The 72,089-nt window shown below is 39.2% G+C and overlaps 3 protein-coding genes and 2 long non-coding RNA genes across 5 annotated transcripts; all 5 read left to right on the top strand.

The window, feature by feature from the left end:
- Positions 1-5,141: 5,141 nt before the first annotated feature.
- On the top strand, positions 5,142-7,281 carry LOC128381721 (bone morphogenetic protein 2-like). The gene is made up of 5 exons (XM_053341759.1): positions 5,142-5,457; positions 5,743-5,882; positions 6,081-6,197; positions 6,331-6,514; positions 6,866-7,281. The coding sequence occupies exons 1-5, from the start codon at positions 5,142-5,144 to the stop codon at positions 7,279-7,281; spliced, it is 1,173 nt and encodes a 390-aa protein (XP_053197734.1).
- Positions 7,282-26,015: 18,734 nt separating this feature from the next.
- On the top strand, positions 26,016-30,490 carry LOC128381674 (uncharacterized). Its single transcript, XR_008323569.1, has 5 exons — positions 26,016-26,051; positions 28,352-28,405; positions 29,611-29,653; positions 29,800-29,825; positions 30,122-30,490. It is a non-coding gene; the product is annotated as an uncharacterized LOC128381674 (long non-coding RNA).
- A 3,337-nt stretch (positions 30,491-33,827) lies between these two features.
- On the top strand, positions 33,828-48,264 carry vstm4b (V-set and transmembrane domain containing 4b). Its single transcript, XM_053341608.1, has 8 exons — positions 33,828-33,879; positions 36,701-37,108; positions 45,145-45,198; positions 45,542-45,649; positions 45,871-45,904; positions 46,377-46,501; positions 47,323-47,387; positions 48,139-48,264. The coding sequence occupies exons 1-8, from the start codon at positions 33,828-33,830 to the stop codon at positions 48,262-48,264; spliced, it is 972 nt and encodes a 323-aa protein (XP_053197583.1).
- A 15,591-nt stretch (positions 48,265-63,855) lies between these two features.
- Positions 63,856-65,418, top strand: lrrc18b (leucine rich repeat containing 18b). Its single transcript, XM_053341121.1, has 2 exons — positions 63,856-64,113; positions 64,957-65,418. Exons 1-2 carry the CDS (start codon positions 63,856-63,858, stop codon positions 65,416-65,418), a joined length of 720 nt encoding a protein of 239 aa, XP_053197096.1.
- A 3,208-nt stretch (positions 65,419-68,626) lies between these two features.
- On the top strand, positions 68,627-69,627 carry LOC128381779 (uncharacterized). The gene is made up of 3 exons (XR_008323595.1): positions 68,627-68,664; positions 69,262-69,432; positions 69,587-69,627. It is a non-coding gene; the product is annotated as an uncharacterized LOC128381779 (long non-coding RNA).
- The last annotated feature ends 2,462 nt before the right edge of the window (positions 69,628-72,089 follow it).

The raw sequence follows: 72,089 nt of genomic DNA, 5'->3' as shown, positions 1-72,089 counted from the left end.
AAACTATTGACGAGGTTGCAAAGATACGGAGTAAACTCAGAGACTTTGAGGAAAGTAATTACGCAGTACCTGGGCCGATATTTGACCGATTGACACAGGGATTATACGGCTTAGTCCGTCCTCACACATCTTGAAACACAGTGTAGGTTTCAGTTCAACACTCTGCAACTGGATATTGGACTTTGCCACGAACAGACTGTAGACAGTTCGGATGGAGGTTACAGCTTCCCCACTCTACTGCTGAACACTTGAGTTCCACAGGGCAATGTGCCCAGTCCCCTCTTGTTCACCCTGTACATCCAAGACATGGAGAGAACTCTGTTGTGAAGTATGCAGACGAAACCACCATCATTGGTTGGATCATAAACAATGAGTCCTCTTATTGGGAGAAAATTAACAATCTACAACTCAACATCAGCAAAACCAAGGAGCTGATTACAAAAAAGGGCCCTTCAGCTAAGGATTGGGCTGCAGCGGTTGGATTAAGCCCCCTGTAACATCATTGGTACCCATCTACCAAGCATCAGGGATGTCATTGAGAGCCCAAAGGACTCCAAAATACATGAGCCACCAGACTGCAGAGCAGCTTCTTTTCTTCAGGCTGCGAGGGATCTGAACTCCACCACATCCACTGCACACCACTATAGATATATGACTCCTCTCAAGATCCTCATACTATATACATTTACCGGACACTTTATTAGGAACACCTGTGCAATCAAATGCAATCTAGTACAACCGCTCTGCTATAAATTCCACTATTATGAAGCTTATACATTGTCAGAAAGATGATAATTTTGTGTTCTTATTTTTTTGCCACAATTTCTGCTACAATTGATGCTGTTAATAATATATGTCTGTCATATCAAATGCTTTGATAGCAGAAGACCAATATTAAAAACTAATCTGTTTGACTACATTTGCTACAACTGCACTTTCTTCTGCATCTCATCTGCATCTGTTCTGCTTTTTGCTTTTCTGCTGCAACAGTTAATCCATCCACCACTCTTTATCCTCTGACCTTGTTTGCTGGAATGAGTCTGAAAGGGTGGTGCCACTTTGGGTGGTGGTGCCAAGGAATTTCATTGCTTAGTCATATTGCCACAGCCAACCTGTCCAATGTCCTTTCCCTTTCACTTCACGCTCATGTCGAAACCATAGTATCATGTCATTAGATGGTGGAAGATTCATGTGTATTAAATGTTTCAATAACATATAGATTACATTAAAAAGATGTACAGATATGTCATATGTGTGCCACTTTGATAGAGCTGTTGCTACAGATAGAAATTATGTTTGTGTTGTATTTATATCTCAATGCAACAAAGTACAGCAGGATTAATACAGAGAAGCAGTGGCTTACACCTAATCGATCACATTGGACCTTTGCCAATTTTTGCATGCTGCACTGATTTCTTGTGTAACTAGCAGATAGCAGATTTACTGTCGAGTCTTCCTCTATGAAAAATTTGACTAATTCCTTGATCACTGCCATTTCCTGAGCCAGCACGTCTGGCAGAATATTGTCTTGAGACACTCAGATCTGGATGATAAAAGGTTGAGGAAAAAACTGATGACATGAAAGCAGATAAGTGTATACAGTATATGATAAGCTGACATGAGGCAGATAACAATATGTTGTTGCAATTCTGACTCATCACCAATCAGCCTTAAAAGACAATACTTGTGCTTCTGTAACTTCTGTAACTGAGATTTAATAGGCCCTTTTTGTTAAAAAGAACATTTCAGGCACTAAAGAGGACAGCAGACCGTGTTTGTTTGTAGTCACGGGCAATAGAGAAACTTTTTTTTTTTAAATATATGTTACATTGTGGCCGACTTTGAGACCTTTGTCATGTGTTTCCACTTTTGCTGTGATTGTATTCCTCTTCATTATTCATTCAGAGTTGCAGCAGTGGCCAGCACTTGAGGCAAATTCCTTCCATGTGTCTCTAATTGCCTCAGTAGAGGTATTTAACACGAGGTGAAGTCATTAACACATGGACACACTTGTCAGATGTGGAGCCAGGAAGCCCTGGGTGATAGAGTAGACAACAGCACACCATCTAGTAAAACTAATGCAGCATTCACCCACAACAAAAGATATCTGCGAGGTCCCTCACCAAAACACTGTGCAGTGGTTTTTAGGGGGAAATACCACAAGTTCAACATAGACCAATTGATATCAGAGGTCAAAGCGAAAACCAACGAACTGTGAACTAAAGAGGACAAATTCTCAACTATACCATCAATCTAATGATAAATTAACGATTGTAATAACAACTTGTCATGCATGATTTTGAATTACCTTAAATTTTAATTATGTTACACAATATAGAACTTTTAAATAATGGGTAATAAACCACCTTTTTACCAACATGTATTACATCCAAGATTGTTATAGTCTTCACTGAACTGAAATACTGAAATTGCATGCCTGAGGTTTCGAATATTATTTAATAAAGAGACTTTCACACTTTAATATGATGTGGCATAAAATCACAATCAGTGAAATTCAAGTCCGAGCTCTTCATGTTGAATGTTCATGTTACTCCATAGCCTAGTCAACATCCCCATCTGCTGTCCAACTGTGAACACTGCACCTATCCAGCGTCAAATGAATGCAGAGTTAGTGACGTGCACTCGATAACAAACAGAAAAACAAACCAGAAAAGTATCATTAGTATAGATAGTAGTAGTATTAGTAGTAGTAGTAGAAGAAGTAGTGGAAAACTTATGTTTAAGTTCTAGCATAAACTCATAGTTAATCACAATCAGTGTTGAATACAATACCTGTTCATCCCAAGTCAGGTATCTACTGTATATGGACATTAGTCCTAAATAACATAAGGGGCATCCTGTTTTACATATATCTGCTAAAGTATGTCTTAGTTCAAGAAGTTAATACATGTCTTGACCAGGTGCAATCACTTCCTAGAATCTTAAGTGAGTTTGCAATGCAACCAGTAGTAACTTCAGGAAGTCACTGCTCCCGGACAAGAAATAGTTTGGCACAATACCCTCTGTAAAACCTGAACTCCTCATTTTTACACTTTGTTTTTTGTCTAGATTAAGCAAACACGATATAATGTGTTAATTCAATAGATTTAGGGTGCAGATTTTTAAACTTTGGCCAGAGCCCAGCTAACTGATTTTCAAAATTAAACAGACAGATATGATAGTGTTTTGAGCTTCTCATGTCACTCTCAGAAAGAAAGCAAATAAATGCATTTCCCATATTGTGGAATTCTTGCTTTAACTTGAAAACAATATTATGCTATATCTTTAAGAAATATTCAACAAAAAATCTAATATATGGCCTCCAGCTCCATTGTGGCAGTTAATGTAAATGTAAATAAAGCCATATGCACAGTACACAGTGAGGTCTGTCCCGAGCTGTTAGGTGAAGCACTGCACAGATCTGCGTCAGAGGGGCTTCCCTTTAAGTCTATCTGTGATCAGCACATGGTCAGTGTAAACATTTGAGGACATCCCATACACACTCGCTGCCCTGTATACTGTATGTTCACGTGCCAGATGTCACACACACATACAGTACACGTGTGGAGTTTTGCAGTTCTTCATTGTACCTTACCAGGACAAAGTGATGGCTTGTCCAACATCTCATGACATTTAGTTGTTGAGCTTAGCAGGAAATTTGAATTCAAAGAAGGGATACCTCCTTAAAGATGGACACAACACAGATTGAGTGCACTAACAATGTCCTTTTCTGATACATTTGTCATTAGCATTTGAGTAATCCCAGTGAATACTTTGTCTGACTTTTACTGGAGCAAATTGAAAGTGTGCCCTTGACTTTTTTATAATAAAGGTTGGCAGAAACAAAACAACAACTTCTGTTTCAGTAAATCCAATCAGCATTTGATCTGCTGGTATCTTTGTTTACACTGTTTATGGCTATAATCTATCCTGCTGCCTTTCTGACAGCTTGGCCACTATGTGATACAAGCCAGATCAGGGAGGGCCCGTCATTCACTATGGGGCCTTAAACGTGAGTAATGGCCCCTAAATGAGGGGATCATCATTCCTGCGTAATCACCATGAAATTGATTAACAATAGGGGGGAGATACCGGCTTATTGATCAGCATGATGATCTTGGGAATTTGATCCCTTTTGTTCGATCTGATTAATTGGATTGATCTGGGACTCATCTTTAACGGGGGAATACACGTCATGCTGATTTCGGTGTTAACTCTGAGTCATTGTACACACAGTAACGGGGGTGGTGAGGTGGGCACGATGAGCGTTTTGTAGATATGTGAGCATTAACAAGCAGCTTTTGAAAACGCGCTTCATTTGCGTCACTACTCGGCTTTTTCCGTTTGCTCTCTAGCGACTGGCCTCATGCTGATAACAGACAACTGGTGGAAAGGCGCATGTGGAGCAAAGGCGACTAAACATCATAATGGAGAAACTTTATTTGGTTGGCCGACTAATTAGGCCCTAATTTAAAACAACTGTAATGTAGCAGTGTGATGAAAAATAAGGCTGTGTACCCAGCAAATTTGCACAGTTTATCCATAATTACAGATGCATCCCACATATTTAATATCACATCACAACACAAATAATGATGCGTTTATATATAACACATTGATGACGTTTTTACAGCTCTGTTTTTATTCTATTTTTTATTATTGCAAACATTCATACTTAGTATTATTTGCATGCATGGCCAAAAACGCGTTTGTTGCACACATATTAGAGGATATTATCTTTTAATGGTCTCAGTGGTCACACACTAAGAATTAAGAACTAGGGTCATCCAACAAATCCAACATTAATAACGTAAAAAACCTATACAACATGTCTCTACTACCTAATAATTGTTTGTTTAGTTGAACAGGACGAATAAGCCAAATGGCTCCTGACAAACTGTAACCTGGACTTACAGATGAAAGGAAATTAGTCATTTATTTACTTGTTTCTTTAAAGCTGACTCTCAGGTCATTACTTTCCTTTTGTTTGCGTTTTTTTCACCCCACCATCAATCACTACCCAATCATCTCCTGGTGTTAGCTGAATACAGGGTCGTACCTATCATCAAAGGCAGCGGGGCCACCTTATCACCCACCGTCCCGCAGGTGTAGAGCTCAGTTCACGGTACACTCTCACTAAAATGACAGCAGGAGCTTCTCTGCACGTCTGTCTCGTCCTCGCTCTCCAGCTGAGATGCGTCACCCTGCTCGCCATCCCTCGGGACAGAGGGACGGCAGGGAAACACGAGGGTTCGGACGCGACAAAGACTGTGAGCGAGAAACTGGACTCGTTGCTCCATCTGAAGGATTTACCTCGAGGTCCAGCCTTGGTTCCTCGAAAGAAGGCGCCTCAGTTCATGTTGGATCTTTTTAACGCGGTGACAGTGTCCGATGGGACGCAGAAGAGCCAAAAGGAGCTTCTGGAAGGAAACATAGTGAGGAGTTTCGAGGATAAAGGTGAGCAAAAGCTTGACAAACTTACAGGCATTGTTTCGTGAATATGTATTTAGGAACATTTATTTCCTAGGCTGTGCATACACACTTGCAGAAAAATGACATCTATTTTTTTTCACAGCAACACTAAATATTATAGATTACAGTGCGTAATTGTTATCCAGAAAATAGACATGATTACGCGCAACTACTACCTGTTAAACGTGTCATTTTAAACAATGTTTCGCTTATATTTTGTCATTTTTAAGAGTTACTCTAAATATGTGTTTGATGTTTTTCCACCTACAGGACATACTGGAGAGAGGTTTCACTTTTTCAACCTGTCGTCTTTCGGGAGAGAGGAGAGAATGATTAAGGCCGAGTTTCGCTGGTTCAGAAAGAAACAGAAGTTTTACCTCGGAAAGTCACACGGTCCTCATTTCTACAAGGTGAAATACTTTTTTGTGTGTGTCTTTATTTAGTTTAGTCTCTAAAACTCATTCTAGGCTGTATATTTTGGTGATTTGATGGTTTAGCACACTGACCAAAATAAGAACAGTTATGCTGCTTCATTGAGATAGTTTCTTTTGATGGTTTCTGTCTGACTAAGTTTAGTGAGCTGACAGCTTTGTGTTGTGGCTGTTTAGGTGGATCTGTATGAGGTGTTGGACAGCCGAGTGAAACCTTGGAGAGGAAACCTCATCACCTCCAGACTGGTGCCTCTCTACACACAGGGATGGGAAGTCTTCAATATCACTCAAACGGTAAGCCTCCTTCCTTAGTTTTTCTTTCACTTGTTGTGTTTAACCCAGTCATCATTTCAACTTACATGTCATTTTCTCATATAAAACACCATGCTGCTGTCTTCAATTTGTTCTATCATGTTTTGACTTTCAGGTGTCCAAATGGATCTGCAACAGCCAGGAGAACAACGGCATCCTGGTGGTGACAACACTTCCTTCAGGTAACTGGATGGAGTCTGTGGTTTCTTCATCTAAGCAGAAGCTGGCAGACACAAATGCCTACCTGGTCATATTCTCAGACGACGGGAGGGCAGGAGCTTCAAATCAATCATACCTGGGTAAGATGATGGTAGTGGTGTGAGCATGGAGGAGGGAGAGGATAATTCATGTTTTTGCACAGTATCTTTTTCTAGATAGATAGATAGATAGATAGATAGATAGATAGATAGATAGATAGATAGATCTATTAAATCAATCTTTAACTGTGTGCATCCATCCAATTTGTTATCATGAATCAGTAGAACTAATCTTTGTCAGCTGTAGTATTGTTTGAAAAGTTAACAGTTAACAGTTTGAAATTAACCAAAAAAAAGGTCTAAACTAGCATTATATATTTTACATCTAAAGCATAACATATAGTTTTATTCATTATATCATACTAAACCAGAGTTATTGTCTTCTCTCCATAGGACAAGTGAAACCTGCAGCTGCAGCACATGAGCTCCAGGACCACAGCAGCAAAAGGCGACGCAGAGCTCCAGATCTCTTACCCTATGGTCGCTCCCAGTCCTGTCAGCGTGTTCCCCTCTTCGTTGACTTTGAGGAGATCGGCTGGTCAGGATGGATCATCTCTCCACTAGGTTACAACGCCTACCACTGCAAAGGCTCCTGTCCGTTCCCACTAGGAGGAAGCCTCAGAGCAACCAACCACGCCACAGTGCGTTCCATCATGCATGCACTCAAGCTCTCTGTTGACGAAGTGGAAGCACCATGTTGTGTGCCTGACAGACTCCAGTCCATCAGTTTGTTATATTTTGATGATGAGGAGAACGTGGTTTTGAAGCAGTATGACGACATGGTGGCATTGAGCTGTGGTTGCCACTGACTGTGCATCTCCTGCACTCTTTAACACTGGGACAATGAGGGATGGGGAGATGATGGTTCTGCTTGAGTTGATAAAATACTGTATTTTCGTGCATATGTTTAAATATTGTGTTATTTTGAGAAATAAAAAACAACTATTCCTCAACTATTATTCAGTGATCCTTGGTGAAGTTTAGACCTGGGACTCAAATTTATGTTACGTGTTTTTCAAAACACCTGAACAACATTTTGTTCCAATGATCCCCTTACACATGTATTGATTTGCACTAGTTGCTGCAGTGTGGGTGGCTTCAAAACTATATCTTATTTGCCTCGGGAGCCACTGGACTGTAAGGTCTTTTCATGTTCCCTAAATCCTGATTTGGAGTGCCGTCTTGGTTCGGTGACGCTGTCCGTGGTGCTGAGCCAGCCTATGATATCCTATTAAAAGAAGAAAATAACCAATTTCTTTTCTGGAATGAAACTTGCAAAGATGTCAGATTTTATTATAACAGAGCTTCATGTTAGGGTAAATTCTGACCCTTGAAATAGGGATTTGAACCCTATTGTTTATCCAATTTCCATAATAGGAAGACAGATTTTAGGAAAGCTGTGATGCCAAAAGTCAGGCTCTGGAGCTCACCGGATTAGTTGTAAAAGGCAGATTTGAAAGTCATGAGAGAAACTGTATGTGTACAGATGTGATGAGACTCATAGCCCATACAATCGTAATGAGAATTAAACTGAAAAACATTATAAAATGTTTCTTTTGTATCAGTTCGGTGGTCAAAACAGTAATTTTCTTGTGGATCCTCTTCTCTTGTATCCAATCAGAACAAGAACATTTAAAGTGTGAGTTGAAATTGTTTTCATCATCCAAACAAACTGTATTTTGTCTTGACAGTTTAGTGAATACTCCAACATGCCATTCATTCTCACCTAGTTCACTCTTGTCTTTACATTATTTTCCCAGCAGATGGCAGCATAGAGGTTCACCTAAAGACCACAAAACCTATAATATACAGTCACTGGCCACTTTGTTAGGTACAATCCAATATAATTCAATCCAATACAATAGCTCTGCCATAAATTCTACATTTTGTAAGTTTAAACATTTTTTTGTTGATATTGTCAAAAAGGTGATAATTCTACTTTAAGTTTATAACTGAGGTTGTACTAAATGGTGGCAGCATATTGAGGTGCATTATATTAAATGGTGTTCCTCACACCATTCAATATAATGCACCCTAATACACCACCAGATTTATTAATGTAGAATTTATAGCAGAACTGTTGTATTTGATTACACTAGATTGCACAGGTGTACCTAATAAAGAGGGCAGTTAATTGTGATTCTGTAGTACAACTCTGTAGACACACTGTAAACCTGTTCCAAGTAATAAACATCCCCTTTAGTATTAATTAGAAAATCTGATCACCCAATAGTGAAAAACCTTTGTGAACATGTGGGGTTTCAGTACTTACTGAGAGCTTTAAACAAAAATTGTCATTGTTTTGCATAACTGAATGATAACTGTATCACTAATAATTATATTAAAAATAGGTTTAGTTGTAATTTGCTTTTACATTTAGTTTAGATATAGAATAATTATGCAACATGCAAAAAAGCAACAAATGGACAATAACATTTCATAACAGCTGTTTTTATTGGAATGGATCACAGACACAATGCAGCCCTGCTTAACTCTAGTTAAAAAAAATGCCAATGCAACAAACGTGGGAAACCTCCCTGTCCTCTGCTTGTTAAAAAACATGAATTGCAATAATGCTAGTTTATTCTTTTAGACAGTATAAATGAAATATGTGATGTATCAAACATATTCAACAAGTGTAACTGCAATTTCAACTTCAGCATGCAAAATGTTTTGACAATTTAGTTGTGTGGACATGATCAGTTGAAATCAATAACATATAAATTCATTCTACTTGTTTCAAGTAATTCTAATGATAATTTGTGTGACTGCAAACTGTCTTATGGAAAAACAGAAATCTCAAGGCAACAAACGTTGCACATACTTTAACAAAAATCCACAATACCTGAAAAACAGTGGAGACCTGAACACCACAGTAGTTGAACATAACAAACTCTCAGCATTTATAATAAATATTCCGCATTTACATTCAGGTTTACCCTCTTTCTTTACACTTAAATACATTATGTACATGGATTGTCCATGTCCAATATCTTCCTCAAAAATTGCACATTATCTTACACAAATGCTTCACTCATATTCAAACAACAGCATTCAACAACAATCATTCATTAATAAATTCATTATTTCTTGTCAGCTTACACTCAATATTTGCTCTTCAAAAATCTGATAGAGGCATCACCGTCACAAAGCCGACACTGCTTATGTGTCTCACAAAACTTGTGTAAAGCAAGTAAAGCAAATCAATGAGCAGTGAACTGTATAGAGAAAATACTTCATCTTGAAGGAAAAATCCACCCTGAAACACACTGTTCAAAATTAAACATCTATTGGCGATGTATCTTGCATTTCTGGGTCCATATTGTTCTTTATAGTGTATTTTTCCTATTCTGTATACAACCGGCCAAGCAATACAAAAGTGTTCAAACAGCAACGCTTCTCTCTAGAGTTGCCATATTGTACCACTGTAACAATGAACCAGGGAGAAATCCTTCAATGAAATGTTGTTGCTCGCTAAAAATCCTTCATCACAATGAAATAATTCACTATCTGAAGTAAAAGTAGACAAGACAGATTAAGATTGGTACACAGAAACAAGAACTTCACAAATAAATCCTGGAATGCAAAGAACATCACAAATCAATGATACAAAACAGCATGAGGGGAGGGTGGATTTTTCCTTTCAAACCTCCTAACTTGGACAGTCCAGCTCTTCAGTGCCAAGGAAATCTCCCAACATGTGATCATGTTGACTGAAGACAGGCTCTAAATACGGATTTCGATCCTTACAGTGCATTTGCTTCGACCTTTCTAGGTGTCTGAGCTCAAACTCTTCTGGCTCCACATGAGGGGCTTTGACAGAAGCTTTCTGAGCCATGGGGGACAGAGGCACCGGGACAAAGCTGTGGTAAACAACCAGTGGCGGTGTCAAAACCTCCATGGGGGATGGCTTGAGAACAGCACCCTCAGGTGGCTGGACTGGCAGCTGCACATAGTTTCCTGTTTCAGGATCAAAGAAGGTTTTTGTCTTGACCTGTACCGGCATGTCCACAAAAAAGAACTGCCCTGAGTCTGGATCCTGGAGGAGCTTTCGCTGGGTCATAGGGATGGACTGTGTAACAATGGTGTGTTCAACGCTGGACTGGCGAGAAAGCTGGCTGGTGTGGCTTGACTGGCGGGACAGGATTGAAGGGTGAGATGCCTCCGAGCTGTAGGTGTCAATACTGTGACTCCTTCTCAGGGGGTTGTCTCTGCTCACCTTGTCTCTTGCTCTGCCTCTCTGCTGGAGCTCATCCATGATTGATTTCTCAATGCGCTGGCTTCTCGAATCAAGCTTCTCATTGACTGACATGTCAGCACTGAGCCTGCGCTCCCCCTTATCTCCTAAGTACCTATCAATGCTTTGTGACCGGTTGAATGGCCTGTCCGACATGGGTCTATCACTGACATGAGCTTTGTACACAGGTACGTTACTAATGACCCTATCACTGCTATAATGTCTTTGCTCTGGCTTATCTCGAATGTGTCGGTCATTCCTACGGCCTTGCCGTTCTGCTGCAATAGTAGGAAGTGGTTCATTGTTCTGGTTAATGCTTTTCACCGAATCATGGCTCTGCCTTCGAGACCTGTGGCGCATTTCTCTTCTGTTGTGATGCTGGTGTTCACTGTCGTGACCTCTTTTTTCACAGGCTACAGGCTCACTCCTGTCATTGCTGGTTTTGTCATGGTGACTTTCATTGCGATGATGACCATCTTCTATTTTTTCACTTTGTTTTTTCTCACCGCTCTTGCCATTTCTGCTACTACTGCTTTTGGCCTCGGATTTGTGCCTATCCGATTTGTGTTTGCTGCTGCTTTGAGATGACTTCTGGGCCTCCTCCTTCTTCATCCTTCTATTGGTCAGCTTTATTGCTTTGAGTACAGCCTTTTCAGATTTGGGTAAAACAGTTGGAGGTTTGGGCAACCCTGTTTGGCTTTCATTACCACTGCAGGTGGACCCAGAACGTTCACTGGGAACCTTTAATACTTCCTGATCTGCTGGTTTATCAGTATTCACTCCCATGTCTTCAGCTGTGTCAGCTGTGCTGGCTGTTAAGCTCTCCACACCTTCAGATGATGGGCTCAACCCAGAAGCTCTGCCTTCTTCTTGTGGGACAGCAAGGAATCCTCCCACCTGGGGTTTCTTTGGGTTGTCACTTTGCAGATTTAAAGGAGAGAGCAGCAGGGGTGTTGAGTGATTTGATAAAATCTCTTTAGGTTTGAAGATTTCATCTGCCATTGAGGTGTTGTCACTGGTGACAGTTCCATTAGCCAATGGGATCTCTGTTTTTTCCTTTACTTGATGTAACTCCTCCTCTCCCCTCTCGGAACCACTCAAACTCCCTCTCGGTGACCAGGGTTGTGCAGTCTTCTTCATCTTATTACTGAAAGTGTTGTCCTTGATGTTGAATAATGCAGGGACCCCCAAAGTTGGTGAGAAAATGTTAGAGGCTGACACTGGTGTCTGATTATTTTCATCATTACTTAAGGTTTGACCCCCAATGGTATTTTCACTTTCTTTGCCCTCCTTGTACATAAATCCTGTCTCTTTTTGAGGACTTTTTATTGGTAGCTTTACAAGCTCTGGCTCACTTTCATGATCACTTAAAGAGTAATAGTCCAATTCTGCCCTGTCTGACCCCTGTTTCGATTTTCGAGTTGAAACATTTTCTCCTAACTCATCAAGCTCCTCCGCCTCTCCAATTGAATTCTCAGTTTCAGTATTTCTGTGCAGTGCACTCTCCACAGAGAAGTAAGATGATTTTGAGGACAAGCTGGCTTGATCCGGAGGGCTCTGTGTGACACTAACACCATTTACCAGTAGTAAGGGTGATATTATACTCCTGGGTATTTCACTGAGAGCCTCTGCATCCACATTTACTTCTTCACTAGCTGTATTTAGTTTGTCAGGTTGTTCATCTGCCACTAAACTCTTAGTTATATACTCATCTGGCATGGTTAAATTGTCTGGTTTTAAAGGGGCTTTCCGCTTTACTTTGCATGTTTCCTGTGCCTTAACATTATTGTTAACAAATATGCTTTCCATTGTGGGGCTCATGTCTGTCTGCAAGTTATTTGTTTTATATTCATTTCCTCTGAACTCTGTTGAAGTAATGGATTTCAAATTTGCATTATTTACTACATTACACATCTGTTCATTAGAACTGGTTTCACTTTGGCTTGGCATAGCTTCTTTTATGAACCGGTCACTATCTACTTCTTGTTTTCCAGATCCTGTACTCCTTATGTCTTTTACTAAGTATGGCTCACCTTTTTCAGGTATCTCATCTTTGTCAAAGGTATTCTCTACAACTACATCTTCCAAACTATCTGTCTCCTTACTAATGGTGTCATCTCTTCTATTCCCTCCTTTTTTGCTTCTAGGAGGAACAGGAGGAGCATCTAACTTGTTGTCTTCGTTTGCATTGAACAGATCCGCTCTTGTATTTTCAGACACCTGTATCACCATATGTCTATCAGCAATATAACAAGGATTATCAGTAAGTTTATCGGTCACATATTTAGCTTTGTTATTTAGGAGTGTGTCAGGCTCATTGTCAACTTTGTCCATGCCTGGTAAAGCCACTCTGCCACCTGATCTGTGAGACTCACCAAGTCTAGGTTCAGTTTGCGATAGGATCTGTCTCATGTGATTATGGTCTCTCAGATCACCCAACCTCTCTTTTAGGTCTTTTTCTTTTTCCTTGGACTCTGTCAAAGAATCTTTCATAGCTTTTTTACATTGTTGTACCTTTGGTACATAACTTTCAACATCAGCATTCTCCTCAAATATTGGATTTGCATCATGTTCTGTCATTTTATTTCTTCTTATCTGCCTTTCTGTGATGATCTCTTCAAGTGCCAATTTAGCTCTGTCATAATTATCATTTATAACAGCTTTGTTGACAATGACATTACTGTCTATCTTTGAGAAAGCGTCTGACTTATTCTTCTCCTTCTCTTTCTTGGCAAATATTTCTCTCTTAGCTGATGTGTTCCCTCTCATAGACAGCATGCCCTTTTTAATATTCCTAAGCTCCCTTGAGATCAAATCATTCTTAGCCCTCGCCTCCTCATCTATGTTAGTAACCCCTAGTTTGTTTTTCTCTTTCTCATGAATACGATCACCAAGTCGTGCTCTCTCCAGCTCTTTCAAAGCATGCAAATCATTAATTATATTCTCACTATCTCTCATTTCTTTGAGTGAAATCATCTCCTCATCCTTCTCTGCTCCTGTGTTCACTTTCGGATCACCTTCCTCATACTTCTCACCTTGTCGATCATCCGTCACTGCGTATCTCTGACATTTTATATAATTGTTCTGTCTGGCTGCAAATATATGTTTTTGATTCACTCGTTTCTGGACAGATTCACTCTCTTTTGGTGGTAAATCTAGTTTCACTTCCCCCAAATCACCATTAGTGAGTTTTTCAATGTTATGTGAGTACTGTTTGTCAAGAGGGAGTTGAATATCAGATTTAGCGAAATTTCTCTTTGGAACTGGTGGGGGCTCTCTCTTGACATTACCATTTTTGCCAGTCAGCGTTGCATCACTTCCTTCACTTCCACTTTGAGATAAAATATCGCTGTTTTCTGCCACAGAACTGTCCCGCCTGCTGCTAACCATTTCTTTTGAATTGGCAATCTTCTCATCGGTTTCTTTTTCGTTCAATACTTCTATGTCTGAAATAGGTTTGTTGATGGTCTCTGGCCGAGCTACAAATAGAGATTTATTTTTTGTTGCATTAATTGCTTCCCTTGCTGCTCTGATTACCTCCATTGTCCTCGTGGATTGGCCACTAGTATCCCTTTCCTTAGAACTAATAGGCTGTGTGCCTGAGTCTTTTTCTTTTATGTCTTTCACAGGCTGTTTTGCTTTGTCTGGTACATTTGGTGGTCTTTTCCCTACTGATATATTTGATGACAACCCCTCTTTCTCAAGTGCGTGGGGTGAAATCATTGGTTTATTATCTTTGTTGACATTTAAAGTATTTGGTGAAAGCCCTATGTTTGTTGGCAGTGCTTTCGGGGAAATTTCTTTATTTTGCATAAGCAGTGAATGTCCATTTGTCTCAATTGGTTGGTCTATGTGTAAAGGAACACTGGAGCTCTGAGGGACTTGGAGATATTTCATATCAGTGTCGACAGGGCTGGTTTTCTTGTACAAATTCAGGGAAGGATAGTTTTGTTTTTTAGTCATGGGACTTTTGTTCTTTTTCGATTGTATAAAAGAGGAGAAGGGATTCTCTTCACCAAGACTACCATTACCAGCTGCCTCCCTCTTACTTTGCAGAAGATTTGATAATAAATAATCATCTGACTGTGGCTGATCAATGTCATGATTGATAAGACCAACAGTTGGGGATTCCAAAAGGGGACTGCAAACTATCTGTCCGTCTTTTGAAATGGCGGGAGTGCTTAAGCCAGAAGCATTGCCATCAGAACCAGCTAGTGGATGTTTCAGATGATCTGATTGTGGAGATTGGGAGCCTCCCTCAGGTACTTCCAATGTTTTGAATTTAGGTGGGCTGTAACGGCTTTTCACCCTTTTCCTGTTGTCTTTGAGGTTGAAGAGGATGCTAGAGGCGAGTGATTTGTAGCTATCTCGCTTAACAGGAGGTTCAGGAGTCAGTTTGGCCTCAGAGTGTGGTCTAAGTGGAAGGTCAAGTGCAGAAGGCGAGAGGACAGCTTGCAGGATTTCTGACGTTTCTGTTGGTTGTCTGGAGGGAATGAGGGGAGTCATCAGCTGGCAGATGCTGAACGGAGTAGAGGCCAAAGAGCTGACTTCCTCAACTGCTTTCACTTCCACAGATCTTGCTTCATTTTTGAGCAACCAAGGACTTTCATTCACTGTTGTTGAACAATTATCCTGAGGTGTTATTGCTGACTGATTAACCGAAACAGTGCTGTTTGCCCTGGACCTATTGCGCCTCCAGGGGGCAGTACTCCCATCACCTCTGTCTGATGAGCACCTCTTCTCATTCCTAGAAGCTGAGGGCTTTGGCAGGACTTTTGGTGGTGAAGGGGGAGGGATGGGTTTCGGAGCAGTGGGAGGAGGCAGCTCAACTGCTGCCGTCTGGCATGACTGTGTCTCCTCTGTATGCAGTGTCTCTTTTCTGTGTGCCTCTGTCAGCTCCTTGTAAAAGGGCAAGTCATACCATTTAGGGATATTATCTGTTGGGAGAATAGATGTGACTGTGTCCTCTTGACCAAAGGGGAACTGATTAAAATCTCTCCATGTTTGAAAAGGGCTGAACTCACTGTGAAGGAAAAAGTTTTTGATATTAAGCTTCCGTAGTTTGACAGTGGATTTCCCATTTTTGATCTTTGATGATTTCCCTGAGACAAGGGCATCTTTCCCTGTTTTGTTTGATGAACCATCGATAGTGTTACGTTGATGATGGTTCTTGTGATGTCCATCTGTGAGGTTGTTGTGATAATCCGAGGAGAAATCTGATAGCTCTCTTTGGATGCTGCGAAGTGCCGACTTATCCCATGATTCCCCATTAGAGTCTGTCATACCTCCATTTTTAATTTTTAACATCCCCTCACAGTTTTCCTCTGTGGCACTTAATGCCTTGAGAAAAGACGACATGTTGGATATATTCTTTTGCTGTCCATGGCCGGGCATCACTTTTCTGTCATTTTTGTTTTGCCCTTGTTTTTTAGATTCCTTATGATGAGTCTTTTTAAGGGGTTCCCCTGCCAACGGTTTGTGGCAGCTGAAAGGTGAGTATCCATACAAGAACTCGTCATTGTAAACTGCATCATCTCCAATGCAGAGACTTCGGAAGGCCCGATCAGTGAGAGTGCTGACCTCACGATCAGTCTCGTCCATGAATAAGTCAGTGAAGCCATTGGGGAAGCGATGGTGGAGCATGCTCCCCATCCGATGGCTCATGTGTCGTTTTTCCACACAACTCATGATGTCAACAACTGTCTTTCTGTCTCATGCATCACCCTGTCTCGCCACCTCTACAGCTCTGTATATCCTTTGGGTTTCTTCCAGCTCAGATTGACTTCATAGAGGTGATAGGATATGTAAACTTCCTAGAAAAAACAAAAAAAACAGCAAAACCAATGTCAGTGTTTAAACTGGTCTGCTTAGTCACAAACTGTAAACACATAGCATTTCAGCATCTGTAAATTTTTAAAACTCACAGAAAAGTTGTTTGATAACATTATTACTATAAATGGTTTCAAACTCTGTAGTGCACTGATGACCTTTATGTACATGACATGTGCCGGTTCGGCCATGCTGTCACTATGCAGGGAGCAGACAAACACTTCAAACCATGCTCTTGTCTATTTAAAGCACTGTATGGTGCCTTAGGCTATTAACACTAAGCATACTGTAGGTGTACATGCAGGAGCACAGCTATTATCCATTTATAGGAACTATATTAAAATAGATTAACTTTTCCATTGTTCATGTGAGTGCATTTTAAAGATGAGACACACTTCACATTGGTCCCAGTCAAATGCAATCAAATACTTTTCACATTTGATTAATTTGTTAAGGTAGTATATAGGTAACTCCACTGCAAATCTTTAGGAGAATATTCGTGCCAGCAAGTTTACACCACAGAGTCCAGGAAATGCAAGTAAATCATCACATCATTCACAGTGTGCCTCAGCAGCAGCTGCTCTACTGTAGCTTACTTTAGATATCTGGGTGAGGTCTTAGAATAGCTCATTAACCCATTTATATGTCCTGACCTGGGAGCAAAGCCACATAGCAACTCTCCAACTATCCACACAATTATGACTCTCCTTATAAGCAGATGAGGTTGATTGAGACAAATATAACTGCAGAAATTCAATGTATCATTGTACTATACATTGGACATTGTATGTGTACATTAAAATCATATGATATGATATGTAAAACAGTTTGAAAATACTCTGAGTTGTCAAGAGTTATCCATCTTCGTACAATCCGGTCATGGAAAAACATTGGTGGGTGGGTAACTACAGCCCATAAATTATTATTAATTTTATCATCATTATAATTATTATTATTGTTATTATTATTATTATAGACCCATGAAAAATTACTGAACTGAGTGACTTTACTGTATCTTAAGCCTGACTTACGGAATGTTTTCACTTTCCAGGAGATTCTGGTGGCCAACAAGTGAGTGGCCAACAGCTTTCAAAACCTGAGATCAGTTAGCAACCACGGTACTTTCCCAGCATCTGCTTGTGTATTTATACCCAAGGAATGAAGTAGCTTATTTAACCACAGTGTATACATGTGAAACATTAAGAGGATAATTTTGTATTTTCCTCACTGTGCAAATATTACCATGAATGACATGGTACATGATAGCGGGGAATATGCAATGATTTTATAGCAATAAAATGTAGACATGCTCTATGTATCTTGTGTATTTGGATGTTAATGTTTAGCCCAATAACTAAAAGATAATCTTATCTTTGTAAACATCCATATATTCAGACTGCTCCCTCACCTTGGTGATGGGACTTTCATGCTGAGGATCCAGTCCAGACTGTGGTATCAAGCACAAATCCTCAACGTAGAATCCAAGAATATGGTGCAGAATCACCTGCTGAGAATAAATTTTAGTTAATGTTTGTCATTCTGAGTAGACAAAAGCTTCTTTTAAAGTTGAAGATACAGAGAAAACTCACCAAAGTGAGTCAAGTCCTCGGATCCATGTTCAAATGCACTGGTGTGGCCAGGCTCCTGATAGCAAGCTCAGAAGATACCAAAATAGATGCACAGGTCGGTGTGGCCAAACTGAGCAGCAACACAGGACGTAGCTAGCTAGCTCACATTGGTATAGCCAGTGGGTGTCGAGTGGCAGGGCAAGGCAGGCCAGCAGGATGAAATGTACACGGCCATTGGTTATTTTTGTAACTAGGCAGGAAGGGCTGATAGGCTCCCTCATAGACCGTCTTCACTGTTAGATACCTTCAGAAAGATGACAGAGGGCCTTACAGTCAATGAAGTTGAGGCATTGATCATTTATGTAACACACACGGAAGGGGGGGGGGGGGGGGGTGCGCTTACCTGATTGCCATAACCATTGGCTAACCTTTTCCTATAGCTTTAGCTTTTCATTTTGTCTCTGTCACCCAGGGAAACAAGCTCTCTGATATAGCCTATTGCATCACACAAATGCCTAATTAGCAGGACAATCCCTGAAGTGGGAATTGGTGTCTGAAGAGGCTGTCTGCTGAGTAACATGACTATGGTGGGGTTGGGCAAATTATTGTTGTTCAAGCTCTGTTTACATGGCCATGTTATGATCATGAATGTGTGTGACTGGGTAGTCTAGTTTTAGGACTGATGCAGCTGTTGTTGCTGTGAGATTAAGCTGAAATGGAAGGGGCATTTTGTTGACTTGTTACCCTTCGTGAGTCAGAGGAAGTCAATGGATGAGGTCACATGTGTGGGTTGACCCTATGCATTCCCTAAATGGAGAAAGTGTGAGCGTGGAGAAGTGCGGTGTGTCTCAGCTTGTTTTTAAGAACCTGCTGTGTGTCCGTCAGTATACTTACAGTTAATGTAAAATTTTGATCTTCTATGTCATTCACAAGTCACATTGCCATACTGAAGTAAGTAATTGAAGTAGTCCAATTGTTCTTAAATTGCACTTAATGCAGTTACTTACTGTTTCAAAAGAGTATAGGCCTGTAATTTGAGTTTTTAAAGCATAAAATCAATGTTTCTGCAGAGCCCTCCATGACCCAACAACTCCATGACTCCATAGCTCCAACATCCACAGTGCTGTGCTCCATCAAGGTGCCATATTTAAGCCAGTCTATTTCTGTCATGTTGTAATTCATAAGGTAATAGCCTGCCACTCTGCAGACTGCACCTTTCACACCTCAGTTAGTCACTCAAATGCTAACCTTGTACATGTTGGTTGATAAGCTTCAGATTTGCTGTGTTCTGCAAAAATGGTCAGTGTTAATTTAATTGACGAATAATTTTCATCATAATTTTCATCAACATTTCTCCATTGATGACAACAAGATGATAACTAAATGAAAACTAAATAATGGTGACAAAACTTTAACAAAATCTATTGACACTTTTGTCAATATTTAAAAAGTCATATCAATACATTTTACAATTGATGTCAAGGAAAACAAGAACCTTTAAAGACCATATGGAATGGCAACCACTGGTAAAAACACAGTGACATTTACATCCAAGCCATCCCTAAATTCATGCAAAGATAAGCACACTTAAAGCTTTTTTTACAATACAATACAAGCTAAAAAAAACGACCGCTGTACTGCTGTACTGATTAGAGAAGTGAATAAACCAGACTTGCTAATCTTAGATCATAAATTGAAAAAGTGATTGACATGCCAAAGATAAGTGTTAAGATTCACTCTCCTAAAATTAAAGCAAATATGTAACAAACAGAAGCATGCATGTCTTAACGTAATGTTCATGTTTACTTTATGTTACTGTTATTTAATGATAGAATATGATGGGAGAAAAGACCAGAACCGTAGCATAAAAACTATTTGGATACACTCGACTGACAACTTGAAGCTATGTGCATGAGTGAGAGAGGGAAGGGGAGTTTAGGAGGTGAGAGAGAGAGAGGAATCAGCACTTGATTTTATTTATCCCTTTATTGAACTTCACAGATACAGAAGAGCTCCGATGACAAGGATGGGCCACTGAGTGGAAATAAAGCCAGTGCCCATCCAACCAATCTGGGACTTGATCCACCAATCCCATCAGAATATTTTAACAGCTCTTTCAAGTGCTTCCAATTACAAAAGTGACCCTGAAGTGAGGGCATAGCAAAATGGATTGGGTGCACAGGATTACTGGCCACGACTGAAGATAAGGACTTTGTTCTAATGAGAGAGACAGTAGAAGTTATCTAATTATTCAAGGAGAGTGAGCCTAATGCTCACTGGCACTGTATTATACACATTTATTCTAAATGGACAAATAACGTACACTTGCAAATTTACAATGTCTCAGTTGCATGAAATAGATTAAAATATCTGTTAAAACAGTACCAGTTTAGCCTTGGTATGACATGGATACAAATCAAATTTAGTTTAGTCAAATATAAATATTGCGTAAAATGGCATGTTCATTTTTAACAAGGAAAAGTCCCTGTATTGTTTTGGTATAGACTTATTCGCAAAGTGAGCAATGTGAGAATATCATGTTGTCGGCAGACAGGCTGAGTATTTCTATTTTACTGTCTGGAGTAACATCTTGCCTAAAGAAAGGCCTCATATGGGCCCCTTTCTGCTTCTCCTCTCACAGCAGACCTCCTCCTCTAGCCTGTGTCACACCTTTCTCTGTTTGTCTCCAACAGAAAATTAGATCCAGTGCTTGTGCCAGATTGCCAGATATAAACCATATGCCTTAGCCAAGAAGCTAACCCTTGCTGTAATAGTAGTTAAAATGAAACTCGACCCAAGATCTGTCTTTTGAGTATGAAACACTTACCCACTATAAACCCTTAAAGCAAGCTGTATAAAGTTTGTAGTACCATTATTTGAGGACTATGTTGAGCAGTAATTATTATTTGGCTTAATACGTAGTGAAGATAGAATTTTAAATTCAGTGATGTATTTAATATTGTGCATTGACAGGTCTGGAACAGACTGGAAGCTAGAAGAGAAGCTGTTGTTGTTGTTTTATATTGTCTTCTTATCTAGCTAGCTCGCAACAGATACGTTTTTCTTTTTATAGTTTGGAGGACTTCAATGTGAGGACTTCTGGAGTCCTGCATGTGCTCACCAGAGCTATTGTTTGCTGTTGTCATCCGTAGATATTTCCAAACCTAGACTGTATGCTTGTTAAACCATAAAGTCAATTTTTGAATTCTTCACATTGAATACAGAAGATGTGATGCATGGGTGTGGTGGTTTTGGAGTTGCTGGGGAACAAATTGTAGCCTATAATGTAACCTTTTCAGTGAGTAATGATTAACTAATTACATGTTACATGTTTGATTGTAGCCCAACACTGTTCATGGCATACTGTAGTGGTATCTTGATTTAGAGCAAGTGCATGCTTTACACATGGAGAATTAAACTTGAATAGAAACTACCAACAAACAAAGTTCTAAATCTAAATTACAAGGCAAATCCATATAATCCAACAAATCCAATGACATGTATGACAGCTGCTAATGTTACTGTACCCTAAGCATTAACAGGTATACTCTTGGGTTTTTACATAAAATGTAACCAAATCAAGTAAGATACTTAGCACACATGCTAACAACTGAAACTTGAAAGGTTTTAATAAAGATGGCACCCTCCAAGCTCTTTCAATGCAAGTATTGGACTTGGAGATCCATGCACAATGACTGAACATGTGGAGAAATCCTCAGCTTGACAGACCCATCATGCCTATTTAAAGTTACAAAGCTATAAATCAACAAATGCTACTCAGGTTAGAGGCTTAGTGAACAGTGAATTTAGAATAGCCAATGAGCAAAATAGGAGAGAGTGTGCACAAAACCAACATGTGTACAGTACTAGCTGGACATGGTTGTGCGTGCAAATTCAGATAGAAGTTGTATACTGTAGCTACAATTTGCTTCAGCTAAAAAGAGAACAAGAAAACAGCAAACACAATGGCTTGGACAACAGTATCCCATAAATACGAGAAGCCCAGTGTGGCAGAGACAGGATCCAGCCTTTGTTTGTGTCATCATGACTGACACCCACATGTGTTTCGCTTGGCTTTGAAAACCACAGGGAGCTGGTAAGCAGTCTGGCTCACGCTCCTTCATGCCCGTCGAGAATTAGGACAGAGAAGAGTTACTGGCCTTCAGGACTGACAGGCTACTAAATCCAGGTATGGGAGCTCTACGACAGCTGGGGCTGATCAGGTACAGCGAAATGAAATATGATGGGTTTTTTCCACTTATACAGACACACAGCGAGGGATAAAACAGACTCATACATGTGTACTGTCATACCACGTCTACACATTGTAAAGAACATTTGATATATAAAATATATATCAACATAATGAGTAAGTACACTGAGCAAGTAACTAAAAATACAATTCTCAAAAGCAGAAAATACCTTCCACAAAAAGCTCCTCTTAGTCAAAGCATTCTGATTAATGTGAGTATAACCCATCTACCCACTACATGTTATCAGCATTATCTTTTCCTCTGTAGTGCACATATACAGTATTTTACTCATCAGCAAACATACCAAATGTCACATTTATTTGTCATTTCCTGTGCAGATAAAATTCAACTTTTCAAGTAACGGATGACTGAGCAGATTTGTAAGTGCTGAAAGATGTTGTTGCTTTTAAAGACGATAAAGTGATGATAAAGTGTTTCTGCATATTTTTACCAACATTGCTCAAGCAGATATGATTTGATCTGTGTAGTGGACGAAAAGGAAGTGTATATGTCAAAGATAGACAATTAGAAGTTTGCTCAGGTATGTGATTACTAAACATTATTAATTCATTTGGTCTTAAAGTCAGTGGTGGCATTGTAACACAGCAGCCGCAGCCTGGAGCTCTACCGTGGCATAAATTTATCACATTATTAACTTTATCACATACCCAGCCACTACTGTATTTGCCTTGTGTGAGGACAGTGATGACAGGACTGCAATGACTGATACCCTCGGGGGTTGATAGGGCGCATGGCTGACCAATCAGCGAAGAGCATTAACGCGCCTTGAATGTAGTTACATCATCATCGCATGAATAAGTCAAGATGTTAAGTATCAGCTGCCAAAAACACTATCAACTTCATGGTATACCCAAGATATGCCACCACCATGTGCATATCATGAGTCAAGTTCTGAAGACATTGGGATGGATCCAGTCTGGATTGAACTGAGACACTGAATACTGGCAGTAATAAAGCTGAGGACTATCATATCTGCAGTGGCAGCAACTGGCTCACAAATCTTTACAGCCAAACAACACCAGTAATCCGTTTTTAAAAGTATCAGTGCCAACATTTTACAGATCCTGCAGCAACTTGGCCAGCTGTGGCTGAGGAGGTAGAGCGAGTCATCAACTAATTGAAAGATCTGTGTTTTGATCCCCAGCTCTGCATCCAGTCAGCAATTTTCTCCCAATGGCTGTGCCAATGGTGTATGAATGTGTGTGTGAATGGGTGAATGTTACTTGTAGTGTAAAATTGCTTTGAGTATTTGAAAGGCTAGAAAAGCCCTATACAAGTACAGACCATTTAACTGTACAGTCTGAAGTTCAATAAGTGAATAGCGAAATACCCTTTTTTTTCTTAGTTTTTAAAACCATTTTCATTTTGTTACTCTGTGATCATAGCTTTTGTGTGTTACTCTACCTCGTTTTCCTTGTTGATTTAGGTCAAGAAAAAAAAACACTGCTTCCTGTGAAACAGAAAAATTAAAGCAGTGTAAGGCTTTCTGGTACAACTTGACCTACTTCCAAGGTGCACAGAGGGTTTGAGAAGTCTGAGAAGGTCAAACCTCTTACAGCAGTTGTAGTAAATAGAGCTCTGCTTCCTGACCCAGGGCATTTCTTTGCATAAAGCTTTAGGTTCGGGTTGGACTCAAGTTGTAAACATGTTTTAAATGTGAATCATTGTCTTAATATTAATATCAAAAATCTGTCTCTCACTGACTCTGCCTCAATGTGTGTCATGTGTCGTAAGCTGATACACATTACCCACCGGGAAGCGGGAAGACAAGCAGTGCACAGGCTACTCATTAGCATCAACATGACAAGCCAGTGGTCAGTAAAGTATAAAATAAAGCCAAAACTTGCAAAAAGGGAGCTTCTTAAAATTCCAAATGATTCATGGGAAACATCCTACTCTTAAAGAACATTGTGATTTACTAAATATTGTTCTGGATTACCACTGTTTGGACTATTGACAAGTTCATCTGGGAAACACATTTGGAATCTACCAGTCACATTAATGTGGTCAGTTAATGTACTAACCAGTGTAAGAAAACCTTGCCAAAGCAATTGCCACGGTTTGCCTTTGAAGACGAAATAATATCAGTATTAACAAAAATATAGCCTTGGGTTCAGGTCATACATTTTGCAGGTGGGTTTTATCAGGTTGGTTCGAGTCTCAGTTTTTGGTCTGTGCAAAACTCTTGAACTTTATTGTTAGGCAAATACATTTTGACTTTGAACTTTATACCACAAATCTTGCTGGAGTTTCTACTGCTTTAAACTGAATCTTTCTCAGAAAAAACATACAGTAGTGAACAAAGTATGATTAGTGTCATTGTATGATATTAATCACCGATAGAGTGTAGCAAAGCAATGTGGTGCAGCACTACTGCAACTTGGACATGATAGACATTTGATAGGTGTTTGTTTGTTGAGAGTTTATTTGTTTAAGTCAGTTGAGTGTATCAAAGGATGTCATAGTTGTCATGTTAGTTAAGTGTGTTGAAATCAAAAGTAACATGATAGGGAAGAAAACTATTAGAGTGCTGCTGCTGTTGGTGTTGATTACATTGAACATTTGCATACCATTACAGTGCCACCATTGTGCATCATAGGGGGAATCACCCAGGTATTGTGGGTTTTTGGCAGGGAGTACTGCTGTCCTATTTTTCTACAGGGCAGCCTTTAAACACATGTTTTTGTAACCTATCTGTTAAACTCAAATCACAGATCCAAAGATTTCCTTAGACAATGAGAAGGCAGGGCCTTACAATCACCTGTGACCCAAACATAAAACTTCACAAAACGTACAAGCTGATGCCTTTGTGCAGGAGGTACAGGTTTCCAGTGGGGCAGTTGGGTAGAATGTTAGGGTTTTTTTGGGGGGGGGGATTCTGGGAGAAATGTGCAATATCCTGAAGTAGTGCTTCAGTGCAATACTTTGGTGTTGGGCATTTGTGCAATATGTTGTTGTCGAGCATCTGTGCAGTGTTTTGTAGGGCATCTGTGTGATATTTTTGTTGTTGGGGGAGTGAAACGTCATGGAATTTATTGGTGTGCAATATCTTGGTGCGGCGCATGTGTGCAATATCTTGGCACAAGACATCATGTAATATTTTTGGTGGGTACGTTCTGGTGTATACTGGTGACCTGTGTGTGATACTGTATGTTAACTGTGTATATGTTATCGTATGTGTATATGGAGAAGGCTGTATGCTGAAACGTTCTCTCAACTGCCTAAGACAAATGTAAAGAATGATCCAACTGGATTCATCTGAAAAATATTAATCTAATGAGAATGTCTCACTTTTTAATGCTAAACTCATGTGGTTAAAACACACCCTAAGAAATGTGAGGGGCCCTGCATTAGCATCTTTGAGGATGCTCATTGACAGACAGATAATCTTTGAATCAGCAAAGCTTTGAAAGCCACAAAACAGGAAATGGCATTACGTGTACCTATGACAAAAAGACGTGCAGCGCTTCAAGAAGTCAGAGAACTGTTCAGAAACACCACGAGAGATGAGAGCAATACCGACGCGTGGGTGTTTGTCATGTTATATCAGAGCTGTCCTCATCACTGGTGAGTACAACTGATCCATGTGTTGCTGTACATAGTTGGTAATCTTTCTATCCAAATGCAGATGTGATATAATCTGAATATGCTGTAGAAGTGAACTGGACAGGGTGAGTACAGCATGCTGGAGTCTAAAGGTCACCTGTGAAATGTTTTATTCTTATCAATGTGTATGTAGTAAAGCCAATCAGCTCATAAATATATTATTTGTCAGCTCATGCTTTGAGGAAAAGTGTTGTTTTGTACTTGACCAGGGCTGTGAGCTGTCAGACTGTCAATGCTCTGCTCTCTGGACATGTCACGTTATGTAAGAGGTCACACTCTGGTCACTGGAAACTTTATCGCTCCCAACACTCAGGGTGCTTTAAAGTAAAATTACCATAGACTGATAGAGTGCATAACACATAGACAGCCCCATGACTAGTCACAGGTTCTCTGTGTGAAACAACAAACACTGCAGCCATGAAACTTCTGCTTGTGTCTTTCAGCAAGTTACCTAACCTGTCCTGATTCCTGTGGTGAAATGCATTGTTTGTAATTAAATCCTGTAATATGGTGACTGTAGTGCATAGTAAAAGGTCACGGATAAGCAGGCTACTCACTTTCCTCGTTTACTGATTGGCTGCGTTCTGCTGCAGTTGCATTTGATATACAGTCAGTCTCATTTAGGGTCTTGTGTACAATAACAAACCGTGAGGAAGTGCCAAAGAATGTGACTGGTGGTTTCAAAATGTAAGATGGCCACATTCTGAGCATGCATGCTATGTTTCAGCAACACCCTGCTCCACTCTCAGTAACAGACATGCATACCTCACCACTCCACTGTCTTTTGCTCTCTGAACTGCTACAGTGGAGCAGCTGCTGACTTAGTGTCTGGTTCAAGGGTAGTTTGGAAATAGCTCCTCAGCTGGATCTATTGGGGGTCTTCAACTTAAAATCCTGCTCTAGCTCCGAAAGCATGTGTCAGAAAGCAGACATGATGGATGCAGATCTTTTGCAGTGGTACAGTAATGTGTAATACAAGCAGGTGCTTCTAACAAAAGCTACAGCTGTTATTTTCATTAGCTCCTCAGTTATATAAATCCCCCTCCAAAGATGAACTCGAATGGCAGACTCATTCTGGTGGTAATTACTTTGTGTACAGATTAGCATAATTTAGATTTCAACCACATCATTTCCCTAAAAATGTCAGCAAGAATAATGATCAAAGTTTGATTGTGAACATATACATAATTCACATACTACAAGCTATACATTATGTACACTCTTTGATGGACAGTTGGGTTAACAATTTCTGTTGAACCTTCATTTTTCATCCAAAATAAGTAGTTGTGTCTGAATTAACTTTTGAAACTTGTCCAATCACGAATATTGTCAGAGCCAGGTGGACAAGGCTTCTAATCAGACTGGTAGCAACAGCATTACTGAAAGGAATGAATAGGAATGTTGACTAAAACCACAAAAAAATGACACAATTTGCACATTTTGTTACCTGTGGAATATGTTTTAGTTGTTTAGATCACTCTTTACCTATCCAATAATGAAACTAAATTCAGTTTCCAAAGCTTATCATTCAGTTTAATCTATTAAAATTTGTAGTAGTATGCTAAATGTTTTGTATTTCTCTAAATTATGACCTCATTAGATATTTGGACTTTTTTTATGCTTGTGTTTTCTGTTTTCATGTAAGAGCATAAGGGTGCTACATTAAAAATGTTAAGTCTGGCTCTTACTTGTTGTCATCTTACCCAACAGCAGGCACATGTCAAGCTAGGTCTAAAATAAGCATGAACAGTTTGTGTATACATATGTTCGATGTGTAGTTGTGTACATGTATGTGTGTGTGTTTTAAAAAGTACACACCATTGAAGGCTCAATTATTTTTTCTGTCTTAGTGCACTCTTTTAAAGGTTTGGCAATGGAACCAGCCCATACTTTTTATTTAATCACATTACATTGAGAGTGTATTGACAACAATGTAAGTGTGCCTTAGTATAAACCCTATATAGATTTGTCTATTTGTGATATTTATTGTACTACAGATCTTTATCAGATGCAGGAGCCAAGAGGTCAGAGGTTAACCTTTGTTACCACTGTAGGTTTGTTACAGGATAACACATATCTTCAGAAGGGAAAACCTGAAGCTGGGAACACTTGCTACTACCATTAAGTCCTTGAACAAGGCATGAAATCCTGTACTTCTCCTGCAATGTTCAAGAAGTACTCCAGAATAAACTACAGATGTATAAAAGCACATCATGCGTATTTAGTCTTGAATACAGTTGCATCGAGTCATGCAGAACCCTGACAGCTAACTCAGTCTTATCTGAAGTTAACAACATTGTGGTGTCACCTCCTTCCTGTCTCACTAAACGGCCTGTATTCATGCCCTGAAAATAATGTGTTTCAGAGTGCCTACTAATGAGCGTCAGAGGAGATGGAGAAGACTCTGCAGAAAAACTAGGTGGGTTAGCATACAACGCTGATTTTAAGGTAGATTAGAGATGCTTTAGAAAGATTAACATGCAAAATGCAAGAACAACAACAGCATGACTCAAATCCCACTGCTTTCAAGATTTGATGTTTTTTCTTTTCTTGTGTATCTTTCAAATCCCATGAAAAGACCCTTGCCAATTTTGAATTCATCCTTCTAAGAAATCTCGCCTGCATAGCCAAAACATATTCATCTGTGCCATAAGGCTCCATTGTTAGCCAAAAACTGAAGAACACTTCAGCAAGCCAAGCATGTCTCATGTTCTCACATATTCCTTCATTACAATGAACACATACACTCCAACTCTAGTAACAAATACATCATACAGTTATTGTAAATACAAACTCATGATTTACTCCTTACATTTGTGCTAAAAACTACAGTGCCCAGGTTTTTTAAATGGTTTAATTAGCTTTAAAAATAGAAACCATATAAAAATGTATTTAAAGATGTATTTAACCAGTGGGCTCGGGGCAGAGGGTGATAGAGATAGTGGATTCAGAAAGTATGGCAAGGTGGTCTTACTAAACAACAGTTTTTCTTTGGTCTACTAATGGGATTTGTTGACATTAATAAAAATACTATTATTATTATCATTATTATTATTATTATTATTATTAGTTTCAGTTTTCATGCTCATTGAATTGATATCTTTGCTAAATTCTGAAAGCTTCCAACTGTTTGAAACTGGAGTATTTCCAGTCGGTCTTGGCTATAAAGTGAAATAAAAAATGTTTTGTAGGCAGAACTCCTCCAATGGTAATATTTGTGTAGTTCATGGCCATTGTTTTGTCAAACAAGTTTCATGAGAGTGTTGGTTCACACTAACCAGCAGTAACCCCATCAATGGTTCCTAGTGACTCAGGATTCAAATTGCAAACATTGATGATGCAATTTAATTTGTGGAAAGCAGCATGATACCATGACTGACACCGTTATCTTTTGCAGAGTAAACAAGTTGTGAAATCAAAGATCTTCTCTTCCCTCTCCTCCCTCCCTCCAACACTTTCATACAAACACATTCAGCATGTCATGAGGGCTGAACATGAGCTGTCATTCCTGAAACTCATGTTCTGTTCCGTTGCATCTTGTTTGTTTCCATTCCAGAAATTAAATACGCTTTGATCGGAGCAGGGATCGGCCTGTTCTTACTCATTCTGTTTATTATCTTCAAGTACTGCACCATCAGAAAGGAACTCCGTAGCAGCAACTGGACAGGTGAGATCATTGCCCAAAGGGTTGGAGGGTTAGGGTTAGACAATGATACATTCCTCTATTATTTCTCTTAAGATATGACATTGTGCTTTGGTCCTAAACCAACATGGTGATTTATTTAATGTGTCAAACTGTTCTTTCTTACACAGATGGTAGCGCAAAGAGAGCTTCAGAGGTATGATATCAACCTTAAAGGAATGGCTGATAATTATAATATTGTCTGCTACAAACAAACTACATACACAATGTATCTTTCTCTTTTTAGTCATTATTAACTCTTTTTGGGCTCTATACTTTTTATGAATGACACTCATGGAAGACATTAAGATACTGTAGACCTTAAACATGTTGTTAACCCTTTTTGTGAATTTTATGTTCTTGTAGTTCATTAATTAAAGGGAACATACTGGTTTTACATGGTGCAGGTTCCTACAAGCTCAACTAAATGTTCCTCTTGTCTCTCAACCACAGCCCAATATACTCACTTTGAGCAATCTCAGCCAATCAGAACATCCTGTGGCGGCAGTCTCCAATGACATGCAATGTTAAAGGTCAGGCAGAGTGATATTCAGGATGATGTGAACCCTGCAAAAGTGGCATCTCGGTGAAAGGTCAACTGGGCGACCTCACGTTGTCTCCTCACGTTTGGACACACAAACATCAACATACATCTTACCTCTTCTAATTGTTCTAACTGTTCCTTGAGAAAACATGCAGCCTGGTGGTTTTTATACTAAATGTTGTAATAGAACTTGTAATAATGCCAATTTTGTTTGGCTTTGGAGAGTTGTATTGTTTGGTAATGTAATAAAACATGTTCCTGCCATTTAAGAGCCAAAATATATGGTGATTTGTGTTAGAAAACTGTGTTGATCTACTGACCCACATACTGCACAGAGATTATTTAGCACCACTCAGCAGAAAGCCTATAATGACTAATGACTAACTAAGCAGTTAATACATTGTCCACAAGGGGACACTGTGTATCTCCAAGAAAGAAACTACTGGAGACTTCAGTGAGCAGTTTCACATCTGATCACCAGAGGGGCTAGTAAACAATCATTTGTACTTCAACACAAATGACTGATGGAACAGTTAATCACATCTGGATGATGACCAGGGTGTACCATTCCCACGTTTCCATTAACAGTGTTGTTTTCTTTAAATCTACCTCAATCTCAGCTTTGCAAGGACATAAAAGCTTGCAGGATCTCTCTGGGTTCAAACAATATCTTGTTACACTGCTGACAAATGTGTCTGACAGTGTTTAACTGTTTTAAACTGATACCAGAGAGGAAACTTTGACCTGATCTGATAGAGAATGCCAAAAGCTGTTTTTCCCTGTATAGAGCATCAGAACACATATAGAAATATTTACCAGACACTGAATTTAACTTTCACTGAGTGTAAACAAAAATACATAAAAGATCCAAACAATTCCTGGGAAAAAACAATGAAAAGAGTTACCTGATATTACTGATGACATATTCATGTTTCAGTTACAAGGGAAAAGGTACATAGAAGAGCACAAAATAGCATGTAAACTGTTCAGCAGCTGAGCTGTAAATTCGGAACTAAATCAACAACCAAGGGTTAAATTTCAGTTATCTAAGAGATTTCAGTCAGCTATGGTTATGGAATTAAATTTACTTCTTACTCAAAACAGCTAATTCTGAACATTTTTGAATACATAAATTCTATATTAATACTTTTTTTAGATTCAAAATAGCTATGTTTATGTCTCTAGACTAGTCAATGTATTGTAATGCTGCTGGTCCAATTGTCCTGTTGCACTAACTGCAAGCAAAACTACAGCACAACTGCTAAGCTAATGTTACACATTAACCTCAACCTCCATACAACTGTTAATCCTCCACTATCGATATGTTTCTAAATGAACAATGAATCAAATACAGTTATATAATGTAAAGGTTGAAGAATAGTCAGAGAATTGTTTCCCTCAGCTCAACAGAGCCTTTTAGCCACTTTTAGCATCTTGTTTTGATTTTCGGTCCCCCATATTCTGCTCACATTGACCATGTTTTAATTGAAGCCAGCAGCTGTTTTCAGCAAAATAGCTCTGCGTAACCCCCGTACACTTCAGCAACAAATGGAGTCCAGTTAAGCTAGCAGCTAGCCAGTATAGACAGTCAAACCCAGCAAGCTAGCCAAATAATTTTCTCCGAAGTTGTTGTAGACAAAGACAGAGCCAAAATGAGAGTGAATTTGGACTTAGTCAGGCGGTGAGAGACATGTCTGCTGGATGCTTGTCTCTGTGTGTGTGTGTATGTGTGTGGGTGGGGGGGGGGTCCAGTAGTAGCACAAGTAGGAGTTCTTTAGAAGCACTTACTTCTGTAAACTGGTTAGCTGACCAACTCGACCTCTCCTTGGCCTTCATGAAATTAGACAAATGACCATTGCATGCCTGTCAAGTTAAATTGAACTAAATGCATGAGTCACTCTCACAGACCACACACATACGCACGCACACACACACACACACACACACACACACACACACACACACACACACAGAAAAAGACATATGCAGGTATAATGTTACATTTACACACAGATGTAAGAAGTTGTTCATGATCTGTTGTGTCGGTCTCAGGCTCAATGCATGTTGTTGAGTTGGCCACCTTACATAACATCTTCATGGGGTATTGTGTTGTCTTCCCCTAAATAGCCTGAAAAATCAGATAGCATAGAGATAAAAAAAGACTTGTTTTTCACTTTCTTTCCAGTCAGCAGCTGGTAGAGAAAAACAGTATTTTCTAAAAAGCTATAAAATACAACTTTCATTATGCTTTACAGCATTGAGAAAAGAACTGTCAGCAGAAATAATAAGCAGGAAAAATGCATGAGCAAGGATTTCTGCGTTGTTTACAGCACTAATTTGGTGAATCCCTCACCACATTCACACTGAATACTAGAAGTTCAGCCTTGTTTATCAAACTGTCGCCAGTCTAGAGGCACTTATGAGGCCTCGCAGGCTGTCTCTTTCATTATCAGTAAATCAAAAGTGTCACAGACCTCCTAAGTGCTGCCCTCTGAGGTTTGAGAAAAGCCAGCAAAGTGTCCCAAAAACCCCTGAGCTGACAGTATGCTGTACTAAGATTCACTGTGGGACCCTGTTACATGAGACAAGAGATGAAGGGAGATAGATGCACACACACACACACACACACACACACACACACACACACACACACATTCTCTGACACATTAACCATACGTTTCGAGGTCCAATTTTGTAAGCAATCACAACAGTTCTGCACTAGAGGAAACTAAAATTTATAACTTTAAACGCAGAATTAATTTATATAAAATGTTCCTCTCTGTTATTTTGGTGGCCACACACAAACATAGACCAATCCACCCATCCCCTCTGCCCCTCCCCCCTTTGTCAAAGTGTGTGTGTTCCAAAATAAAAACTGAGGTCTGAGCCCGCTGCTCTCCACAGCTGGAAGTGTGATTTGCTCGGCGTCAATCTCAACAAAACACTCCTCCCTGCTGTCCATCCTCCACAGGAAATTACATTTCCCACTCACTTGCCAGAAAAAAGGTGTGTGTGTATGGTTATGACTTAGGTCACTTTTGGGGACACACAACAGACCTAACACCAGTTAATGGGGGACGGCTTGTGCAAATGGGGATAAAAGCTGTCCCCAATTGGTAACACGCTGATTTTTTGGATTTGTGGTTATGGATAGGGTTAGGTTTAGGTAGGTAGTGGTGATGGTTAAGGTTAGGGTAAGTTTCCAGGAAATGAATGTAGGTCAATGTATACACCCCAAAAGTGACTTAAGTAAACCTGTGTGTGTGTGTGTGTGTGTGTGTGTAGGGGATTGGTTTTAGGGTTAGGGGTCTGTGTGTGTGTGTCCTCGCACATGCTCACCTGTCTGTTTCTGTCTGCTTGGCGTGCATGTGTATATGTTTGCGGGTGTGCACGTGGGTCCCCCAAATGTGTTTTCACTGCGAGTGACAGGAGGGGGGAGGGGCTGAGGGAGGTTCTGAGTAGAAACAGAGCGTCCAATGTTTCATATTACACTCCTCAAAAAAAGAGAGAGAGAGGGAGAGAAGAAGAGGAAGAAGGGGAGGAGGAGGGAAACCTTGGGCTTCTTTTCTTCAGAGGCATTTAACTGGGAGTTTATGGAGGCTGCAGCCGTGGAAAATGAAGATCTCCTCTGTGGTCTTCGCTCTCCTGACTCGTGCACTCTTTGAAGGTAGGAAAAAGTTTATTTTGCTCCATACTAAAGTGGATGTGGTGGAGACAAACTGTTTCCCACTGTTTTTCTGAGAAGTTTTGCAGAAAATATCTGGGAATCAGGGAGGATGTTGGGATGATGGGTGAGGAGATGGACAACAACATTTCTGCTGGATAAGAAGGTTTTTAGACTTATGTGTGTATTGTTCAGTTTCTGCTGAAATGAATGTACCTCCAAGTGAGAGTGCAGGGTGTGTTAGCAGGAAAATAACAAGTTTATCAGAGTTGCATGTGTTTGCAGTGATGAAAGGGAATGCCAAATTGAAAATTGATGGTTTTCCTCTGACTGTTTGAAAGTAAAAACCAAACTTGCAGTTTCCCCCATACATTCATTGATGATGATTTCAGTTATGTCGTCTAAAAATAGGTTATTAAATCTAACAGATTGGAGATTGCAACCTCTCAACTGTAAGTTCATTGTTTTGTTCTGTCACTCACAACCAAATGAAAGACAAGACTGTAAAAAAGACTGTGACAGTAAAATGCTTGCGTGTCGTGGAAAGTTATGAAATTGCCTGAAGTTGGGAAAAAAGATGTGTGATATACTGTCGTGCAACACTTGTGGCAATAAAGTTTGTTCCTCAATATTCATCCCACGTATGTCGTCACGTGCCAAAAACAACACGGCTGTCAACGTGAGAGGGAAGAAAGACTGTTGAGCAACAAAGTAACTGCAAGACATTGACTGTATGGATTTCAGATGTGACGTGTAGCTGCCCTTTGTGAAACAAAGCCTCAGTATATTTTTATTATTCTTTGGTGGTGTCTTAACTACTAAGAGAAAAGTTCACATCAGTCAGGTCACTTCTTTTGTAATGCATACCATCTTTAAACCATTAGGCTGCATTTAACTTCTCTGTGATTTTCAGGGGCCAATTGGAAGTTAAATGAAAAGGGAGTCAACCCTCAGTATTAATGTAAATGATCAGAGTACTGTTCTTCTATCCTCGTCAGTTGTATAGTAAATTCTCATAAACAAGCTTACAAAAAAGTGTCCAGTGTCTCACTTTAGAATGTTCTCCCCTTACCCTTTAAAAAAGACCCCATACAGCAGAGGTGAACTGTACATATCTGTGGTGAATCCCAAACTTGATCTTGTGACATGCAACCTATTTGACTTGTTTAAATTGTAATGTCAGTATTGCCACAAAGACACCTACAACTGCTTACACTGTAAAATCTCAACTGATCAAATCAACTCATATTTTATCCATTAATTTCATGTTATTAAATTAGGTTTCTCAATTTAAAGTCAAATCAACTTAAAATTTCAAATAACCACTTCAGAGCTTGTCATGAGTTCAAGTCTTAAGGCTTAAAATGATGAGAAAAAGACAAATATTTGTTAATGCTTATGTTTACATGTTAATTTAATGACACTTTTTTAGTCCCGATACAATACCTGGGCTTTGCGTATCGGCTGATACCCGATACCAATCCTATACCATTGTTGAATTAATAAATTGTATACCTCACCATGTGGAAAAGACTGAAGGCTAGACTTAAACATTATTTCCTAACTTTTTTAAATTATTAAAATAATAAATCCTTCTGTCTTCCTTTTAAGATATTGCAAGTAAGTAGCCTCTGGTACACGGAACAAAGCAAAGCAGCATAATGTAGATGCTGTGTGCTTTTAATAGCATGCTAATGTTTCAGATTCGGAGGTTTGAGGCAGAGCTGCAGGGTTGGGTGGAGGTGTGTGGGAAGTTTATTTGTGCCGTTGAACGTAACAGCTGTGAAACAATCAGAAAATAACATTTTATTGATCTGATTCGTTGGATTTCTTACTGTCAGCTCTCTCTCTTTATTCACTCTCTAGCTCGCTTGACCACAGCTAACACAACAACATCCTGTAGCCGCTTCCTGGCGGAGCAACTCTGTCCCCCCATTCAGTGTCCGAATCTTTTATACAGAACACAGGCAGAATAAAGTAGCAGCATTCCTGTTGTGATCAGACTGCATCCTTAGTATTACCTCATGAATCATGAACTGTATTTGGCTTAAACTTTAACAAAACATGTTTTTCCTATAAATTAGAGTTAAATAATTCAGACTAGTTTTGTCTATTAATACATTTGTCTTAGACTACGTCCACACCTACTCCAGACACATAAGAGCTCATAATGATGTTCAGTTATATCATTGTTTCAATGCTCGTACACGAGATACAAGGGACTGACAACAGCTGCACTGTGTGACCAGCTGTGTTGAGATTCAAAAAGATCATCAGAGTAGAGGCAACAGAAAATTGTAACATATAGAATCTGGTTCTCAGCACCCAACTGTTTTTCATGTCTAATTATGATAATTGTCCCTACTTATAGTTTCCACTCAAGAGCATTGTGGATTTGGCTGGCTTAGTGTGGACAAGAGACCATAATATAGAATAAACAAATGTTGAGTTTTACATTATAACAATTAAATAACAGCCCAAACAAAGTAAATAAACTATTTTCTGCTAGTTTCCGTACATAATCTGAAATTAATTTTTTTACAGTGTTGCCAAGCATCTTTACACCACAATGTAAAGACAGGAAAAGCAACTTGATTTTAACTTTGTTAAAATCAAAGGGTTGCTATAATCAGCATGCAGTCAAGACAAGAGATAGGAACATGGCTTCAAAATCACTCATTTTAACAAGACATGACAACGCATCCACCTCTCTGATATCACTTTTGGCTTATATTCGTATCAGATAATATGTGATCCATGTTAACAGTCAAATCACCAGTTCATGCACATATAAAAATAACATGTTAAAATCTTGGTTCGACAGATTTCTGTTTGGCAATCAACGTCACTATCACCCCTTCCCCCTTCACGGTGGCCCAGGAGGGTCAAAATATCACACTCTCTTGTGTCGTGTCCCAGCGGCGCCGCAACGCTGCATTACCAGTTGTGAAATGGACCTTCCTGCCAGCAGGCACAGACCGGCCAGAGGATGAACTCCTTATCGCTCGTGTCAACATGAGAAAGGCCCGTTTCTATGGCAACTACACCAAGAGTTTCTCATGGCCCAAGATGAAGCTGACGGTGGTGAAACAGGGGAAGATCTTTGACCTGCTGATCTTGAATGTGTCAGAAGGGGACCGGGGGCTCTACATTTGCCGGGTTCAGGAGTTTAAAAAGCATCAGGACCGCTGGAAGGCCTCATCAAACTCCACCGCTGCTACTGAGCTCAGAGGTGAGGGCTTGATTTTTTTTTTCCTGTGTTTTTCTTATCACTGGGAGATTTTCCAAGCATGTACGAATATGTGCATCACCGTGCTTCACATTTGTTGGGTTACAGATACGTCTCCACATTAGTAGAGTCAAACCCAAGACCATTGTATGTCCACATTGAAGCAAATTAAAAATCGTGCTTATAGAGATTCTTGAAGTGATGCTCCTTCCAAACCCTTTTTAATATGAAACACTTCAACTTGAAATATGGCTGTGAACAGTTTGTAGTTTGTGCTATCACTGAGAGCAGAGGTGAGGCTCAGCTTGGATTAACGTTAGTTAGATCCAATAGTTTTCATGACAGGCATAAAGTGTAACAACTTCCAAAGAAGCTCCTCAATCCATTTTCCACTGTAGGCCTATATTCATAAGCTCAGTATGTTCCAACAGTATTTTGTCAAATGACTAAGCCAGGATTGATTGGTTTAGACCAATGGATGAACAGGATGCAACCTGCGCAGCTATATGTTGTGAATGAAGCCCACCTTTGAGATGCATATTAGGCTAACTAGTTAGCAATTACTGCAATCAAAGTACTGTTTTAGGCTAGAAAATTGGCATATCATAAAAACTGGGATCCCAGGCCAGAAGATGTTGGGAACCACTGCATTAGGCTACCACTCATTCTTTGTAGGAGAAACCAGTAGCTGTAGCAGTTTATCACAGGATGACATCAACAACTACTTCTGTAACCACAACAGAAGTAATGTCAAATGCTTTCTTGTCCATAGAGATAGTCCATGGCCAACAGTACAGAACTGTGACTGTTATTGAGCCACTCCCAGCTATGAACACATGATACTGTTTGAGGTTTTAGCTGGATGTTTCTGAAGAGCATGGGTGTCCTGTTATAGGCCTCAAAAAGATGACTGAAATGGACACGAGAGGCCACCATAGATTTGTTTGAAATGTCCCTAAATATCATGAATGCAAGGGGGGGGGGGGGGGGGGTTGTAGACCTATACAACTTATAAGAAGTCCCAAGTAAAATGTTATTGTGATAACAGTGCACTGTAAATTCAGAAGAAAAAATATTAGAGCAGTAATGAGTCTCCAGTAGTAGCAGTTTTGTCTGACCGCAACTGGATGATGTCATTTTTCTAGCTGAAGAGGCAGCAAAGTTGGCTCACTGAGCAAAAGTGCTGTCCTGCTTTTGATTTGGGAGGGGAAATGTCATTGGTTAGGAACAAGCAGAGAGATAAAAGGATCCTCCATCGCAATAAGTTGTGGCTTTCACTGAGTAGATGATCTTGGAGAAAGAGCAGAGAGAGTGTGAGGTTTCAATGCCACAGCTGGCACACGAGATGTTCACACAACGGAATGGATGACACATCTACTGTACTGGTACCAGATATTGCACAGAAGTCCCTCCACTTTCATAAAACCACAGGCAAGCTTTAAAAGCTTTGTATTTTTTTCCTCCCAACTTTTCATTTGTGTTTGATTTTGAATACAATTCTCATGCTTACCAACAGGCCTGAAGAGACTGTTGATCATTTGGTTTTGTCTTCAACTTTGGTACTACTTGACCATTCAAACATGCACCCATTACTGTTGTTAAACCTGTCTATTTTGCACATTATATAAGCAATTTACAATCTTGACAGTGGCAAATTTATCATCAAAATTTATTTTGATCTCCTTAGTATTGGATGCTCAAGTTACCACTGTACATAGTGAACTAGTTAGCCATTGAGGCATAGTTAGGTTTGCTTTTGTTAATAAAGTTTGGGGTTTTTTCAATCGTGACACTAATGCTAGCAATAAGGTTTTCTTTCGTTTACTCAGAACCATCCAATAAAGGCTAGGATACCAAATAATTATTATTTTTAAGTCATACATTGTTTCATTGTTGCACCAAAATAAATACAATTAATTTCATTCAATCCCATTATTGTAATAGTGTCAATGTTCCTCAGCACTTTGAACAACACTAGATGTTGCTCACCACATTTTCCATGGAAGCATTTCTACAGGCTGTGACTTTCGGGGTGTCCACAGCCAAGTCTGAGTCCGGGCAGACACGCAGTCCCTACCGAGAGCTGTTGACATTGGCCCCAACAAGGAGTTTCCCTCCCAAAAGTAGAACAGACAGAGTCCAGAGAGACTCAGCAGAAATGGAACAAGAGATAGTTGTGCTGAGGAAGGTAAAGTTTGTCTGCAGTGACAGTCGAGTGGGCAGCTGGCTCGTGTCTGGCTCTCAACCTTTCGTGGTCAAGGATGTGGAGAGCTATTTTCATCCAAGGAAGCGCCGCTCCATTATGGTTTCAGTGATATTAATAAAAAAGCCTACTTCAACATTTTTGGATAATTACTGCATTTACAGCAACACCATTTATTTTTTTTCCTACATTACACAACAGAAGTGGCAAAAAAACAACGCGTTTACTTAATTTAGACATCTTTTATTATCCTTGCACATGAAGATCTGAAAAATAAGTCTCCATGCATTATGATGAAAACATTTTTAATTGTGAAGTAACCTCAAGAAAATCCAGATTTTTTTTTTTTTTGTCTCTGGTACATAGAGGGCTATAAACTGGGTCCTTGTTATAGAATCAGAGAATCAGGAGAAAATGTGTTAAACCAATCTTGTACACTTTTCCAGGTGAATCAAAATGATGACCCTTAACCAAACAGAAACTCTAAAGCAAGTTTTGCCATATTCTGAGTATTGAATGATTAATACCTTTAGAGATCACTTTAGAATACACTGTCCAGGATCTATGCTGGGTAATTGGAATGGACAGGCCAAAACTTTGGCAACACAGGAAAGCTGCACTTTTTCTTCCCAGTGGACCAGCTGGTAGTGGTATGTCTTCCCTGTGTCAACACCAATGGTTGACAGCTATGATAAACATAAGCTACACATCTGAGGGGTGAACCCTCACTGGGACCATTGCCCTTATACCCCACTTCAGATGAGAGACAGCAGATGACTGAGACCCCATGTGCACTGTGTGTGTGTTTGTGTGACGTAAAACTGATGGAATTCCTGCGGTCAGATAACATTAGGTGACCAGGCGTTTCCACAAACTCCAGTTAATTTACTTACTATTACTATAATAAACACAGTCAGAGAGGTCAGAGGGTTTGGTAGAAAAACTGAGGGCAGAACACAATGTGGACACAGCCTCCTCTTGGCATAAACAATCTGGACTCTTAGGTATTTCTATAGCACATGTGGGCGACTGCAAGTTAACAAGGGTGTTTTGCAGAGGTGCAAAGCACACGGATGTGGCATGGGTTTAAGTATAGTAAGAACATGGAACTCTGGGTACTATATTGGCAGCCCAAGAAAGGGACAGTAAAAATCAAAAATATTGCATATTCTGGGGCCAATAACATCTCTCTAGAGAAGGAAAGATAGAACCAATACGTTTTTATAATAAAAAGCTGAAAGTGGCATGAAAAAGGGAAGAGCAGAACAAGAAGCAACAGAAAAAGGCCTGTGTGTATGGTCATAATAGGGACACAGCCAGCAAGTGTACAGAAAAATGCTAATTTTTTTTTCGAAGAAAAGATGGAGAGAGACAACAGGAAGTTAAAGGCTGGATTATTCAAAGCTTTTTCAAGACACACAACACTGCAGTGTACATTCATCTCCGGTCATTTATAATACACTACATTAGATGGATACAGAGCAGTGACTCACTCAGTGTATGATGGAAACACAGAGGATCATTATTCACAGTGTATTGATGTTTACAGCGTTGGGTTTGTTGGGGCACCAAAAAAAAAGCCACAAATCTGAATCTACAGTCATCATTTGAATGTAACTCTGTGCTCTCTGATGAATAAAAAGTAGTTTGTTAAAGGTTTCCACTGTAGTCTGTTGCAGTCTTGGCCATTCAAAAGTAGCTGTAAAAAGAATACATTTTCTACACAAGGATAAAGACAGTTTTATGGCATGCAGTACACTAGCTTCATCCCATTTCTGATTATTCCAACATGTTCAGCTGCCACACAGTAACAGAGGCAAAAAAAAACACCACACTGACATCATTGACATTATCAAGACTTATGTTGTGAATAATTTACTGTAAAGGAAGGTCAGGTTTTAAAATGAAACCATCTGGCATTGTAAAAAGGCTGGGGGGGAAAGACTGTTTTTAATTACATTTCACACTGAAACTTTGTATTTTACAGTTTAGCTAGTGTTTGTGCCCACTGGTATATTTGCAGTAGTTTTGCCCTAGATACTGTTGATTACATATAGTTTGTTTTTGTTTTTTGGATTTCAATGAGAAATGATGACAAAAAGGAAAAGGAAACATTACAACACTGGAATTGTCATATGAAATATGCCCTTAAGCTTTGTAAAGAGGGTAGCAGCAAAGCGCAATGAAAACACCAAGAGATCAGAAATTGCTGGAAGCTAACACATAAAAACTTCACTTTGAGTGTTAACTGACTCTAAAACACCAATTTAAGCCTTCATATCCTTAACACATTTCCAATGTTTTGTGTTGAAGGAAAAAAGCAAAATGTACTGTAGATAACTTTTGTAGTAAGTTTGTAATGTAACTTAAAGTTTGTAGAATTTAGTGGCATTTAACAAAATGGACTTGACAGAAATGGAATGTAATATTCAGAAGTTTGCTTTAATTCATGTTTAATCAATTTTGTGTTTTAGTTACATTAGAACAAGTCCTTTATAACTACATATGGAGCGGGTCCTTTTCCTTCCATGTATCTACAGTAGCCCAGAACAGGCAATCAAACATTGGTTCTAGAGAGGGCATTTTGTGTTTTCCATGAGTTTCGTTGGCAGTGTAGGTTCTCCTATCTGCTTAGAAGGGAAGCGGTGAGGGGAGGGGTATTCAGTTTGTCGCAGTCTGCAACCTCACCACTAGATACCACTGAATCCTACACATTAGTTCTTTAAAGTAAATCATGACACTTTTCACATCAAGCAAGCTGTGTTGTGAGATATTATACATTCAAAAAATGCTTTTCACCAGTGCTGACTTATTTTATATCAAACTCAGACTAAAAAAAGTTTTGTCCATGCATTAAAACTAACAAGTTGAGTGGATTAAACTGTTTTTACTGACACCATGTTATAATTGAAGTTGATGAAATGAGTGTTAAACACATTAAAGTTCTGCCTAACACAGCTCTAAATCATTTAACCTGTAAACCTAGTCATATTTACAAAGTAAATATTCAAGTTATTTTCTGTCTACAATGAAGTGACTCATGATTAGGGCCAGTGTTTCCAAGCAGTAGAATGTAGGTCACATATGGTCAGTTTAGGGTTAGTGGTTTCACAGATGGCAGACAAGTCCAGAGGTTACTTCCTAACAGTCTGAGCACTGTTGAATCTATAAAAGTCTTTCCACCTACAGTGTAGAAAAAAGATCAATGAAACTATTGAAGAAAGTAGATAAAATACTGAGAACCAATAAACAGCAAAGAGACATGACATCATGATATAGGAAGAATCTAAACTGGCTTTGCTGAACATATTCAGCTGTGAACTTGGGGATGAGACATAATGTCTGCTGTTGTGTATTAGGATGCCCTGTTATTGCTGGCCTCATACTGTGAAATTAACTTTAATGAATATTATCAGATAACAAAATGACCGGGTTGACTGAAGAAGTATAAGCTTGATGTAGCATTTTGCAGATACCCTTTTTTCCAGGATTGAATCACAGCTTCTGAAGACGGCAGGCTTTGTAGTAAATGTCCCACTGTTTTATGTGATTTTTGACTTTTTTATGTCACTGAGACACGTCTACATGTCTCTACATGTTATGCCATCTAATCTGTCTTCACTTTTACTTCAGCGGCTAAAAATATTATATCATAATTGCATTACTTATGTCATTTTCTCTCAATGTGCATCCAATCCTTTTTTATGTTGAGTAATCTCCACATTATCAGTAGAACATGACTTCTTATTCCATTCACCTACAGATGGAGGATTTGTTTTAGTGTACGCTTGCTTAATTAATGCTTACAGGATTCCAATCCCAAAAGAAATTAATTTGGAAAACCAACTCTCTGTGGACTATGTCTTTCAATAATTAGTATCCAGAATCTTCAAAGAGTTCGCTTCAGTACCAATGTGAAAAGAGGAATGCAGGGAGGATCTCCATAATGGCTCAGACAAAATATGTTTTTAAGCTATCCGAAGCACATTTTTAGCCAGTTTTGTCAGTCAGTCAGTCAGTCAGTCAACAAGTAGCGCAGACAGTCTGCTTGTGGGAAAGTTTCCAGCCAGCGTCGTCAGCTGCTGGCGGTTTGGGGTATTTCAGGATGCCCTGGTGGGTGTCACTTCACGAGCTTCCTACCACCAGCTCAGCAAGAGAGCAGTGGTGTTAAGACTGCTGTGGTCAGATGGGGTGGAGAAATGAGTGAGTATGTGTGGCCAGATTTCAGGTTCAGAATGGGAAACATATTCTCTCAGCCATTTTGGACAGAAGACTTAGCTGGGATTCTCATTAAGCAGATTTAGTATGCCTACTGTATGCCTGTATACTAAATCTGTATGCAAGTATGTAGTCTGCCTTTGATTTCCAATTGGTGCTCATAATCCATTTTTGGGGTCAATGTAATCCCCAAGATTTTAAGTTTAGTTTGTTTTCATTTTTATTTTATTTAACCTTCTCCCAAAAGTATTTTACTACACCACCTCCCGATGTTCGGCCTGTCTTCTTGTGCTCTTGTATCATGGTCTGTTCTTCAAAGAACCAGTGTGTAGGATTTAGGGCAATCTATTGGCAGAAATGCACACCTCCACAGAGTGCCATGTTGTACCGCCATGTTTCTACAGTAGCCCGGAATGAACACACCAAACATTGGCTCTACAGAAGGCCTTTCATGTTTTTTACAAGTTTTGCAGCCAGTGTAGGTTCTCCTGCTTGGAAGGGTATGGGAGGGGAGTCCTTGGTCCTTTACAGTTCCACTCTAATTGCTTTGCATTCATAAGTCGGTCAAAATCAAGCAAGCAAAAGCAATGCTGCTTCATCATTTCAAGGTTCGGCTTTATTGTCATTATACAAAAGAGGATCACACAATTAAATATTGTTAATACATGTCCCCATCATGCCACACACACATAAAGACATAAAAGACAAATATATTAAATTATTAAAACTGAAATAGGTAATATAATAGAACAAAATCAGTATCATGTATCATGGAGCAATTAAATGTATATTTACAACCCTTTGTAGGCTGCTAATTGTATATGAGCTAGTTAGGGCATGAATAATTCAAGTTCAAGTTCTATCCAAATCATGGAGCTGACATTAATTAGATAGCTAGCTAGCCAGTGACCGATATTTTAACTTGGTGAATCCATACTCGCAGACAAAAATACAGAACCTATACTACAAATTCCAAGTGATACATTTTCCTCAGGTATCATTGTAAACTACATTAGGGTAGGGCTAGATTAGAAAGCTTGGAACTGCAATAACCTGGCAGGGTAGCAGCAAAAGGTCAAATGAGGTGTTAAATAAGGTATGTTTTGCTGACTGTCTTGGGAAACTTTTTTAAGCATTGCCTGTTGATCATGTGGACTAGGATCAGATTTTGAAATGCATACTGTGCTAGCGTCCATGTTGTAATTTTAAAGTGAGTCCATGCCACATTTTTATGTTTACACTGATCAGATCGGACTGGCAATTGAGAAAAAACAAGTCTGAGATGGAACATAGCTAATATGTGGTTGCACTGTTCTGACTTTGTTGTGAACGTGAAAGAGGTGAAACTATACAATTATGCATAACTCTAAATTAACTGTCTACACTAATGTCTAAGTTAATGAGCTATTCATCCTTTTTTCGTCCAGTGTAGGTTAAATGTTGAGCCCTCTGGACAGTGATTCAGAGGCCGGATCAGGCAGGGAGGAGGCAAACCTCAGCTCGTTGTCTTCCTACAATTAGCTTTATTTAAACTCCAGCCAGCGTGTAATCAGGCGGCAGGAAAGCCACAGTGATGACTTTACATGTTTCCCCTCTCTCTCTTTCTTTCTCCTTGTAGTGCATGTCCTACCAGCCACCAAGGCCAAAGAAAGCCTGTGGAGCTTGTTTGAAGGTAAGTTGGCATATTTTTAGTGTGTGATTGTATGTGTGTGTGTGCGTGTGTGTGTGTGTGTTTGTGTGTGTGTGTGTGTTTGTGTGTGTGTGTGTGTGTGTGTGTGTGTGTGTGTGCGTGTATGTGTATGAGTATGCGCTCGCACGTGTGTGTGTGTTTGTGGTGGACTGGCACTGTATCGTCCTTGGCAGGCAAAAATAGCCCAACCCAAAGGATATACTACAGTGCCTGAAATAGCTCAGTAGAACATGTATTATTTTTCCCTTCAGATTTTTGTGTACAGTGAAGCAAGCTGATGTACAGTTGGAATAATGTGTGTGTGTATGTGTTTGTGTGTTTTCAGATGTGTACCTTTGCGCGGTGCTGATCTGCTCAGTGGGCCTGCTGTGCATGTGCATGTTCACGGTGACGGTAACCTGCCAATACATACAGAGGAAGCAGAGGTTAAAAGGTCAGCAGCAACAGCATTATTCTCCAGTGACCTCTGACCTTTCATTTTCTTTCTCACCATTATCTTTGCTATCCTGTTTCTATTATTTTTTTCTATCATTTCCTCCACCTAAGTAAAAACTCCAAACAAAACATCTTTGTATTAAGTAAGAAATGAGATGTTGTAATATTCGTCTCCATACCACCAGTTATTTTGTTGCTAAATGTGTTGTTTCTTTGCAGATAATTACCACTTGGTCAAAAGCCCTCAGAACAGGTAAGATATTAGGCTGATACAGCTTCACACTTATTAAAACTCAACTGATTTTGCCTTCCCTTCTAGACTAAATCAGTGGACTCACGATAGACAGTTGAATGAAACATCTAAATCTAAAGCCAGAGATATTGTCCTTTTATTTTATGCTTTCGTCTTACAATATGGCAATACAACCACCGACAGTTCAGTTTAGAGATTCAGGTTTTATGTTAGTAGCAGCTAATGTAGTCTCAAGGTGCAAGCCTCAAGCAGTGATTAGGAGTGGGCTACAGAGGTCTGGTAACCTCACTTCGTTGTAACTCCACACACCCAGATTTCTGTAACTTTTCAAACTTCTTCAGCCTCAACCCAACGTTGACTCTAGCAATATCACTAAATGTATACAGCGTTTTTCACATATGCAGCAGAACTCCAAAATACCTGTAAACAGACTTTGATGTGTAAGATTGTGTGGTTTTCTGTTTTACTCCAGCTCAGGAGAAACGGTCACCAGTCTGGTTAGTGTGTCTCCTGCCCTACCTAAGAAGGAGAGGAGGTACAGGAAGAAAAGGAGCAGAGACTACCAAGAGGAGATACCACCAGAGATACCAGCAAAAGGTAAACCCAAGTCTGTAGCCATGTTCTCAACTACTGTTTCTCTCTTAGTTAAATACAGGCATACATGCAGGACCAAAACAATTAGCAATATGACCATTTACTTGTTCTGGTCATTGAGGAACGCAAGCAGGAATGGCTGAGTATGAGAATCTGTCCAATCTGAGGTTTACTCTTGGTTCATTTTTTCTTCTGCTTGGTTTTCCACACATGGAGACATTAGAGGTCAACCTCCACCCCTTCCACATATAAACTAAAAACTTTCTCACCCCTAACAAACCACAGCTCAGCCCTGCTTCTTAATTAGGATGCAGAATGTAATACATCAACTTTTTCCCCTGAAAGAAAGAGAATGTGAGTTCAGTAAAGTCTTAAAGGCCCAGAGTATTTCGCAAATGTTCTCCAAACTCATTGTTGATGTTCTAAAACTCCTTGGTGACAACAGAGAAACCCTACAAGGGGTTAACTGATGTGGGGTTTGTTGATGCTCTCTTCTGTAGGGCTGAGGCTGCTGCGTGTTGCTGTTTTCTGCAACTGATGTTCATTTCTCCTTTTTAGGCCAAAGAGTAATGTTTTTGGTGTTATGCTGAGAACATAGCACAAAAAGACTGATGACTCTAAGAAGTGGTATTGGATTTTAAGTATTAGGAAAACATTCCTTGGATACCCAGTGCTAGACTGTTTAAGAACAATGTGTATCCAAGTGTCTGCCATGTTAGCGGTTTTTGATGGCGAGCCATGGATCTTGACGTACACATAAATACATTGTATTTACTACTCAGATCTCAAAACCGAAACCACTAAGCTTTGTTTTGTCCCTGCAGCTCCCATTGGAGACAAAACAAGGAAACCCAAACTTTTAAAACCACAACCAAGGAAAGTAGTTTTGGTGAGTACCAACTAAGCCCTTTATACATCATTTATTTTTATTGTCTTTTATCATTGCCAAATAATCTGAAAGCTATCCGGTAATCACTTTTTACCAATTTTTATATTGGTATAACTAACATATTTAAAGTATGCAAAATAACTGTACATGTGCCTTTGTATTTTTTGGTAAAAGTTGATATTATTTTTGAGCCACATGTGCCATGTGACAAGAATTATATGTCAGCAAAAGTACCACAAAATCTCATAAAAGGTGCCACTAAGTCAATTGTCACTGGAATGATCTCTCGTTATGGTAACCTGGCATTTTGATGGCCTTAAAAGTGCAAGGGGTAAGTGGATTTTGGCAACCTCAACCCAGAAATCCTGTAAGGTGACGTGTGCACACAGCCTGCTCACATTTTCCAAACCAATGCTGTAACCCAGAAGCAAACCAAAAAGAGGAGGGGAAAACATTTAACATTATCAAGTATATCAGGCAATTGATAACTGCTGTTTAGGGATAAGTTTTGACTTTGACTCCCAAGTATAGAGAGTTTCTTGTCAGCATGTGACACCACAATGTCATTTGAGCAAACAGGGTAGATCTATGACATTTTGAGCCCTGTAATTAGCTTAATGAAGTTTTATATAAAAATCTTCCTCTCATTTTCTCACCACTGATACCACTTCCCTTCCATGCCACCTCCCCCTCCCCATCTCCTCCATCATTATTATCCTCTCCCCTCCCTTCTCTATCTCTAAATCTCCAGCCCAAGATAGTGGAGGAGAATCTGACCTACGCAGAACTGGATCTGGTGAAGCCAATTCCAGAACCCAAGGCGTCATGTAGCGGCACGGTGTATGCGCAGATACTGTTTGGGGAGCAGCAGCTATGAGAGAAACACACACATACACACACCACTAATAACTGTGCCTTATGTAAAAAGTATTGTTTATTTATAGTCTGTATTATTTTGTATTCAAATGGATTGTGAGAAGCAAAATCTGCTGTGTCACAAAATTATAACAAAATTGTACATATGATTTTATATAAACTTTGATATAACATCTTTTTATGAGACCAAGATGCAAGAGGAAATGTTTTATATACCCTACTGGAGTATTTCATGGTAGTATTTTTCTTTTGCACCCATGTTTAAACCATGTGTATCTTAAACTGGGAACACAATAGAAGACTTTTGGGCTGATTTAGAGCAGACTTGTCTATCATGACAATCGGTAAGGACATTGGGGATTGAACTTGCAGGCTCAATCACACCAAACAAAACCTATTCAATACTGCTACCTTATATCTGCAAGGCTACTCTGAGTCCTGTAGTGTGTTGCAATCACATCCGATGAGAGTCAGGTTTACTCTGGAGCAAAGTTGAGTAAGATATTGCTGTGTTCCTATGTAAGATTTCCTGTTAACACCTTATGTAAAGAGGGGAAAATTGCATTTGTCTATGTAGTACAACCTCCATTGCTTACGAGTGTCAAGACAAATGCTAACATACTGCAGTATCTTTAAAATTGATTAGTAATAGTTTGACATTTTGGGAAATACACTTATTCACAAATGAATATTAGATAAGAACATACATACCAATCTCATCATGACTCTGCATTAATTATAGAGTTAGAATCAGGAGGTCTTTACTTTGTTTAGTATTAGTGGAAGTAAACTAGACTAGTTAGCTAGTCAAGGCTAGCTAGTCTGGCTAGGGGGAGTTACATGCTTTAACAATATCTTCATTCATACAATTTAAATTTTCCAGCTGACATTTCAGTGCCACATCTCCACTAGCTTCATGGAAACCTGAAGGTCCAATAGAAAATCACAAATTCACAATTTTTGGACTTTCAAGAGAACCAGGTGAGCTGTCCATACCTTGCAGTCTTTATGCTAAGCTAAGCTAATTGACTCAACTCTTTCTTCATACCTAACGCTTTTCTGATTCAACTCCTGGTAAGAAAGCAAACAAGGTATTACCCAAAATGTCAAACTCTGACGTAAAATTCATAATTCATCATTCTGGTGTTACTGTAGCATTTCCACAAATTGAAATTTGCAGAGGCTCGATTAGCTAAGCAAAAAAACATCATTTTGTTTTCACGCTTCATGCGATATTCTGGTTCCAGTGAAATTATAATGTCTGTGACGTTTCTGACATAGTTTATTGTAGGAAACCCCATCAAAAATGAGTAAATGTATGAAAGAAAGTCACAATAAATGAGAGACATCCGTTATTATGAATGTGAACCAATGCACTTTCAAATGTGATATACTTCTAGTGTGTTCCCAGCATTATCTGCCTCACAACATCTGTGTTCAGTCTGTTTTTGTGTGTCAGACTTCAGTAATGACCACAACTCCAGAGAGTTGATACAAAAGTAGCGATTAGCCCCTGATCTACCCCCACATATGTGAGAACACACAAGTCCTTTCATCTGGTGCCAACATCAACTTAACAGGCTCTTAGCGATACACACACACTTACGTACACATTGCGTACATACAAGGATGGAGTTACATGTAAGGCTAAACAGCCTTGGGAGCTCACAGACAAAGGCACATACTGTAAGCTGCAAACAATTGTGACACCTGATCTACAAGGACTAACTGTCTTTGGACTATTTCACATTAATGTGAGTCTTAGATTGCTTCAAATCATGAGGTTATGTTGTTGTTTGAGATAAGAGTCAGTGGCTGTAAACCCACATACCTTTACCACGGTCTCTTTGCTTTCTCGCTTTCCGTGAATCTGAGTGTGAAAGTGCTTAGGCCTCTTTTTCCATTTAATGATCCTCTGGATTCAGGCTTGGAAAAGCAAAGGAGAGTTTTTCAAACAGTTAACTTGAAACCCAGACACAAAGGCACCGGATCCCTCCCTCCCTCTAAGACTTCCACTATCTTACGTGGAGTTATCCATGCAGATGAAGCCCGTCTACGGTACAAATCTCACTTTCCACTGCATGCTGGCTGAGATCCATGTTTTGCCCCCTTTCCAGCTGAGAGACTTCAGTCACCTCTCTTCTGTAAAAAGTTTAAAATTAATTTGTATGTACTATTAGTTTTAGTTATGTACTCTAACCACTTTCTCAGAAATATGTAGAAACTGTGGTTAAATAACAGGCTGATTTACACATAAAATCACAGTCAGCCTCCAGTTATAAAAAGATTGAATTTGACAATATCTGTTTGAAACTGGTGAGAAAAAGTTATTTGAATGTATACTAATCAGCTGCCATAGCCCAAAGCTGACCTCCAATGTGGCTGTCATGGGATAAGTCGTGTCAGCACAGGATAAAGTTAGATTTCTAGCTATCACTTAAAATGTATGATTAATTCCAACAGTGAGTTGGTGGTTGTGGACTCTGACATTCTTTGTTTCTCCGCCTATATATTACATTTCAATTCAAACCACTATCGACCTCCACTTGTCAGCATTCCAGTACTTCTCTGTCGTTTCTGTCTGTACATTTCAGTTGCACAGTGTGTATTATAACTATATGAAATGACTGAAAGTGACCTTTCGGTGGTGGGCAGAAGCGCCTTAAAAATGCCCTCAAACTGTGAAATGTAAAGTTTCTTCCAGACCACAGTGTCCTTAATGGGAGTCCACTAACTAAAACCATGTGTGTGAATAGTGCCTCTCTGCTCTCGCCCTCTCAGTTTTCCTTCTCTCTGCCCACCACTGACCTCTGTAGTAATCAACATTCCAGCATTTCTGCTTATGTTCATTTTGTATGTTTTCAGCTGTACAGTGTGTATCAATAAGTGAAATAAATATTAAAGTGGATCTAAGCACTGTGCTGCCTGAGAAGTATTTACACATCCATTCCCCAGTTAATGATGTGGAAATTATTTAGCGTGACAAGTAAAGGTCTGTTTTTCTATTAAGAAATGTTAAAATTTTAATTTATGGTACAAGTCATCTGGCCTTTTTGTTTACTTCCAATGAAAAGTTCATTCTCTTAGAAAGTTCTCACAGTATGGGCGTTAAAGTAAAAGTATGTAACTTTTGCTGCACCCACTGGTTCTATTTCTCTCCATCTGTTTTCATTCACATTTTGAATTTGAGATTAAAAAACCTGAGTGGAAATGGCCAAAATTTAAAAAAAAAGAAATATTACAAAACAGTTTATAAGCTTGGCTGAGGTGGAAACATTCATGCACCAATAAAATAAAAATATGACTAAGTGCACTACAGACTTGAATATGTACATAAATAATGACACACATGAATCATGACATCATACTTAAACCTGCACCAAAGCGTCTGCTGAAAGAATGGAAACATCAGATCTGTGTGTTGCAATGAAGAGACTGTAATGTTCCGCAGATTAAAACAAGAAATAACATAAACGCCATATTTTAAGGTTGATTGGTGCCCTTTTAATTACATCATCTTGGTGCGCCCTCTTCTTCTGCGGTGCTTTAATGCCATGCTAAGAATTGGAGAATTTCCACCAACTGTTATCTTGAAGAACCATATCCCAGTATTTAACAGTAGTGGATGTAGTGTACAAGTATTTGATTTTTCTTTTTTCAGATTTGCTCTACTTTTGGATGTAAGCCAAATTGTGTGACCACAAATAACATTCAAGTAGTTAACATTAAGTCAGTGAACTGAAATTTGCTAACCATCATAGGATACTGCTCATACTAAACATTTTACTAAATGTTTTAATGCTGACAAACCAAATTCTTGAGTTTTAAGAGAAAGAATGTGATATTTATTTTTTCAAATGATATATACTTTAAGGTTATATTGCTTGTACCGTGTACGATTAATCTGTTGGATTGGATTGAAGACACTTACACTGAAGGCACAAAAGGAAGCAATCCTACAGAACAATGATCCTTGAGCTTCCGTTCTGTATTCATACACCCCTACTCATCAATAAAAGCAGTATTTTACTGCGATCAAAGCCCAGGCTGCCCACGTCTAGTTAGTTTTCAGTTCCATGTTGGCAATATAAAGGAGACAACAGAGGGGCACAGCCGTCAGCAGCCAGGATGGGTGTCAGCCGCTCTTGTGGTGGTGGAGGTGCTGTAATGAGAGAGGGGGAGATTTAAATGTTAGGTTTAGTTTACTTGCAAACTCCAAATTATTTTCAAAATGAAGAGAGAGAGGAAGCTCACTTGGTGCATGAGACAAAAGGAGCCCCAGAGGTCTTATAAAAAATGTCTCACCCACTAAGAAAACATATGAAGTTAACAGAAAGACAAACAGGTCAGCTCAGTAACTGAAACTAGATGAATTGGTTTGAAGGGGAAGTAGTCCAAAAGTAACACATCTATAAGTAAAGCAAATAAAATTGACATTGTTTGATAGGGTAGGACTGTTAAAATAAGAAGGAGGTATAAGGAAAAGAGGAAGGAGCATAAAGAGATAGGCAGGATTTTCCAGATTTGTATGTGGGAAGAACAGCAGGATACTGTCAATTTGGAGGTGTGGGACAGATTGATGCTGGTCGCCTGTCTGAGCACAAAACTGCAGGCTTAAGCAGACACTCCCTGTACAAAAAACAACTGATGTCATCCGTAAAATAGCCAAACAAAACCTATTGTTAAAGCAGAAAATCCTGGCGTGTCTCAGCACCACTTATGTCCCGTGCATGCTATCAGCCTAGTCCATAGAAATACAATGCATAGTAAACACACAGTCTACAACCAACATATCCTGTGTGGTTACAGAAATGCATAGCTAACACTGGCCTCGGGGCAAAAAAGAACATAATGAAAGACTTCAGCAAGTGGAAATCACAGGAGGCAGGAATTAGAATAAGGCTCCGAATTGAATATCCTGTAAGCAACTTGGATCCACAGTGAATATCCAGTATCGTGGGCGGTCAGTTCTGGTCAGTTCAGAGTGACTTCTTCTTCCTTGATCCCTTCTCTTAGTGTACACTACTACTACCATCCTGTGCAACTATTTACAGTACGCTTAAGGAGTTAATCCAAATATCCTCCCAGTTTTACTTCAGTTATAAATTTTAGACAGAAACAGCTTCTTTTTTCAAGTTCCTAAGGCAAAACGGGGTAAGATTTAAAGGTGCAGTGTATATGATTTAGTGCCATCCAGTGGTGATGTTTCAGATTGCAACCAACTGAATATCCCTCCCCTGCCAAGCTTATAGAAGAACCTAGTGGCACTCACAAAAAATGTTAAAGACCCTCTTTTGAGCCAGTGTATGGTTTGTTTGTTCTGGGCTACTGTAGAGACATGGCGACCTATATAGAAGAAGACCCGCTCCCTTTGTAGCTATAATGGGCTCTTTCTACGGTAACAAAAATATTTTTTTTTTTCAAGTGATTACACACAAGGTAAAACATACTTATGAATGTTATATTGAATTTCTGCCAAGTCTGTACTGCTAGATGCTACTAAATTCTACATAATGCATACTTTAAGAGAAAATCTCAATGAAAACTTCCAACAGCCTGGGTCTTGATGAATTAAACAGCTTTTTCATCTTCACTTCACACTTGTTTGTCTGTTTGACAGACAGGCAACGCAGTAAGTGATGAAGCAATTCACTACAAGATTTATTAGTCTGCAGCAAAGGGCGACTGTCATCTCTCAGCGCCATGATTTACTCTGCTGTTGTATGGAACTGCAGACCAAGCACACTTAATAGGAAACAGCTTGTCTCAAACTCACCGTTTGGCTGCCTGTCACTCCTATGGGCTCCAACAGTGATGACATCATAGTGTACAATGACTGACTTTTTAGATTGTTAACAGTCAGAGAGGAGAGTGGTGGGGGTGTAAAGTTTTAAATGATGAAGTTCATGAGTTTCCCCCCCAAATATGGAGTTAGAGCTCTTGCTTTTAGCTTTTTCTGCATACTGTTAAGTGCAACACACACCAGCTGGGTCGAAGAATTTGACATTAATTGACCCCTGTAGAGAAGACTGGACTGGACCATATTATTCTCATCTGGTGTGTTGTACAAGCGTCAATTGACACAATTGACGTTGTGTGGGCTGAACCTAGAATTCAAAGATTTGCAAAGACACACATAAACATCACTGCAGGTCTACATAGAGAAAAGTGTTATGAGTAACCCATTCTTTGCAGAGGCTTGCAGAAAAGATGGCACGTACACCTTGCAAATCTCAATAATATGCAACCCTGCACATGTAAAAAAGCTGACTGGTTGATCTAACTGCCTGTTAGGAGAAGGATCCAAAAGTTTCAAGAAAAATAACCCTTGTTCTGACAAGTCTAAAAGAAACTGCCACACAAACATTACCTGTGCATGCTTGCTTACATGTAGTCAAGTAATTGCAGGTGTTTTGATACGTGTCATACAATGCCTTTGTGTGTTGACCTACTGTAACCTTGTATATAGAGTGGCCTAGACGGGAAAAACACATGATTGGATAAAATACATTGATAACAACATAGAAAATACAGTTCATATACAAGAGGTTAACAAAGTTTCACATTAACAAAACTGATAACACAACTTAAAGAAAAAAAGACACATTACCAATTCAGAAAAAACATTAGCACAACACAAAATGCTTTAACTTTTGTTATTGTTGTTTGTTGATGTGTTTTGTGGAATGTTGTCTTTAACACATTTCATCCAAAAATGTGGTTATGGTTTTGCTCCTCTAGGCCTCTGTTGATATGTGATTGAAACTCAACTTCCTTTTTTTAAGTACTGTACGTGTGCTACTACTATTCTATCTATGTATGGAGGACCAAATCAAACCTGGTTTAACAGAATAAAGTATTTCATAGATTTTTGTAGATGTATGGGAAATGGCTTGTACTGGTGGGATTTGTATTTCAGTGAGCTATGACGATTGCTAAAGAGTTATCCATGAATGAACAACACAACAAACACAAAAGCTTTGATGTAACAGAGGTGCTTCCTCTTGAGAGTCAATAATGACGGCTGTTTCCTCGCTTGCTGAGAGCTTAATGGGGTTTGGCTGTTTTAGTGTCAACAGAAGTGTGGAAACAATGAAAAACTGAAGAAATCAAACATCAGCTAACACAATGGAAAGTGAGGAAGTCTTTTATGAATGCCCACTGATTCACAGAACTGACAAACATACAGTACAATGGAAGTTTAATGAAGTGCTGAAGCTCTGAAATAGTCAAGACATGTAGACAGTATTTGTAGACAGTGCCAGCAAACTAATCCTGACCCATTTATTATATTCAGCATATGCAAACAACTAAAACATGACTAATTGACTGGTCCAAGTGCATAGTGAATATTTAGTCAACTCCATGTTAAGCTTTCCACAATGAAACGTGGATAAACACTTAAAAAAGGAAAGGTGCTTTGAGCTTCCTGCCTTGAAGCAAAGACAACACAACAGGCACATAGTGGAAGCCACATGCATTCAAAGCTTAGATAAACATACGTTTGCCTCTGCCCCCGCGGTGCCAGCTTTCCTAAACATGTCCAAAAAGCTATCACTCATCTCTGCACAAAAGCAGCTTTACTCTTCTCTTGAATTTGATGGCCTTTATGCAGAAAGCATGCTGGAAAGGAAGGCATCTCAAAGTCTCTGTGACAAATGCTGGAGCCTCGACTCATTGCTGTGGTTCATTCTTTGTGTCTGAGCAGGATAAAGCCGCATCCTTCTGGCTGCATTTATGTGTCTCTTAAAACTTTCTGTATCCTGTAAAATTTAACTGAGCTTGAAAGGTGTGATCTTTTTTAAGAAATTCACAAAATGCATAGTTGAATCTTTCAAATGTGGGAGCTGCCTGCTACTACCGGTCTTTTACAGCTGGCCATTGTGTGGCTTTTTTTCCTATGTAGTAAGTGGATCTGCTTCCCCTCTGCCAAAGCATTTTTAAAGAGAAGTGAGAAGATGATATAGGAACAAAACTGAGAACTGTTCTGTAAAAATGTACCAATATGCATGCCATGTGATCCTGTGATTAACTTCACTTATGTGTCCACCAAGGGCCAAAATGGAAATAACAGCTTTGAGCTTCTACTTTCTATCCATGTATCTTATTGCTTAAGTAGTAAATGTTGGAATAGAAGACAGTGCTCCTAATTCATTATCTGCAACCAGAAATATCTGACTAAATACTTGACGATATGGTGTTTGTAAGGTTGTTTTCAGTTTATTGCTGCTAAAAATATATTATACGAAAATGGTAACAGAAACACAAATAGATTATTTTCAGAGGGAAACCTGGACAAAGTCATAACTGTTGGTGTATGTTAAAATAAAGCACCCAAACCATAGTGAATTTGTCATGTTAAGTATGTTACCACAATATGGAAACACTATGATATAAAAATATTTCAGGTTTTTACCAAAGCCTTATACCATCAATGGTGTAAAGACCACAGACTCACAACTGTATAATTTAGCAATGACGTGACAGTTGTATGATTAGATAACCGTGTAATAACCGTTGGTGGTCACCTACAGGAAAATGCTTTGAAACGCTGTCAAACAGCTGTGACAGAAGACAGGAAGAAAGGAAGAAAGGAAATGACTGGGTGAAAGAAAGGAAGTCCTTGTTGACAAGTCATTATATTTAACGACATAACGCCAGCTGCAGTGGTTCTGTTTTTGTTCTGTATATGATATTATTCACTATTGCTCACCATTTATTAGTTTACTTTGTTGCATGTTAACAAGTTGCTACCATGTATTATATTATGAGAGTTGGATGTCAGACCAAAAATGGCACCCATTCAGTCCTGTAAGAATTGCTTGGCTGGCAAATACGCCAAAAAAGAACTAGCTTGAGGGTTTGCTTCCACGTTATGCTGACCCCCGCCCCCGAATTCCCACTCATCAAATCACTTTACATTGTGATGACTTGACAGATTTTTAATCGGTTTTCTCAGCTCGAGGAAAGTTTTACAAATTTAAAACGAGGAAAATACTTTTTGGGCAGCAGGGCAATTTTTTTGCTGCAGTGTCGCAAGTGGCCACTTGGAAAAACTGTCCACAAGGTTGAGTGGCAGCACCCTACCCAACTCCAATAATACATCTTTGGATGCTACGTTCTACTTTGGTAGCCATGTTAGAAGTCCTTTGCTCTTGGGCAACAATTAACGGCTAAATGTGTTCCTACTTACAGTACACATGTATTTAAAGCATCGTTAAAGTGAGACTGTGGCCGCTAGTGGCAGTTCAAGGATAGTGTTAAATTCTTAAACATGGCATTAAACTAGCACAAACAAGGAAAAGAGATATCATGTCAGCAGACTAACTTATCAGTATCAATATTACACATTACTAATACTATACTATATTAATAATACTGTGTAACATTGATATTGATAAGTTAGTCTGCCGGCATTATAATATCAATGGAGTTTTCTAACACTAGCTAACATTAGCCCCCATAAAACCCCTGTAATATGGTCAACATTTTATTTGTAAGAGGCAGAATGTTTTTAAAGTCACATAGTCTAGCTTCAGTGTCAAAACTGTGTAACACATACAAATATCAAGAGTGCAGTTCAGAAGAGATACTAGCTAAGTGTAAGATAGTTAGCTTGTTCGCTACAGTAGCTAACCATTGTGTGTGGTAGTTGTAGTCGTATAGTCAAATACTGAGTGTTTTGGAACAAAAATAGAGCTAAAGACCCAACAGTTTATTGTGTCACATACATTTAAAAACAAATGTATTCAACTTGTTTGTGGCCTGTCAAGCTTCATTTACACCAACCACAAAACCAATAGACTTTCTCTCTGTGATTCTCTCTAGCAGTCTCCTTCACATCCAAATGCTTAGATTCACTCACACACACACAGACACACGCATGCACACACATAAACACTGTGCTCTTATTTCTAATCATTATGTGTAATCTGAACTGCTGTTTGCAGTACCTCACTCAATTAGGTCAGCACCATTTCCTCCAGTGTGACCTGCATATCTCCTGACCTGTATTTCACACCACTAAGGGAAATGACTCAGGCTAATACAGCATATTACTGTCGCCCGGTGCTTAACGAGAATTATAAATACATAAATACAAGAAAAAAAGTCCCACAGCAACAAATGGGCAGGTCTTTGTGGAAGAAAGCAAAAAGCAAAAAGCAAAAAGGGAGGAAATAAAGGAGTTTAGTTTTGTCTGGAGTTTAACATTACAAAGAATATGACATTTTGTGGCTATGTTTTCCAACCCCTAACCCAAGTCAATTTTCTTCTGTCTGCGGGGTGATTATATTTATTGCCATGACTTAAGAGTGTGTTTACATGCAAATGATATCTTCCAGTGACCTGATTTCAGTTTGGTGCATGCAGACCTAAATATAATGAATAGGTTTTATTAATGTGTTAGATTCAGACATGTTATGAGAAACAAGGTTAGGATTTCCAATTAATTATGTTTGTACTGGTTTTACTTTCAGAATTAGTTAGTTTAACCAAATGTAGCAGAGTTTTCCAACCAAGTTGGCATCAACACACTGGTGATGCTATTCTGTAGCTCCACTATAAAACATAAAAAGTCTCACATAGAGAATAAAAACCACTCACAAAGTAGTCTAACCTGGTTTTACACAGTAGGCTACATACTGCCAAACTTTTCTTTTTCACATCTGTAAACACGAGCACTCACTTCATCGGTCATGAATCCCACCTGTCATCTATAAATGAAGTCTGACAGTTGCCATCCAAATTTAGTGCAAATGTATTTTTCTTGCACTTTTCTATCCACTTCTGCAATTATTAGGAGTTGGGCAAGATAAACAGTTGATGGCGCTTATTTTAGACAATGGATCCTTTTCACAGCAGACATTTTGACTTGTCAAAGCAGGAAAAACACAAGTGGAATTAATTAAATTAATGATGGCTGCATTAAAATTAGGTGAACCAGTTCCTAGGCTCTGGTGTATGCTCACTTACTGTACCAATGTGGCTCACTTAAACAATCATGGAATGGAGCTATCATTGGTGTTATTTATTACTCCTTTGCTTTCCCTGCTTTGACAAGTCAGAATTTCTGCCATGAAAAGGGACCGCTGCAGAAGAAGAGAGCATAATGAAATGACATCATTAAAAGCGCCTGTCAAACCCCAAACAATGGAAAACCACATAAATACATGATGGGAATATAATGACATTTATATTTAATGTATTATTTTGAGGAACGTTACAGTCCCCACAACCATCCATACAGATCTGATGTTTTCATCTGCCACTATTTTTCGTCTCCTCAGTGTCCCATGCTTCATATACTCCATGATTTATTCACTAAGTCCATTTCCATTGTACTTGCCAGTGTCACAATTATTAACATCGACTTTTCCACCTCAGTCGAATGTAATTTTTGCTTTTGCATATTTCATGTTCAGTTTTTTTCCACACCATTTTTTTAAAGGTGTAGTGTGTAAAATCTAGCGGCATCTAGCAGGCCGGACTTAGCAGAAATGGAATATCAATTTAGTGTATAATCACCTTAAAATAGAATTGTTGTGTTTTTGTTGCTTTAGAATGACCACCTCCATGTTTGTACAGTAACCCAGGATGAACAAACAAACACTAGCATTAGAACTGTTGCATTTTTCTTGGCATTCATGGCCACCATAGGTTCTCCAACATGCTTGGAAGGGGAGGGAGAGGATGAAGGGTATTCAGTTGCATCACTGCTAGATACCACCAGGCGGGGAGTTCCGGTCCTCTGAAATGAGGCCAACGCAGAAGTAACTTAGAGCTGCGTTCTATCAAAAGGCCACCAGGGGGCGACCGTTTTGTGTTCAAAAGGACTTCCGTCTCTATACAAGTCAATGGAGAATTCACCAACTTCTCACTCCTAACCTCAGTAAACAAAATATTTTCAAAATGTGTTTATGGTCTCAATCGCTAGTTTAAAGCCTTCTTCAATGCAGTCTGGTGTTCATTTGTGAAATTTTGGCCTCCCTGATTTTATATTTGACGATAAAGCAGGGTATGCATTGGGGCGTGGCTATGTCGTGATTGACAGGTTGATTGACCAATGTCCTCGAGATCCAACCCTCGCAACCAATCACAACCTCCCCGCTCTGCTGTTGGCTCCACCCATACTTCCGCCCATGACTCCGCCTCATGCCCATATAAGTATAATCCGTGTTCTTTTTTCCCAGCATGCACCTGAAATTTTCAAGATGGCGCTGCCTAGATTCGAAACTATTGGCTTCCGAGCAGCAGTCCACAAACCAATGGGTGATGTCACAGATGTTACGTCCATTTCTTTTATACAGTCTATGGATACCACTCAATCCTACACACTGCTCCTTTAATACGCAAATTGAAAATGCGCATGAAAGCAGGTGAATGAAAAGTCAATGTGAAAGTTGAAAGTCATTAACAGACTTAACTTACAGAGCAGCTGGTGCAAGATCAAATTATTTATATGTGACTGAGTTCATGGTTTTGTTTTCACATTAAACAATATTTTCATAAAGAGAGAAAAAAAGCTGTAACACTGCTAACAAACAACAACCAGACAAAAGGTAAGAAGGACAATATGTCTCCTTTTCCCTCCAGACATTCTGACTTGCCATGATAGAAAAAGCACAGGTGTTACTTAGGTGTTACTCATAACATTAACCATGGCTCTGTTCAAATCAAGTATCTGAATAGCTTCTGACAGTGTGACAGAGAGCTGGCATGCACAAACCAGGAAACCCAAGCAGCTAAATGGCATTAAGCTGCTGTGAAGGATTTCATCATCTGCACCTGTGTCTTTTCTACTGCGAAATGTCAACGTCTTCTCTAAAAAGGCATAATTTACTGCTTTAAACCACAACAAATGAGTTCATGGAATCCATCTGCTTTTCTTTGTCTTCTCTCTGATTGGCTATTTCTGATATTTTTGATTAGTTACAAAGTTTACATTGACAGTTATCTCAATTTTTCACTTTTTCACCTTTTCTATACCATATGTAAATACACTAACTTTAATTCTGAGTCTCAAGAGTCTCTTTTAGTTCTTTGTCAGGAGAGTCTGCGTCTGTCTTGATATCATACACCTGATACCACTTCCTGGTAAGCCTGGAAAGCTTCAGTCACTCAGTGTCAAGAGTTCACATGAGCAGTGTAATCTGAATAAAGCCTTATCAGACATATGAGCAGGGCCAGGTTGCATGATTTTCAGCACTGTTTTACATCACAAACACTATTTAATGTATTTACCTACTTCTTGACTAACTTGATTTCTAATTTTCCTAAACAACAGTGAGAAATCTACTGTAACTACAAAGTTTTTTCTACTCTTTAGGGGCAAGTGACTTGGACTGTAGGAATTTCAAGGTACCATCACATGATGCTGTATTCAAACTGATTTGTACACAGACAGCACCACCTACTGGCAGGTGAGAGTTACTGTGTGGTCTTTATATCAAGTGAAAGTGTGCCATGTAAAATGCATCAGACTAAATTTAGAGAAGTCACAGCTGAGTAATGTCTGAGGTGCAACTACAGTATGTGATACATTATACGTACTCCTTAAGAAGTCTGTGTGCGTGTGTGTGTGTGTGTGTGTGTGTGTGTAAGTATGTCAGAGACAGATATCAATACAGGCATGTGACTACTGTATCATATCAAGCTTGGGAATTAGGTCAGACTGGAAACTATTTACAAACACAGCAGTCGGAGTTAAATCTTGAACTTTGAAACCTTGAAACCTAGTATGTGTTTCCAGAATATTAATTTAGGAGTCTAAACCAGAAACTAAATTAAGGCTGAGAAAGCACAGGAATTAAGATTAAAATTGCAATAAGTGAATGAGCACAACAGGCATCTTTGCTCTAACTACCAACAACATCTTAGTACCAATTATGAGATTTTAAAAATCCAGTTTTGCACTATTTTCATGAATAAAGATAAGAATGGCCTGATTTGGAGTTTACAATATATACAGCATATTTCTAATAAGCAAGATATTTTATGGGGTCATATGGGGTAATTTTATGAAGGTAAACCTCTGCATAAATATTGTCTTATTTGTTTTATAGTTTTTATTAGTTTTAGGAACATTTGCACAGTAGCACTGATGATATATCTCTTACAGTTGTAGAATTAAATTCTTGGAGTGAAACTGAAATTGTTTTTCTATGGTAAAGCCTATTTTTTAGCCTAATAATTATTGTCCTTAAATTAACCAGATCCAGAATCAGAAAGGGTTATTCCAGCACTTCTATAATGTTGACTGACTTGTGAGAGACAGAGAAAAAACAAGAAAATCAAAGCAGCACTGGATCCCACGTTTCCCTTAATCCAATTCAGTTGTGTCTGTCATTAGACCTTCCATGCCTAATAAAAACGTACATCTTTCAAACTCTGCATCTAAAGTTTGTAATGAAGAACTTTGTGTTAAAAGTTTGTTGTCTTCAAACTGAAGCAGAAATAACCATGATGGCTTTGGAGTTGGGGTTTTTTCACACTCACGCTGCAGAATACATCATACAAGTTCTGCAAAATTGGTGGAGTGTGCCTTTAACATTTCCCAATCATAATAGTATTCTTCATTCAAACCATATTGAGACTTTCCATTGGAACCTGTGCTCATTATAATCCTATATTGGATATCAAGATCAGTCTCAGTGCTTGTTAGACACCTGCCAACTGTTAGGCTGTTGAAGAAATTTGTATAATGAACACTGAGACCAAATGATCTGATTTTGATTCAAAAAGAGAGTAATCCTAGGAACAGTTGCTGTCATTTTTCAAAAAATTCTTCCAAACACAGCCACCAAAAGAACAGACTGTCCTGAAGTAGCTAGCAGGTCACAGCCATAACAGACCAAACAGCAGTTGCCTGGAAACGAAGAGAAAACAAATCCCACGTCGGGCCAAGTGAGTCCAGGCCAGAGCTGCAAGCTGCCTGGCAGACAGACACGGCACAACACAACATGTCCAGTCTCATGCCATGTCATGTCATGTCATGTCATGGCTCTACATGTTTTTATTGATAATACTCTTTGGTGGCATCTTGATGCGTAATTCACAGGCTGGAGAAAGAACATAGTTGAGTTTGATTTCCATTTGCCTCTTTCCTGGTATTTAATGTACTAGAGCTAAGGAAGTGGACTCATTATTGCTGGTAAGAAATCAAGATGTTTCTTTATTGTAAATTTATTTGCGGGGAAAACTCAAACTTGTTCAAAACACAAAATTATCAATGTAACTTTTATTCTTACATGCTTTTTTACTTTTTATTCCTTTTTAATTATGCATTGATGCAACAGGATCTCAAAACTGAACACCATCTAGCCTTTAAGTACCACAATATATTGTTCTTAAAGAATATTGTATTCTTTTCTAGAGGTAATTATAAATTGAATAGCATGTACAAAGTGTTTGTTAGTGTGCTTTGTCATGGAACAATTGGTGATTATGTTACATTTTATAACTCAACTTTGTCTACTGTTACAACTGGCTCGGCTCTGTTGGGTAACATAATCTTGTTCCACTGTCATCTCCTTTGTCGCAGCAGATTACTGAACACTGTTAACTACACACTTCCCTGACACCATCTTGTAGCATGGCCAAGGGAAAGAAAACCAAAGAGGCTAAAAGTAAGACAATCACCTTGAAAATGGCTCAGGACAGCGTGACGTTGACAACAGATGGCAAACGGCGACTGGATCTCAGTTTTAAGGAGATCTCGTCGGTGCCAAAGTGCATCCAGAAGCTGTGTGATGTGGATGAACTTGACCTGAGCAGGAACCTGATGAAGGAAGTCCCAGACATTCTTGACCTTTTCATCAATATCCGTGTTTTGGATCTGCACAGTAACTATGTGAGTATTTTTTATTTGCCAGAGTCTGTCTATGTACTAGTAAATACACTGAGCATATATATCATGTAGATGTAAGCTGAGGAAACCAGTTGAAAGTGCTGATATGGGGCTTCACACAGTATCTCCGGTATTTATGCCTATATAACACCTTTATGAAAGACAACGTAATTAAGTAAGTTTCTTTAAATTGTGTATACTCTACTCTAGTACTCTACTCTCTGAGTGTAGTGCGGACAACATAACATAACATAAGTATACCTTCAGTGAAAAAGGCACAAAAAAAACAAGTTGGGATACAATTCGTTTACAACATACATTAATAGGAATGGCATATTATGGTTGTATTTCTTCTTTTCTTTTTTTTTTTGCTTTATTTGTGTGTATTAATAATTCTGTGTATTTTATTTAGACAGGGACAGTGCAAAAACATTAATACTGTATAAAACAAGGAGAAATGCATTGTATCAGGTTTTAGCAGGTTGCTTTTTCCGCCAGTAGTCCAGTGAAACAATATCTTTTTACAACCTTGAAGTGATTGTATTTTGAGTGATTATAGTATATAAGTATATATAGGTATAAGTTTTACAACCCTATACATTATTTTGCTTAAAATTTGGGGTTCTTTTATTTTTACACTATAAAATTGACAAAATAATGAGATGGAATCATGGTTAAGGTTGTGTCAAATAATTGGATAGCATGTGTGTGAGGTAAGGACAGTAAGAGGTGCTAAACAAAAATGAAAAAAAAAATCAAATTATCAGAGTTGTATAGGTGTAGGGGCAGTCCACCCGTATTCCATCATAGTGTGTATCACAGAATGTGTCACTGTTTTTATTGCAGCTGGAGGAAGTCCCTGAGACCATCGGCCGCCTCCAGAAGCTGCAGGTTTTGAACTTGTGTAACAACCGTCTGACAACCCTCCCCAATGAGATCGGCCTTCTGAGTAAACTCCACACTCTCAACCTGGGCCTCAACCGGCTGGACGCTCTTCCCTCCACCATTGCTGCCTTGAAGGAGCTCCGCAACATCGGCCTCTCTGACAACCAATTCACCCGCGTCCCCGGCTGCCTTTCGAGGCTCAAGGATCTGGATAAGGTCAACCTGGACAGGAACCCCTTCGTTACTGAACATTCCCACAGTCAGGGATCAGTCCTGATAACAGACAGACTTTATGTGGTCAAGGAGAGCATCCTGTGTGATGACTGTCTGAGTAAGTGCCAAATGGAGAGGAAGACGCTGGAAGATGCTGTGAAAAGGAAGGATCCCAAATTGCTGGTGACCCAGGAAGACAGGGAGATGTAGAGTTTGATTTATTTTCATTTGAATAATTGCATACATGACATATCATCATTTATTACTTTAATTCATCTCACTGTCAATTCAAGCCTATGCGCCTATTGATGTCACACAGTACTGTATTCCCAATTTAGACTACAGCACCATCTACTGTTTCAACCCCCATAGTGCAATAAGGAGCCTCATCTAACATGTAGAAGCACTTTACACATCATAAACTGTGTCTTATGGATCTGGTAGAGATTAAGTGTTTTGCTGAGGGACACTTGAGGAATATGGATGCTTTTGAACACAGGTACTTTTTAAATTAATGTCCTCTAGTTAATCTTTGTTAAACAGCAGACCACCTCAGCTGTCTCATGTTATTCAAAATAAAGTTTAAAGTCAGATAAGTTAGCTTCATATTCAAAGGGCCTCTTTGATAACAGGAATTAAATGTGGTTAGATATTGGGTTGGTAATATGGTTTCACTTTCATTTTTTTCTCACTTATGGTTTATAGTGAGAGACCAGCTGATCCTCAAGCATCTTAAAAATAATTCTGAGCATTGATCCTAGTAGTGTATTTAAATGAAAATGAGCAAAACAACATATAAATAGTGTGTACTGTACTGCATGTCTTGACAATCTCTTTGGCCTAGGGGGCAGCAAAGAGCACCAGAGGCCACCATTACTCACTGAGTGCTAATACTAATGCACAAGCACATTTCTATTCCTACATGTCAACTTGCAATAAATTGCTTGAAATTAGCTTTAAGTGGAATCTTCACTGTAGGAAATGAGGCCTATTTTAAGTTAGTCATGGCAGCTTGATATAAATTTAAAGATTAAACATGGCTCATTTATTAGCGTCTTAATCTTCTCATATCACTATGAGCCTGTTAATAAGGACAAATCCTATTTTGGTGATATTTTTGTTAGATTTAAACTTAAGGATAATTTTTCCCATTTCAAGTGTCAGTCAAACTGAACACAAGGTTGCTCTTCCAGCAAAGCTGAGTTGTGTGGGATATGAAGGCTTCGCCCAACAATGGTGATGCTTTCAGCTTTTAATTAAATTTGTTCTTCAAAGTAACTATGCGTATGTTATAGACGCTCATGGTGACACACCCACAGAGAATAATGACCCAATTCTGCAGTTTCGTTCAGATCTACTGAGTGTTTTAATCCCTTTGAGCTCATTGTTTTGCTTGAGTTAGCCATAGCTGGTTCACTCTCAGTGTTCTCAGTAGCGTTATATCCAGATGTCACTGGTAGCTGTTTTCAGTGAAAAATCTTTAAAACCACACTGTACACTACTTTATCTGCTAGCTGATGAACACAGTGGAGCATGTGGCTACTAAAGAGCCAAATATTTCTCTTTAGTAGTTGACAAGGACCAAAAATGAGCTTAATTCTAATGTTGTTCTGTGACTGCTGGATGTATAAAGAACTGTGAAATATCAGCCGAAAAGGTGATAATTGAATTTACAACATGTTTCTGCTGCCCTGAAGTGGCCAAAAATCAGTTCATGTTAAGTATTACTGCTTATTAAATTTGTATTCTCTGTTTAGTTATATACACTCAACTCTGCATTTGAGATTCAAACAGCTTCAGTCATACATCTAAAACTGTCACATAAACACAAATGCTGTCTTGGAAAACACTGTAATACTCTTAGGGCCTGATTTACTAAGATCCCTAATAGTGGGTACTAAATTGTGTGCACGGTGCAATACATTGCACGTTTTGTTTGCCTGCATTTTGCGGGTGATCTACTAAGAATAACTGCGTAAATGAAAACAGGTGCAACAGGGTGGAGACAGCAGTATTTAAATGAGGGTTTTGCGTGTCTGAATGGAGAGTTTGGACGAGCAGAAAGCTGCAAGCGCAAAATGAAATGTGATCAGGTTCTAGTGGAAAAGGTTAACTAATATATTGAGTTGTGACAAAGTCAATGCTGTTAGTAAAACCAAAAATATTACAAACCTCAGTGCACTGCGTTAGTAGATCAGCTTGCACATTTTTCTGTGGGCGATGTTAAGTTTGCACACGTTTTTACACACGCAAACCTTTAGTAAATCAGGCCCTTAGTTTATTCCCCACATTCTCATTACCACATTAGGATCAATTTTTCTCCTTCTCACCCCATTGTCATCTGTTTCACTATATCCACACAAATGGTCAATATGGTATGGAAACATGGAATAACCTCAGAGGCCCCATGTCATTCGGTTTTCACGCTGAGTTGAAGAGTGCTGAGTAGACTGGATTAAGATCCCAGCAGATAGGCTCATTAAAGGTAGGGTTGGTAATCCTGTTCAGAAACACTTTTTGTTATACTGGGAGAAATGGTCCTTCTATTATGAAAGGTATCAATACATTATGGCTTTAGAAAAAGGAACGGAAAAAATCAGAGCTCTGTAGCGGCCACAGGACTGATAAAACCCCGACCAATCCGAGCCGTTCGGTGCGAACAGAAAAAACCAATCAGGTGGCTTCATGTCTAGTTTTGCTTCCGCATACAGTCTACGCCCCGCCCCCCTCTCTCCCTGCCTACTGCGCGCGTGCACAGTCTTCACATGTCGCTGTTGCCAGAAAAACCAGCACACCTCCCGGCAGAACTACCGAATACGGATGTAATATTTATGTAAGAGCAATGGCTGAGAAAATACCACTTGCACGTCTACTTGTAACGGCTCGTCCAGAGAAAAGGGGAAGAAAGAGAAGCCGGAGGAGGAAAGGACTGCTAATAAAAAGGCTATGGATAAAGCAAGAGGTCAAACAAGAATCAACATCGGAGTAGCATTTGAGCGGTGGAGACAACTGAGGGATCTGAAGGACCTGAACAGTGATGCCGAGGTTGCTCTCTTTCTGTTGGACAGGTAATGATTTGTTTTGCTTCGGGGAGGATTTGTTCTATATATGTAAGTTATGCTAACGTAGCTACTTTTGTAGCTTGTATTAGCTTAATGCTAATATTAGCTTTGCTGTGTGTTTAAAACGGGTCGGTGACGCCAGTATTGAATAGATTATACTAGTATATTAATTTTAAAGATATTACTCTACACTAGTCGTCAGTGTCTGTATTATTATTGTGATAAAAAGACCTACGTATATTGGCTTTTACACGTTACAACTGTGGTGATGTAGCTCATCTATGTTTTCATAGCCATGAGAAGGACCGATCAACCTCGACGCCGTCTAAACACGGATTGATGAGACCTACTCTCCCTCCAGTTCAACTATTGTTTCTGAGTCTCTGTCCGACCGGTGAGTTCAACTTGCTGCTGCTGCTATGAATATGTCTTTGGTGGGATATAAATATCTGTCTTTCATATCTAGCTTTTTCTGTTTTATGTGCCTCAAAGTGCCATTTGAGGTACTTCAGAAAACAGCATTATTGCACATACAATATGTGTTATCAGTGATATCTGCTATATCATTATACAGACATTGAGTAAATGTTAGTGATTAGATATTTTGAGAAATATGATGGCCTGAGGATAAAACCTGTCCTTCACCTTAGGAGGTCCAGCACTTCACACTGAGTTGTTAACATCAACAACAACCATCAACACTAAAATAAAACACAGCTAGCATAAGTTGTACCTCTAACTTTGTGTGGTGTTGGTGGAGTAATTGATCATGCTACAAGCTTGTCTATGGACTATACTCTGGTAGATGCTATGCAGAGAGGATAGGAACAAACTGAGGATCTTCTCAACAGTTTATATCTTTATGCTCCTTTGGTCCAACTGCCAAACCCAAGACTTCTATTTCTACATATAAAAAGTTCTGTGTTTTGTCCTCTATGAATGAAGGGTAAATGTATGTTGACAGTATTTTCTAATTTTGTAATCTTCACAGAGATGACGTGATGAGATGATGTTAATTCTTCAACTGGTTTGAGCAGACATCTGTCCCTCCCCCAGCCCAGCCATTACTGCAGCTACCCCCCTCGTTGACACCTCTAGTATGCTACCCCCACTAAGCTCAAAAGCATACAGCTTTTGCAGACCCAACTCAGCAGAGGCCTAGGTGAGTTTTCTTACAATATTGTAGTTTGATGAAGTTCTAATATAATTATGTGCAAAAGAAATGGGAAATAAAGCTCTAAGTATTCTTATTCTTTGATTATCTCAAAAATGTATTCATTATTGTCAGATGTGTAATTGTGATATTCTTCCTAAAGGTAAATCACTGCCAAAGGAGTAGATCACCACCGCTGACAAATACTCCCTACACACAGCCTGACCTGTCTGCCTAACCTGGAAACACCTTTTCCAATGTGTAGATACACTCATGTTGAAAATGTACAGATTATCTATGTAACAATAAAAAGGGTTATACCAATTTTGTTGTAATTATTCTGTAATCACTTATTTTTAATGTGGTGGTGAGAAAATATATTGCTTCTGTTGCAGAAATAGTCAAATGAAAGGCATTCATCATTTTCAAATTTTTATTAAAAACTGACAAAATATAAATAACAAAAGGCCAAATTTAAAATGTAAAATGTATACTTCCAGGTGAGGGTTAGGGTTAGGAAGCAGGTTGTTGCCCACAGCACTTTTTTTCTAGATCTGTGGGCATCTCACAGCACTTCCTGCACACACACCATGTAGGTAGACATGGAGCTGGAGGGCCTGGTGGAGGAGCATCTGCAGGACATCAAACATGAGGCTTGGGTCTCTTGATCTGAAGCAACTGATGAGATTCTTCCAATCTCAGTCGTTCAATTCTAGCCTGTAAAAAATAGTTCATCAAGAAGATTAGACTCTCACCATCTTGTCCTTTATTATTACTAATATTGTAATTTCATTTATTATATTTTTGGTATGTTGCCGGACCAGAGTTAAAAGTTTCATGTGTTTATATTATAGTATTATATTCTTTAACAGTTTATGAATGACAATAAACTCAGAAGTGTTGTGTTCACTGTAAATGGCAGGTCATTGTTTACAGTTCTTGATAATGTTGAGATCAGGAAAAAAGAGGCTATTTTAGAAAGGCTACCTGCTCATCTGCAATTCTTTGAGCTTGCAGATTCTCCACTCATTGAATATCCTCATCTTGTAAAAGCTCTCCGGTCGCAGTCCGGCTTGCTCCACGTCCTTGACCTCAAGTTCCTCGGCCTCTGCCCCTTGCACCCCCTCTAGCACGGCCTCCTCTGGCTCTAGCACGACCGCGTCCCCTTGGAGCTGAAGACGTGCTCGGTTCAGGACTGTAGCTCGGGTCTGAGCCAGTGCTCTCATCGTGTAAACTCTAACAATGAAACAACAAACATAGCGTTAGCCTAGTAACACAAGTGTCTAAGTTTTATAGTAAAATTGAGATATTGGCCCAAATTTACTTTCCTAACACTTCTGCATCACCCTGCATAATTGTCAATAAAAAACATAGCAGATATGCTACGTGACTAATAAAAACATAAAATACACGTTTGTCAGTGAAAAACACGTAACAATTATTACAATGTAATTTAGCTGATGGGTCTGAATCCAGCCGTATCCTTGGGGAGATTCAGCAGATTCAGACCCGGGTCCCGGATCTGAATCTGCACAGACTGATGTGTTATAAAACAAACAAAAAACATAATAGTATAGTTTACTTACAGGTAAATGAGACGTGAGACTGTTTGGTTGTTGTCCAAAATACTTGGAAATGGCTAGCTCGTAGCTCTCCTCTCCTCCCTGCAACAGTGTGCGCGTTCCAGTTTGTGGGGGCGTGGCTTGGACTGACTCACTGACGGGAGGGGGAGCAGCGGGGTTGAACTTAGAGGAGGCAGGAGGAGGTGCTATTTTCAAATCTTGCTAGCTCTCTTGCTAGCTTTCCAACATTACCAACCCTACCTTTAAGAGGCAAGCTGCCTGGTATTGACTCAGCCATATTGTGAAAGTGACCAATGTTACAGTAAAATGTAATGGATAGAGGGTGGAAGCTTACAGCAACCAGCAGTACTGAGGCAGATTTTAACAACTGATGTGATCTCCTATTTGAATACATCATGTTATTAGTGTTCAGCCAGAACTACCAGTCATGCCTGCATTTATTTCTACATATTATTTGGTATTTCTCTCTGGTCAGTGCTTGGTTTAATAGTGTGATCTTTATTTAAATAAGTCCTGCAACTAGCTGAAGGTCCGTTACAGCTGAACAGTCTTTGCACAACGCTCCAGGACACACGGACACTGGCAGTGCTATTGAAAATCAATTCACACATGTATAGATGCAGTTTTTCTATTTTCCTTGCTTTATTTTCTCAACCATTCCATCAGTCTTTCCATCCACCAACCACTCTCTCTGTCTGTCTCTCTCTCTCTTTATGTCAATCACCTAAACATACACAGGCAGGCTGAATGAAAGGAACAGAATTGCTGCAGAGGCAAAGCAATGTGGCTACAAATAGAATCTAATTAATTTTGATTGCATGGCCGTGACTCCTTTATTGGCTGAGATAGAGGGGAATTGGACATGGTTGCATTACAGGAAATGAAACAGGGAGCTCAAAACTCATCATGAGGCTTTCAATAAGCTAAAGGTTCCTCCGCTATAGACATTTTTATGTAGCAACGGTGCCATTTATATCATATTTTAAAGACAATAATATGATATGGTTTAGCTTTATTTTTTTAGTTTAACTTATTTACACATGAAGCAACTTAAGCATTAATTTAGAGTTGAGCCACCAGATG

The sequence above is a fragment of the Scomber japonicus genome, chromosome 20 (assembly GCF_027409825.1).
Source record: "Scomber japonicus isolate fScoJap1 chromosome 20, fScoJap1.pri, whole genome shotgun sequence".
Classification (NCBI taxonomy): Eukaryota; Metazoa; Chordata; class Actinopteri; order Scombriformes; family Scombridae; genus Scomber; species Scomber japonicus.
Note: the sequence above shows the minus strand (reverse complement) of the source record. Positions and strands in the feature narration are given on the sequence as shown.

Coding starts and splice junctions, on each gene's coding strand:
- vstm4b (XM_053341608.1), top strand. CDS start 33,828: ATGAAGATCTCCTCTGTGGTCTTCGCTCTCCTGACTCGTGCACTCTTT. Junction 37,109..45,144: donor CGCTGCTACTGAGCTCAGAG/GTGAGGGCTTGA, acceptor TTCTCCTTGTAG/TGCATGTCCTACCAGCCACC. Junction 45,905..46,376: donor GTCAAAAGCCCTCAGAACAG/GTAAGATATTAG, acceptor GTTTTACTCCAG/CTCAGGAGAAACGGTCACCA.
- lrrc18b (XM_053341121.1), top strand. CDS start 63,856: ATGGCCAAGGGAAAGAAAACCAAAGAGGCTAAAAGTAAGACAATCACC. Junction 64,114..64,956: donor TGGATCTGCACAGTAACTAT/GTGAGTATTTTT, acceptor TTTTTATTGCAG/CTGGAGGAAGTCCCTGAGAC.
- LOC128381721 (XM_053341759.1), top strand. CDS start 5,142: ATGACAGCAGGAGCTTCTCTGCACGTCTGTCTCGTCCTCGCTCTCCAG. Junction 5,458..5,742: donor GAGGAGTTTCGAGGATAAAG/GTGAGCAAAAGC, acceptor TTCCACCTACAG/GACATACTGGAGAGAGGTTT. Junction 6,515..6,865: donor TTCAAATCAATCATACCTGG/GTAAGATGATGG, acceptor TTCTCTCCATAG/GACAAGTGAAACCTGCAGCT.